We start from the raw sequence: 72,089 nt of genomic DNA, 5'->3' as shown, positions 1-72,089 counted from the left end.
ACTGAAATCCAACAGAGAGTGGATCAAGTGCCATTGTTCCCTTTCCAACCCCTGCCCCATATACAGCATCACAACCCAGCAACTAGGTTGCCCCACCCCAATGAACACCAAAGGCTCCACCCCTCACTACATAACACGTGCATCAAGACAAAAAAAATGGTCCAAATGAAAGAACAGATCAAGCTCCAGAAAAAATACAACGAAGTAGTGAAAAGATAGCCAACCTATCAGAAGAACAGTTCAAAATACTGGTAACCAGAATGTTCACAGAATTGGTTAAATTTGGTTGCAAATTAGATAAAAAATGAAGGCTATGCTAAATGAAAATGTATAGGGAACCAATAGTGATGGAAAGAAAACTGGGACTCAAATCAATGGAGTGGACCAGACGGAAGAAAGAAACATCCAACCATAACAGAATGAAGAAACAAGAATTTTAAAGAATGAGGAGAGGCTTAGGAAGATCCAGGACACCTTTAAATATTCCAACATCTGAATTATAGAGGTACCAGAAGGGGAAGAGGAAGAGCAACAATTGGAAAACTTATTTGAACAAATAATAAAGGAGCATTTACCCAATATGGCAAAGGAAATAGACTTCCAGGAAGTCCAGGAAGCTTAGAGAGCCCAGAGAAGTTGGACCCAAGGAAGCACACACCTAAGCACATCATAATTACATTAGCCAAGATTAAAATGAAGGAGAGACTCCTAGAAGCAGCAAGAGATGCGGAGACAGTTACCTACAAAGGGGTGCCCATCAGACTGTCAACTGATTTCTCAAAAGAGACCTTACAGACAAGAAGGGGCTGGAAAGAAGTACTCTAAGTCATGAAAGCAAGGACCTACATCCAAGGTTGCTCTATCTAGCCAAGCTTTCATTTAGAATGGAAGGGCAGATAAAGTAATTCTCAGATAAGGTCAAGTTCAAGGAGTTCATTATCACCAAGCCCTTATTATACGAAATGTTAAAGGGACTTACCTAAGAAAAAGAAGATAAAAAACATGTACAGTAAAATGACAGAAAACTCACAATTATTAACAACCACACCTAAAACAAAAAGAAAAACAGCTAAGCAAACAACTCAAACAGGAACAGAACCACAGAAATGGAGATTACATGGAGGGTTAGCAACAGGGGAGTGAGAAGAGGAGAGACGGGGGAAAAGGTACAGAGAATAAGTAGCATAGATGGTAGCTAGAAAATAGACAGGGGGAGGGTAAGAATAGTATGGGAAACGTAGAAGCTAAAAAACTTATAAGCATGACACATAGACATGAACTAAAGGGGGAGGAATGTGGGTGGGAGGAGGTGTGCAGGGTGGAGGGGAGTGAGGGGGGGGAAATGGGACAACCGTAATAGCATAATCAATAAAAAATATTTTTTAAATCCAGAACATATAGATCTCATTCTATGACCACAAGGAAACTGAACTTTTTACTTATCATTAGTAAAAAGAACATTTTAAAAATATATCTATATGTTTGAAAACTTAGAAAAAATAGTTTTTTAAATAGCTCATAAGTTAAAACCAAAATAATAATATAAATTGCTAAACAGCGGATAATGTTCTAGGTATCAAAACTACAGATACAGCTAAAGTAATGCTAAGTGTTATATCTATGCCTTTAATGCATATATAAAAAACAAAAAGATATAAAGTAAAGAAGTTAGCTGTTCATCTCAAAAGCCAAAATTAAAAAATAATGAAACAAAATACCTAAAGAAAGTAAAGACTATGTCAATGTCAATATTCTGGTTTTAATGTTGCACTATACTTTTCCAAGATGTTATATTTGAGAGGAACTGGGTAAAAGATACACAAAATCTCTCTATTATTTTTTACAACTGTGTGAGAACCTATGTTTATCTAAAAATAAAAAATATAAAAATTCTTCAATTAGACTCCCAGTCAAGATGGGGGCATAGGTAAATGTGGCTCACCTATTCAAATAACCATAGCAAAAATTACAACTAAACTACAAAATAACTATCACCTAGAATAGTCAGAAAATTGAGCTGTATGCAAGTCCAACAACCAAGGAATTAAAGAAGTCATCTTCACTCAGATGGATAGAAGGGATGAAGACACAGAAAATACAGGGACATGCAGTGGATTGTCCCACGTTAACATGTGGAAGATAAAAATGGGGAGGGATACCTCAGGAGCAAGAGATCCCAGCCCCACACCAGACAACCCAGCCCAGGGTTCCAATGCCAGGAAAATAAGTCTCCATGACTTCTGGCTGTAAAAACCAGTGAGGGTTGGGATGGTGGAAGAAACTTCAGGATTCTCAAGAGTCTCCTCTTAAAGGACCCACGGTGGAGTCAGGACTTACTCAAACTAACTCTCTCTGGGCTCCAGCACTGGGGCAGCAGCATGAAGCACACCAGGGGAATATAGGGAGAAACTGACGTATCTGGCATCAGGGAGAATGCAGGCCAGCCAGTGGCTATTGTCCCTTTTCTGAGGCCTCCCTCACACAGATGCACAGTACTGAGGCACCATATCTGAGACTCCATCAGCCTAGTTCACATGGGTGGCCCCACCCTAGCAATTACCTAAGGCTCCACCCCATTCAAATTACAGATGTGCTTTTCCACATTAGGCTGTGCTACTAAGACAGGGAGTCAAAAAATCTCTGCCTAATACATAGAAATAAACACAGGGAGGATGCCAAAATGAAGAGACAAAGAAATACGACCCAAATGAAAGAACAGAACAAAAACTCCAGAAAAAGAACTAAACAAAATGGAGATAAGCAACCCATCAGATGCAGAGGTCAAAACATTGGTTATTAGGATGCACAAGGAACTCATTGAGTACTTTGACAGCATAAAAAGACTCATTCAGAAGTAAAGGTTATACTAATTGAAATAAAGAAAAGTTTACAGGGAATCCACAGTGGAATGGATGAAGCTGAGAATCAAATTAATGATTTGAAATACAAGGAAGAAAAAGAATTCAATCAGAACAGCAAAAAGAAAAAAGAAAAAAGCAAGGATAGGGTAAGGAGTCTCTGGGACAACTTGAAATGTACCAATATTTGAATTATAGGGGTGCCAGAAGGAGAAAAGAGCAAGAAATTGAAAACTTATTTGAAAAAATAATGAAATAAAAATAATAAATAGAAAACTTCTATTTAGTGAAGGAAATGGGTGTACAAGTCCAGGAGGCACAGAGAGTCCCCAATAAGATGGACACAGAGGAGCACACCAAGAAATGTCTAAATTAAAACTCCAAAGGTTAAAGATAAAGAGAGACTTTTAAAAGCAGCAAGGGAAAAGTAGATAGTTATATGCAAAGGAGTTCCCATAAGACTATCAGCTGATTTCTCAAAAGAAACTTTGCAGGCTAGAAGGAACTGGCAAGAAGTATTTAAAGTGATAAAAAGCAAGGACCTACAACCTAGATTACTCTATCCAGCAAAGCTATCATTAAGAATCAAAGCATAGATTAAGTGCTTCCCAGACGAGGTAAAGGTAAAGGAGTTCATCAACACCAAGCCTTTATTATATGACTTATTTAAGAAAAAGAAGATCAAAACTATGAACATTAAAACTGCAGTAAATTCCCAACTATCAACAATTGAATCTAAAAAGCAAACTAAGCAAACAAGCAGAACAGAAACAGAATCATAGATGTGGAGCTCATGTGGAGGGTTAGCAGTTGGGTGAGGGAGGGGGAGAATGGGGAAAAAGCGCAGGATTAAGAAGTATAAATTGGTAGGTATAGAATTGGCAGGGGGCTGTTAAGAACTGTATAAGAAATGGAGAAGCCAAAGAACTTATATGCTTGACCCATAGACATGAACTAAGGAGGAACTGCCAGAAGGAATGAGGGTAACAGATGGAGGGGGCAACGGGGGGAAAATTGGGACAACTGTAATAACATAATCAATAAAATACATTTTTAAAAATTGACTTAAAAAAGAAACAGTCAATCAATAAAACAAAGGCAATTTCTCTTTTTTTAGAGATTTTAATTTATTTATCTTTAGAGGGGAAGGGAAGGAGAGAGGGAGAGAAATAGCAATGTATGGTTGCCTCTCATGTGTCGCCTGCTGGGAACTGGCCTGCAACCAGGCATGTGCCCTGACTGGGAATTGAACCATGGTTGTTTGGTTCACAGGCCCGTGCTCGATCCACTGAGCTATACCAGCCAGGGCAACTTCTTTAAAAATAGAAATAATTTTCACAAATCTCCAGTAAAAATCAAAAAAATGAGCGAAAAATATTAGAAAAAATACAATAGAGTTGAGATTTTTATATAGTATGAAAAATTTTACTGCACTAAAATTATAAACTTGAATGAAATTTAAAATTTTCTACAGAAATATAAATTACCAAAATTCATTCCATCTGAAATAAAAACCAGAGTGAACCAGGAACCATTAAATAAATATGCAATGAAAAGTTTTCCTCACTCTCCCAACAAGTGACAACGGCCTAGATAGCTCCATGGATGAATTTCACCAAACCTGAAATGAGCATATAATATAGCACTTTTCCATAGAGCTAATATGAAACCACCTATGTAATTTCACATTCTCTAAGAGCCACACTAAAAAGGTGACTTTAATTTTAATAATATATTTTATTTACGATAACCAAAATATTTTATTTTAATAAATGGTAATGAGTAGAAATTCTATTTTTAAGGTATTAATGAGACACTTACATACTTTTTTCATAATGTCTTGGAAATCCAGTGGGTATTTTATACTCACAGAACATTTCCATTCATACCAGCCACATCAAGTGCTCATTAGCCACTTGTAACCAGTGATTACCATACTGCACAGCGTAGCTCTAACCTCTATTGTAGACACATTGTTTCATATCAGAGGAAAAGCTGATACCAAAACAAAAAGAATGCAAGAAAGAAATTGTAGACTAATCTGACTTAGAGTATAAATGGAAAAATTCTAAAATATATACTATATGAAATTCTTATGAAAAAGTTAAAGGTCAAGAGTATCCAAGACAATTTAAAAAAAAAAACAAGGAAGTAGAACTTGACCCACCAGATATTAAAGCTTTTTTGAAAGTTAGGGTAAGAGAGTTGTGTGATATGTGTGTAGAAGCAGACAAATAGGCCAGAGGAACGATACAGGGAACGTTGTATGTGACGGAGGCTACAGTGCAAAGCAGAAGGCAACAGTGTTCTGTTCAGTTTTTAGTGCTAGGACAATTTTTACCCATAATTAATTTTTTTTAATTAGATTCCTACTTTACCTTCTATGCAAGAATATGTGCCAAATGTTTTAAAGATCTAACTATGAGTGGAAATGAAACTTTAAAACTCTGAAAGAAAAGAGAACTTTGTGGTAGGGTTTCTTAAATTAGATTTCTTAAACAAAATCCCAAAAGTATAATTTATTTATGTAAACATTGGTGAGTTTTATAACATTAAACTTAAAACGTCTGTGAAACAGAACAAAATTTAAAAAGTATTCCCAGACTGAGAAAAGATATTTATAATGATAAAACTAACAAAGGAATAGGCCTAGAGTATATTAAAAATATCCAAAAATCAATAAGGAAAAAATGAAAAATTCAACAGAAAACTGAACAAAGAATATAAAGAGAAAAAATTACACAACAAATAGAAAAGAAACACAAATGGCTATTAAACATGTGAATAAATGTTCAACCTCACACTGATCAGGTAAATGCAAATTTAAACAAGAATGAGGTAACATGCACACTTGTGGGATGGGTAATAGGGTTTGATGACTCTAGGGATCATTGAAAATCTGAAGCGATGGAAACTCACACACTGCAGATGGGAGTATGAATTTGAATAGGTACCACTGAAGGCAATTTCACAATATTTAATAAAGTTGACCATGTGCAGGCTCCATCACCCAGCAATTATGCTTCTAAATAAACACCCTTAAGAAACCTCTTCTTATTCATTATTCAGACCAACTGAATCCTCACTCTCTTTATTCCTCTTTACCCCTCCAGACTAGGTCCAGAGGAAGCTCCAACTATACAATGGTGTTTTCTTATAACAAATATAAAAAATAGCTTCCTTGAGATTGTACCACTGCCCAACAATACAAAAATTGCTACAGTAAATTTTGTTTAAAATTGCTGCTTTCTTTCCCATCACAAATATAAATTTCTTTTTTTAAGATTTTATTTATTTATCTTTTAGAGAGGAAGGGAAGGAGAGAAGGAGAAAAATATCAATGTATGGTTGCCTGTCGTGAGTCCCCTGCTGGGAACTGGCCTGCAACCCAGGCCTGTGTCCTGACTGGGAATCGAACCGCTATCATGTGGTTCGCAGGCCCAAGCTCAATCCACTGAGCTACACCAGCCAGGCACAAATATAAATTTCATTACAGGAAGAAAGTATTGCCAGAAGGAGTAATAAAAATAGAAGATGTCTTTGAGGCAGCTACATTTAGAATAAAGTTCAAAAGCCTCAGGAGGCTGTGTAAGGCTGTGCATGCCCTCTCCCGGGCCCGCCTCTCCAGCGTCATGTTGGCCCACTCGTCCCCAGCTCTTCCTCACTTCAGCACCTCGAATTCACGTGTCTCTCCCACCAAAGGGATCTTGCTGTTCCCTTTACCTGAAAGCTGTCTTCTCTACCTCTTTGTCTTGCCAATTCATGCTCAATTTAAAAGTAGCATTTCTTGACAAACAATAAATACTTGATAAATATTTTTGGTCTGATGTAGACTGGCCAAATACTCAAATGATTTGTCTTTGTTGACTATTTGCCTTCAGAGCTGAGTATAATGCCTTTGAAAAGCAGGTCATACCTTTTAAAAGCAATCCCAGGAAGACACAGAGAGAGTGTGATATTAGAACACCAGTGGGAACAGATGCAGGATTGATGAGAAAATGTCCATCACTCCCAAAGTATGATGTGAATGCCTTTAATGGGACCATTAAAAGGAATGTCCTATAAGTGAAGACCATTTCAAGGGCATGCATCAGTTCTTCTAGGTGTAGGGTGTCTTTTCATGATTCTGTGCAAAATCCAAAATGGTGTTTTTGAAACTTAATCCATAAAGTTTACAACCAACAAAACTCCATTTGGATCATTTTAGGGGATTTAGCTACCCAAGTGATGTCATGGCATGATCAAAGTACCTGGAAGGGACAGACTTCCACCTCTGAAACCAGCCCACCTACCCATTAGGCCCTGGTTCTCAGAACAGTGTTGTTTTGTGTATTTGTCTGCCTGCTGCTCTGGCCAAGCTGCATGGTTTCTTAGGGGGCAGCGGGTTTCTTAGGGGGCAGCTGTCTGTGCAAACCTATGGCACACTAAATTGCAGGTTTAAATATGCCTTACCAGAGTTTAGGATGACAGGTCAAGAATGACATGACATTCAAATAATACCTCCCTGGAGTACTGTGAACTTCCCCATCTCTCTCAGCTGCCTCAGACTTCATTGGTCTACATGCTTTCTTCCAGCATACCACACCCTCTTAGGGTAAGCTTCAGGCAGTCTAGATGTCAGTAGCAGCACTGAGGTCAGTGTCTCTTCGCGAGATAACTGACCTCAAATGTGTCCATCCTCCTGGAAACTTGGCACATGCAACTTGAGTCAAAAAGTTGACCAGTGCCTGGGTCCATCATTATTTAATGCAAAGCCAAGAACCAACCACCCAGAATTCCATGAAACAGCTTTTCTGTAACCAGAAGTGAGGGTGTGGTATAAAGTTCCAGAGTGTTCAGTCCTGCAGGAGGATGAACATTCACATGCTGACGCAGCGCCCTTGGAGGAACTAGTCTGCCCGCCGCTGTACGTGCAGGCCTCCCAGCTTTGCAGCAATTAGAAAAACGAGTGGCAGAAGTCCTAGGACAGTAGCCTCTGAAAGTTGCAGACATGATACCAGACGTGTGATGTGTCCCGTTATTTCCTGGGAATATATCTATTTAGCAATCCTAAACACTTCAGAAACTCTGGCCCTGTAATCCTTTAACACTATCCCATAGATCTTTCCAGTCACCCAAGCCCCACCAGGGTCTGTGGATGGCATTGTTGACCATTCATGTCAGGCCACCAAACAGATTGTTTGGCTCAGATTGGAGGTCCAGGTTGTTTTCAGACCAAAAGACAAATGCTGGGAGAGAGGTACTATCAACTCTCCTTTTTTTTCTTTCTTTTTTTAAAAGATTTTATTTACTTTATTTTTAGAGAAAGGGGACAGGAGAGAGAAAAAGAGGGAGAGAAACAAATGTGCGATTGCCACTCACATGCCCCCTACTGGGGACCTGGTCTGCAACCCAGGCATGTGCCCTGACTGAGAATGGAACCAGTGACCCTTTGCTTTGAAGTCCAGTGCTCAATCCACTAAGCCACACCAGGCAGGGTTCAACTCTCCTTTTCCGTGAGGCAAAGAACTACACCATGCTCAGCAATCATGGAAAACTGTAGCCTGACATTTCTAAGTGCAGCAGGGTTAAAGAGATCAACAAAGGGAACAAAATATCAAGGGACAAGATGAGAAATGTGTTCTTACACAGCTGCTAAAGCCAAAATAGACAGTGCCCTCGTGTGGAAAAAAAAAATGTAAAGAAACACCTGTGGGCAACCTGTTGCTGATGAGTATTTTTCAGAAATTAAGCAAAAGACTATTTTCACTCCACCAACCAGGAGTAGCCAGCTGACAATCCTCCAAAGACCCAGATGGCTAAAATTCTGAAGCTAAATGCTACATGGCAAAGTATTATGAGCAAAGAACAAGTGATTAACATGTATCTTGACCTGGCTGGTGTAGCTCAGTGGACTGGGGGAGGGCCTGTGAACCACACGATCGCGGTTCGATTCCCAGTAAGGGCACATGCCTGGGTTGCAGGCCAGTTCCCAGCAGGCGACACACCAGAGGCAACCATACATTGATATTTCTCTTCTCTCCTTCCCTTCCCCTCTAAAGATAAATAAATAAAATATTTTTTAAAAGTATCAAAAAATGTATCTTATACCATTTAAACCCAAGAAGTTGTCTGAGGTTCAACAGACAACAGTATTTTTAATATGAAAAATAATATAACAGCCCTGGCTGGCGTAGCTCAGTGGATTGAGCACGGGTCTGCGAACCACATGATCGCGGTTCAATTCCCAGTCAGGGCACATGCCTGGGTTGCAGGCCAGTTCCCAGCAGGGGACACACCAGAGGCAACCATACATTGATATTTCTCTCTCTCTCTCTCTCTCTTTCCTTTCCCCTCTAAAGATAAATAAATAAAATGTAGAAAAAAATATTTAAAAAAATAAATAATATAACATCTAGTTAATAGAAAATTCACTTGCCCTGCTCCCACTGAATAAAGGTGATTTTTTTTAAAGCTAGTTTGAAGGGGGAGTCCAATTATTAATCCTCCCCAGAGGATCCACTTATTTTCACTGGGCCCCACGGCATAGCCACCCACAAGGGAAGAGAAGGATGGTTTCACAAGCTCACTTGTGACTTTCTTCTGGGAGTGGCAGGAGCACTGGGCCGTGAGTCAGAACTTTGTTCAGTCCCCTGAACCCAGAGCACCTGTAAAGTAGGGGAAGGGGGTCCTGTCTGAAGAGGGAGGCAGAGCTGAGAGAAAGAGAGAGGAGGGTTTGAACTTCCACAGAACTGGGGTCTCCCATTGGTCTCCACCTGCGGCACAGGCTCCTGTCAATTATGTAAGTGTGATATACCTGTACTGCTGCCGTGGAAAGCGGACCCTACACATCAGGGCTTTTCTCCTAGAGGGCTGGCTGCAGAAAGTTCCCAGCACACCACAGTTCCTACGATTTACTCTTCCTTTCTATAAGCTTTCTCATGCTCTTCTTCCTGTCACCTTTATTCTTCACCAGCTGTAGACATTCATTCCTTTCACCTGTCCTGTTTGCCACATCTGGGAACCCCCTTTGCACCTCTCTTCCTTCCACATCCAGCCTGGGCTCCCTGTTCTATCAGACCACATTGGTACATGAACCCTTACCAACCTAGCCCTACTCTGTCTAAAATTCCCCAACCATGAACCAATAAAATCTATGCCCATTTCTCCTATTTCATGGCATCCAAGCACTGCTGGAGAAAATGTCCCAGCCCTGAGTGTTGGATTCACTTACATCCATGGTATACAGCCTCACAGACTCCTCAGTGCTTCTCGGAAGTCTTTCTGCTTATGCTTGACCAGCTTAGCTGTTCTAAAATTTACCCACTTTCCCAAAGTTAACCGTTCTCCTCTACCCTTCCCCACACAGCCTGTCTGCATTTCTACATCAAGGAAAAAATAAAAATAAATAGGAACCATAGTGCTGGGATTCTCTCAACTCTTTGATGGTCAGCCACAAAAATACCTTATATTATCTTATGGTTCACCCTCTTATTTCAATTAAAAAATGTTTTTCTGCTCCTCTTTCTTCACTGTACTTCAACGTTCTCATCTATAAAGTATAACAATACTGACCTCATGGGGCATTTATGAGTATTAAATAAGTCCTCAATAAATGGACTATACTCTCATAAGGCTTTTTAAAGTAGGTTTATTGAGATATAATCTCCACCCCATAAAGTTCACACCATTAAAGTGTATAGTTGAATGAGTTTTCATTTATACACAGAGTTGTGCCACTATCACCACAATCTAAATTTAGGGGATTTTTATCGTCCTAAGAAAAACCCCATATGCAGTAGCAGTCACTCCCCGTTTCCCTCTTGCCATAGCCCCTGAAAATCATTGATCTACTTTACATCTTTATAGATTTGCCTATGCTGGACATTTCATCTAAATGGAATCATACACCACCTGCTCTTTTGTGGTTGGCACCTTGCACTTCATACAACGTTCTTCAAGGTTTGACTTGCAAGGCTTTTAGAACACTCGCTGGCACATGGTAAGTGTGCTGTGAGTGCTACTGTTTGCAATGATCATTTCCTGGGCGTATTCTTTCTTAACTACTAAGCCCTATCTCCTTCTGAGAAACTCATGATTTTCCTCTGTCCCCAATATTTTCAACTCTTTTTTTTCTACTTTTACCTCTTTCTTGACATATAAGCCTTCTTCAGCCTATCCAACATCTAGTTAGTTCCTAACTCTCTCTACAGAGATAGTTAATTTTAAGACTAGTCCACTGTTAATGCCACATTTTTCTATTTACTTCTCACAACTATCCTAGCATCTAGTACAGAAAAGGCTTATCTTAAAATTGCCATGGGCTCTCAGAGATGGACCCCCAAAACCACCAGGTTTGTTCTAGTAACTTGAACTGTATGAAGTGGTCAATATGCAATCACGTTTGTCATACAAAATGGCAATTTTATATCATTCAGTTCGTCACTGCCTTCCAGGCAAAGAGTACCAGGATTACACCTACAGTTGATTGCTTCTTGCAGTGAGGGAGAATACACTCCCCGGCTATTCGAAAACATATGATTTGAGCTTGTCTTAGATGATAAATCTCTGTAGAGTTAAGAAAACAGGGGTTTGCTGTGGACTGGGTGCTGTCAGAAAACAGGAGCAATGGGTATCTTAATAAATTTAACCTCAAGGGAAGACTGGAGTTCAGCTAAACCTACAATTGACAAAGAAGCAGTAGCACTCAGCCAGGATAAGGGAATGTTAGTCATTTTTGTGATTTGGACAATGTTCCTAGACATGATTACAGAGCACTCTTGTCTTTGTCTTGATCCGTTATGGCCACTGAATGACTGTCTGACGTTGATGTTCTGAACAATTGTTTGTATTTAACAGAAGAGCACGTGGCCTAGCCGTGAGTGCTGGGGGAGTACCTAGCAACATTGTGGCTTGATGGTAGTATCAGGCCAACTTGGGGATGTCAGGACTGCTTTTCTTCCTCTCAGTCTTCCTTCCTGACCAAAGGGAGATGATATCCATAATATTAAGTTTTTCACCACAGCTGAGATTTTGCTGATTAAGATCAAGTGTGTTCAGAGAACGGAGCCTATAGTTCCATTAGGGTTCATCTCTCCTTTTTCAATCATAGGATGAGTTGTTGAATCATTTAACATGACAGTGCCTGTGCAGTAATATTTAGGACTCTGCAATGAGATGGATGGGTCAACTGCATAAAAAGTAAGTACTAGAAATAAGTCTTGAAGCCAGGGGCCCAGACTATAAAACCCAGGCAATAATAACACCTGTGTCTGTTTAGAAAGCCAAGTACCCTTTTTTTTTAGTTTAGTCATGGACTATTCTACTTGCTCTCCAGTATTTAAGACAACACAGTTATTGTTATGGCACAAATATTCTCTCACTAGTTAAGAATACAAAGGCTATGTGACTGTCCATCTGGCTAATGAACTTAAATTTAAACAAATTTATTGAACTCTCAGAGGCAAAGTTGTGTAATTTATGCGTTTTGTTACTCTTTTCTAGTAGAGCTTTTTTTTTTTTAGATGTAGGAGGTATACCCCTATAGTATACATAAAGGCAGAGTTAGTTTTCCTTATAGGAAAAATTTCCAAGTTGCTGGAGTTTGCATCTTTTTATAGGTTTCTGAGCATTCTTTTTAGGAAAACATAATTCCTAGTCCTTTTAAATTGCTGCAAATCGCTAATAACTATTTCAAAAACACAAGTTAAGTTAGCATGTGACAGGCATCAATAATGAATACAATTGGAACTGGCCAAATTTGTGTCTGTCAAGTTCGGCAGATTTCTTGAATGAAGTTAAACCTGTGGGTATGTCTCTGAAAAGAATAAACTGATTGTTTCATGAAGATCCTAATATTACTTCTGATTCCTGAAAGACTGGGTTTTCCTGATATAATTCTAATAACTTCAAAAAAGTATTTTGCTAACATGAGGTCATTGTTGGGAACTACTCTGCCTGGTTTCAGGAGTTGTAACTGCCTCCCATGGATAAGGCTGAGTGATTGACCTTCGGACTGTGAGCCACTAAGGAGACAAAGCGTATCTCCCTGGCAGGAGCGCTGCTTCTGCTTCATCCATCTGGCCCTCAGTGCTTGGTTGGTTAGTCAGTGACAGGTAAGACCCCTCAGAGGGGGGGTGACCTAAGCCAGACACGATCACTTGGGAGGCCCTCAAGGAAGGACTCGGGGGGGGGGGTGCTGCAACAAAGAGGGAGTGATGGACCCTTNTCTGTAGAGTTAAGAAAACAGGGGTTTGCTGTGGACTGGGTGCTGTCAGAAAACAGGAGCAATGAGTATCTTAATAAATTTAACCTCAAGGGAAGACTGGAGTTCAGCTAAACCTACAATTGACAAAGAAGCAGTAGCACTCAGCCAGGATAAGGGAATGTTAGTCATTTTTGTGATTTGGACAATGTTCCTAGACATGATTACAGAGCACTCTTGTCTTTGTCTTGATCCGTTATGGCCACTGAATGACTGTCTGACGTTGATGTTCTGAACAATTGTTTGTATTTAACAGAAGAGCACGTGGCCTAGCCGTGAGTGCTGGGGGAGTACCTAGCAACATTGTGGCTTGATGGTAGTATCAGGCCAACTTGGGGATGTCAGGACTGCTTTTCTTCCTCTCAGTCTTCCTTCCTGACCAAAGGGAGATGATATCCATAATATTAAGTTTTTCACCACAGCTGAGATTTTGCTGATTAAGATCAAGTGTGTTCAGAGAACGGAGCCTATAGTTCCATTAGGGTTCATCTCTCCTTTTTCAATCATAGGATGAGTTGTTGAATCATTTAACATGACAGTGCCTGTGCAGTAATATTTAGGACTCTGCAATGAGATGGATGGGTCAACTGCATAAAAAGTAAGTACTAGAAATAAGTCTTGAAGCCAGGGGCCCAGACTATAAAACCCAGGCAATAATAACACCTGTGTCTGTTTAGAAAGCCAAGTACCCTTTTTTTTTAGTTTAGTCATGGACTATTCTACTTGCTCTCCAGTATTTAAGACAACACAGTTATTGTTATGGCACAAATATTCTCTCACTAGTTAAGAATACAAAGGCTATGTGACTGTCCATCTGGCTAATGAACTTAAATTTAAACAAATTTATTGAACTCTCAGAGGCAAAGTTGTGTAATTTATGCGTTTTGTTACTCTTTTCTAGTAGAGCTTTTTTTTTTTAGATGTAGGAGGTATACCCCTATAGTATACATAAAGGCAAAGTTAGTTTTCCTTACAGGAAAAATTTCCAAGTTGCTGGAGTTTGCATCTTTTTATAGGTTTCTGAGCATTCTTTTTAGGAAAACATAATTCCTAGTACTTTTAAATTGCTGCAAATCGCTAATAACTATTTCAAAAACACAAGTTAAGTTAGCATGTGACAGGCATCAATAATGAATACAATTGGAACTGGCCAAATTTGTGTCTGTCAAGTTCGGCAGATTTCTTGAATGAAGTTAAACCTGTGGGTATGTCTCTGAAAAGAATAAACTGATTGTTTCATGAAGATCCTAATATTACTTCTGATTCCTGAAAGACAGGGTTTTGCTGATATAATTCTAATAACTTCAAAAAAGTATTTTGCTAACATGAGGTCATTGTTGGGAACTACTCTGCCTGGTTTCAGGAGTTGTAACTGCCCCCCATGGATAAGGCTGAGTGATTGACCTTCGGACTGTGAGCCACTAAGGAGACAAAGCTTGTCTCCCTGGTAGGAGCGCTGCTTCTGCTTCATCCATCTGGCCCTCAGTGCTTGGTTGGTTAGTCAGTGACAGGTAAGACCCCTCAGAGGGGGGGCGACCTAAGCCAGACACGATCATTTGGGAGGCCCTCAAGGAAGGACTCGGGGGGGGGGGTGCTGCAACAAAGAGGGAGTGATGGACCCTTGCACCCCAGCTATTCTGACATAGCCTCAGTCCCCATTTCCATCTGGGAGAAGTGCTTTCTGGCTCTAATCCACTTAAACCTAAAAACCTATGATGGGGAAGGCGGTGCTGCCCTTTGCCGGCTAGAGCAAGTTCCAGGGTGATCGGGCATAAGAAAGAATTCATAAAGTCCTGTGAAGCCTGCTTTTCTAAGAGTGCTTTCATTCATATGATAAGAGTCCGAGCAGGAAATGAGTGTGTCTCCCAAAGTTTTTGCAACCCCCTTATCTGATAGACACTGACTCAGATTTCTTCGAATTGCTACCCCTATTGTTTGATCCCCACCTGACATTGACTGATGAGCTTTACCTGTATTCCTGTGTATTACAAACCTAATAAAGGCCGTTGAGGAAGGGGTTCTTGGTCCTCCTCCTGTGAGAGACTGACCACCAAGCAGATCATGTCTTGGTAGTTTTATATTCATCCGTGGCGGGCAGGGGACTTGCGGGCAAAGTTTCCCCCACAGGTCATGGCTTAACTTTTATAAGACTATATAGAGGTTAGGATTAAAGATGCGAATAAAATTTAAGTTATGAAAGGTCCTATAAAAGGTAATCTATATTTTGAACTGCTGGAAGGAACAATTACTAAATTAGTTAGCTGGCAGCTATTATCTGAGAAAAGCGCTTCATGAAATTTTGTTTTTTCTTAAGTAGTCAAAGACTATACAGAGTCTTTACAGAGTCCAAGTAATAGAATGAAGATAAGGGATATTTCATTGAGAAGTCTTTTAGCTAGTTTAATAAAGGGTATCAGAATGGAACAATAAGTAAGTAAAGGAAAAGCAAATGGGTAATGAAGAATAAGAACATTGATCTTCCATTGTCTTGGTGGAAGCTGCTTTTCCTACAGCCAACAACGTGTTCCATCACCAATGTGGGGGGTGGGGGACTTCTCCAGTCAGAAGCTTCTGGATAATTCCCAAGACTCCTGAACATAAGGCCTCTGAATGAACAGACATCTAATAGTCAGAAGAAAATGTATGTCTTTTACGTTGAGATCACCATCTTGGAGTTTTAGTAGGCTGTTGGTTGTTAACATTACCAGATGAGATGCATTTCATTGAGGCTTAAGGACAGTTTTTTCTCTAATGCCTCCTTTAGAAAACTCAGTTACCAGGTTTCAGAATGTGAAGAGTCTACTTAGGTAAAAAGCTGGAGACGTCATGCGTCTCCTGTAGCATTGTGTTATATCCACTTGTAACAGACTGGAATATGCAACTGGAAATAATGTCCAAATGCATAAGGCAACCTGTTTTTTATTTGCCAAGTGACAAGTTATAGTTTTAAGAAGAGATTGATCTTACTGCCATCCAGGTTAATGAAAATGATTTGGGTCTTCGAAACTTGAAGTTGTATAGAACTTTGACGGTTTTAGCTTTAGAATTCCCTGTTTTCTTTATTTTCCCTGAACTTGTAGAGGATAGTGGAGATTCTGAGCAAAACGTAAAATAAGAACAAGTTAGAAACCCTTTACTTTTATCATTTCTCTCTCTCTCTTCTCTTCCCACCCCCTTCTCAAGTAGCTTAAACTGGTGTTATTTCATCCCTTTGGTCAAGTGGGATAATTTGATTATCAACTATAACAATAACTGGATTGATTCCAAACACATCCGATATGTTTAAATCGTGAGTACATATAAATTTTTAAAAAACTAACTGGTCACGATTGGAAGGTGTTATAGAGCAACTTACTATTTTCAAAATTTGTAAATACAAAGAAAGAAAGAAGCATTTATATTTCCTTTTTCTACATGAATAATACCACTGAGTACCCAATATCAAATAAGAAGTTTCTCTTTTAAAAATATGTCACCCAAAGCAATCTACAGAGTCAATGTAATTCCTATCAAAATTCCAATGGCATTCTTCACACATTTAGAAGAAAGAATTCTAAAATTTATATGAAACCACAAGAGATCCCAAATAACCAAAGCAAACTTGAAAGAGAATAACAAGGCTGGAAGCATTACATTTCCTGCTTCCAATTATTATAAAGTTATTATAATCAAAACAATATAGTATTGGCATAAAAAACAGACACATAGATTAGTGGAACAGAATGGAGGAAAATACCCATGAATATATGGTCAATTAACTTATGACAAAAGAGCCCAGAATATTCAATGGGAAAAGGACAGTCTCCTTCATAAATGATGTTGGGGAAACTAGGCAGCCACATGTGAAAGAATGAAACTATCACTTTCTTATACCACACACAAAAATTAACTCAAAATGGATTTACGATCTAAAATAATAAAACTGCCATAATAAAACATAGTCAGTAAGCTCCTTGACATCATTCTTGGCAATGATTTGGAAGAAAAAACTTCGGTGACAACAGCAAAGGCAACAAAAACAAAACAAAAAAATAAGTAGGACTAAATAAAAACTTTAGCTACTAACAAAAACAAAAAGAAGACTCAAATAAATAAAATCAGAAATTAAAGCAGAGATATTAAAACTGATACCACAAAATATATAGGATCATAAAGTACTGTGAACAGTCATATGCCAATAAATTGAATAACCTACAAATGAATAAATGAATAAATTCCCAGAAATGTAACATCAAGACTGACTGCCAATCAAAATGGCAGCATAGATAAATATGATTCTCCTACTCACACAACCACATCAAAATTACAGCTAAACTATAGAACAACCGTCATTCAGAACTGTCAGAAATCAAGCTGAATGGAAGTCCTACAGCTATAGAATTAAAAGCGAATCCTCACTGAGACTGGTAAGAGGAGTGGAGATAGAGAAAAGGTTGGTCCCACGCCTACATGTAGTGGATAAAAATCAGAAGATGATATCTCAGGAGTGAAGGGTCCCAGATCCACACTAAGCTTTCCAGCCCAGGGTTCCAGTGCCAGGAAGATAAATCCTCATTACTTCTATCTGTAAAAAACAGCAGGAATTGAGGCCATAGAAGACAGAAACTTCTGGAGTCTCAGGCAGTTTCTCTTAAAGGGCCCAATGACAGACTTACTTGACCTTACTTTCTCTGAGCTCCAGTGTGGGGGCAGCAGATTGAAAGGCATCAGAGACATATGAGGAGACACTGAGTTCTCTGACATCAGGATAAGAGTTGGAAGACAGCCTTCTCCCAGGCAGAAGTGCTGGCAGAGGCCATTGTTTCCTTTCTGAGCCCTCCCCGCAAAAGAGCCACAGAGCTGGCAGGCAGACATCATTCTAAGACTTCATCAACCTGTCTCACACTGTTTGCCCCACTCTGGTGATTCCCTAAAGCCCTGCCTACCCAACTTTCTGATCCACCCAAGTTGTTTCCAGTGGCTTTTTCATATGAAAGTTTGTCTTGGCCCCGGCATTCGATTTTCCTAAATTCTCTCAAACAAGAAGCATCTGGCTTCAGTGAGCCCCACAGCACTCAATAAGTTACCTCAGACCTGGCAATAGTAGCAGCCTGCCTTGGTTCACAGGTTGGTCTAGCCAGAGCACCTCCAAGCCCAGCACAAATAGCAGCCATCTGCAGATCATTTTGCAGCTTATGCTGTGTGACAGAACACAGCATAACACAAGTGGTGGCTGATCTTGTACAGGCCAAGAGCAATGAAGGCTCAACTACAACAGGAGGGTGTATACAGCCCACATGGTGGGTTCATCTTAATACCCAGCTTGAGTAATAAGGGAGGTTGTGCCACTGGACTCTACAGGGCACCTACTATATTAGGGCATTCTATCAAGCCTGGGAGACATAACAGCTCTACCTAATACATAGAAATAATCACAAGGAGGCTGCCAAAATGAGAAGACCAAGACACATGACTTAAATGAAAAAGGAGAAAAAAACTTCAGAAAAATAACTAAATAAAATAGAGACAGGCAAGCAACTAAATGCAGAGCTCGAAAACTGGTCCTAAGAATACTCAAGGAACTTAATGAGCACCTCAACAGCATAAAAAAAATCTCAGAAACAAAGGATACACTAATTGAAATAAAGAACAATTTACAGGGAATCAACAGTAGAGTAGGTGAAGGTTATAATCAAATCAGCAATTTGGAATACAAAGAAGCAAAAAAACAATCAATCAGTACACCAAGAAGAAAAAAGAATCCAAAAAATGAGGATAGTCTAAGGAAACTCTGGGACAACTTCAGGTATACCAACACTCACAAGGAGGAGAGAGAGAAAGAAATTGCAAAACCATTTAAAAAAATAATGAAAGAAAACTTCCTTAACTTGGTGAAGGAAATAGACATACAAGTCCAGGAGGCACAGAGAGTTCCATGCAAGATGAACTCAAAGAGGCCTACACTGAAACACATGATAATTGAAATGCTAAAAGTTGAAGACAGAGAATCTTAAAAGCAGCAAGAGAAAAGCAGTTAATTACTTACAATGGAGCCTCCAAAAGACTGTCAGCTGATTTCTCAAAAGAAGTTTTGCAGGCTAGAAGGGATTGGCAAGAAATTTTCAGTGATGAAAAGCAAGGACCTACAACCAAGATTATTCTGCATAGCAAAGCTATCAATTAGAATCAAAGGACAAACAGCTTCCTAGACAAGAAAATCCTAGATACAAAGTACATTTTTATGGTTGCCAAATGGGAAACAAATTAAGGGAATGGGCTATAAAGGTAAAGGGTTTAAGAATTACAAATTGGTATTTAAGAGTAGTCATGGGGGTGTAAAGAACAGTAGAGGGAATAGAATGGCCAAAGAACACACATGCATGACCCATGGACATGGACAACAGTGTGGGGATTTCCTGAAGGAATGGGCGTAGTGGGTAGAGGGGAACAAAGAAGAAAAACTGGGACCACTGTAATAGTATAAACAATAAAATATATATTTTTTTAAAAGACCAAATCATGAAGAGACAGAAATCTGAACTGACCAATAACAAATAAAGCGATTGAATCAGTAATCAGAAGCTTCACTCCACAGAAAAGCCCAGAGCCAACTAGTTTGGTAAATTCTACCAAACACTTAAAGAATTAATACTCATCCTCAAACTATTCCCAAAAATTGAAGAGGAAGGAACACTGCTAAACTTATTTTTAAAAGCCAGCACTATCCTAATACCAAAGCCAAATAAGGACACTACAAGAAAATTATATGCCAATATACCTAATAAATATAAAAACAATAATTTTCAACAAAATATTAGCAAACTGAATTCAACAACATATTAAAAGTACAATACACCAGGAAGTACAATTTATCCCTGAGATACAAGAATGGTACAATATATATAAATCAATTCTAAAGCACGGGTGTCAAACTCATTTTCACCAGGAGCCACATCAGCCTTGTGGTTGCTTTCAAAGGGCCAAATGTAATTTTAGGCCTGTATAAATGTAACTACTCCTTAACAGTTAATTGAGAGCTTGGCGCTGCCTCAGGGTTAAAACAAGGTGCTGAGCAGATAAAACAAGGTGAAGGGCCGGCCCGAGGGCCTTGTGTTTGCTACCTGTGTTCTAGAGGCTACGCACACACAAACTGTTAGAAAGAATACATGAATTCAACAAAATTTCTGAATACAAAATCAACACATAAACATCCATTGCATTTCTGTACACTAACAATGAACAATCTGAAAAGAAAATTTCAGTAACAATTCCATTTACAATGGCATCAAAACGGGAAAAAAAAGTACCCGGGAATAAACTTAACTAAGGAAGTGAAACATACACTGAAAACCACAAAATATTCCTGAAAGAAATTGAAGACACAAATAAACAGAAAGACATCCACTGTGCATGCATTGGAAGACAATATTGTTACCATGTCTGTGCTACCCAAAATGATACAGGGATTCATTGCCGTCCCTATTAAAATCCCAAAGACATTTTTTACAGAACTAGGAAAGACAACCCTAAAATTCACATGGAATCACAGAGCACCCTGCATAGCCAAAACCACTTTAATAAAAAAGAACTTAAATGTAAATCCCCTAAAAGAAAATATAGGAGGATCTTCATGACATTGGTCTTAGCAATGATTACTTGGCTATGACACCAAAAGCACAGGAAAAAAACATAAAAAATAAGCAAGCGAAACTATATTCAACTAAAAATCTGTACAGCAAAGGAAACACTCAACAGAGTAAAAAGGCAACCTACAGAAAGGAAGAGATTATATTTGCAAACCCTGTATCTGGTAAGAAATTAATACCCAAACCACAGAAGCTATTGCAACTCAGTATAAATAAATAAATGAACAAATAACCCAATTTTAAAATGGGCAAAGGATTTGAATAGACTTTCTCAAAAAAAAAAAAACAATGCATGGGGAGGGCTGGGGTGGTGGGGAGGGGTTGGGGGGAAAGGCAGAAAACTGTACTTGAACAACAATAAAAAATGTTTAAATAAATAAATAAATATTTTTATTCTAAAAAAAGAAATCAACATGTATATGAAAGATGCTTAAATGCCACTAATCATTAGGGAAATGCAAATGAAAACCATAATGAGATATCGCTTCACACCTGCTGGGATGACCACTATCAAAAAAAAACAACAATAATTAACAAGTGTTGGGAAGGTATAAAGTTTTGGTTATACAACAGATATAAAGTTTCAGTAAAACAAAATAAAAAAGTTTCTAGAGATATGCAGTACAACATTGTGCTTAGAATTAACAATACTGTACTGCACACTTAAAACTTTGTTAAGAGAGTAGATCTCATGACAAATGTTCTTAACACAATTAAAAAAGATGTTCAATAAGCCAACCTGAAGGGCTATTTAGTTAATAGCTGGAGACCACTGGGAGCAGGACCCCCTGGGTGTTGTGACCCTCTGGTCCCAGTGAAGCAAGAGAGCAAGAAGCTGGGAAGATTCCTTGGCAAGTGGAATGGGAAAACCGAGACCAGGAAATAAACTAAGGCCAAACAGTTTGAGTAACTTACAGCCAGCTGGTGAATCACAAGAACTTATCTCCCCTAATTAAGGATGCTTGAAAGTGAATGATTTATCCTTCTCCCTAACCAGAAAGTACGTAGTTTAAATCTCTTTGGTCTGGGAGATAGAGAACAGAGACCCTATTAATGTCATTTGCGCCAGCTAAACCCAGGGTCAGACACAGTCAGGGGAACAAATAACAAAAACCCCATAAAAAGCCAGACAGAATGGAGATCAAAGTAAAGCAGTAGAGGAGACAAAAGAATATTCCCCAAACCCCCTTCTGCACTCATTTGACACATTAGCATATAAAAAATGCACCCGGAAAGCTGATAAATATTCTGCTGAAATCCTCCACTAAGATTTTCACCCACAGAAAAGGAAAAAAAATTAAAAAGCCCTCAAGACAAAGACTCAGCAGGGGCTCACTCTAGAGTATACCCATTCCCTTTCCTAGCTATGAACTTTTTATTTCCTCCCAAACTCTGAGGGTCTCAAGGAGACTTGCAGCCAGGGGAGCAGTGGGCAGTGGCAGCTTGACCCAGACTTACCCCATGATCCTGTCTCCGGGGCCCCTTTCTCTGACTCCCAGATGAGCTAATAGCCACCGTGGCTCACTCCTTTCCTATGGCTTTTCTAGAGAGCCAAAGCCAGCCCACTTAGTCTCTCTCCTGTTACTTCTTCAACCATAAATTTCCTCTTGGTTTCACTGTCCCCAGACTTAACAAACGTATTCTCAAAATCACCTGGATTTGTGTTGTCAAATCTTTCCTACACAAAGTCCAAAACCCACACACTTACAGGCTGGCCCAAGGCAGACCCACTTCCGGCCAGTGCCTGTCCAGTAACACCGGCACAAGTTTCCTATCATAGTAAGTGCTAAAAAAAATAGATACTGAAAAAAATGAAAGCACATTTGGTCTATACTCTTAGGGATGCAGTTTTTAATTCCCAAAGGAAGGAGTGATCTATTACTTATAAACATGACTTCCTAAAATGTTGTCCCCTGATAAACTTTAACATAGGCTGCTTTAAAAAAAACGAAAATATATCCATTACTTATAACAAGAGAGAATGAAAAAAACAGCTCTTTAATAAGAAAGGAAGCAATTTCCAGATTATTTGACACAGCCCTTCTGTAAGAACCACATTTCTCACTAGAGGGCGCTCAAAGCCCACTGATCAATGGCAAGAGAGGCTGAATAAAAACACCACTTCAGGGGAAAGGGGTCCGTTTGAGTATATATGGAATCTAATTTCAGAAGTTGGATTTTTATATGCCCATTTTCTTCAATTATATAATTATGTGAAAGGTGATCAATGTGAAGTTTCCTAATAGGCAATTGATATACTAAGCATTATAAGTAAGAATGGTACGGGTCTAATAAGAGATGTTGCATTATCCTTGATCTTGTGTGAGAAATAATTGCTAGTGTATTCTCGAGAAAACACAAATAATATAAGGTAGTGATGATTTGGGGTACCCAGAAGGGCTGCTTGGGAAATACAGTGCTTTCTCTCTGGCTGCTCTTTTCCTCTTTCCACATACAACTTCAGGAGGCATTTACCCTTTGAAGTGGCACCCTCGTGGGTATGTCTGAGAAGAGGGCTATCGCATAGTCAGTCCCAAGGCAGTGTGCGCAGTAGCCTGTTTCTTCCCGGTCATCCACTACATCTCCTCGCGCACTCTCAGCTCAGATACTGAAGAGCCGTGGAAAAGGTGCTGCCCCCAGCGGGACCTTCACTGCCAAATCTTTCCTTCCCTGAGGCAGTGTTGACTCAAGACTGTGGGGAACAAAGTTTTACCTAATATGGGGGGAGGTTGTGACAGCATCATTTCTTAAAAGTCCCCTGTCCCTTTACCCTCTGCAACTGGGAACTTCTCACTGACCATCTTTACTACTCAGGTTCCAGAGCACCCCCACCCCCCAGACTCTAACACCTTATTCTATCCTTTGAACATTTTCACATTTCTCTTTATCTTACACCACAGTTCCAGTATGTCCTATGCAGGTACAGGGTCCGGCAGGAGCAAGGCCTGCTTGAGTGGTTGGTAGGGTGATAAGATGGGTGTAACAATTTATAGTTTTAGTTTGAACATGTCACCTGAAATGTCACATGGTGTGCTTGAGTGTGATGTCATTGTGTTACAGAATTACATGCTTACGATTTTATAATAAAAGGGGGCATTATTTGTGCTGGACCAGTATGTCCTAGATATTATATGGAACATATTTATCCTAAAAATATTTATTTATCTAAATTTAAATTTTACCAGACATCCTATTTTTTCCCCTAAGTAAAACAACTCTAAGCATTTACTCTGCTTTCCCTGGGGTCAGAGGAGGAAACTCAGGATTCCCATCCCACCCTGTATTAAACAAGTTCTGTCTGTTTCATGCTCTCGTATCCAGCCCATGCCCGAAGAAAACCACTTACCCATTTCTCTTCCTTAGAACAAATATTTGGGTTATGTTTTAAATAGCAGAGTTTTTCTTTCTGTCTCAGTAGTACATCACCTGTCTGTTAACACATTTGCATCCAACAAGTTCGATAGATTAGTTTGTTTTCAGGTTTTCAGAATACCATCCACACGTCTGGTACATTGAATTCATGTTCATTCAGTGTACACTAAGTACTGGCACATCAAGATGAGTAAGAGAAAGGCCTGGTTGGTGGAGGCAGCGTAGTTTAAAATGAAGAGGTAAGCAGCTATTCCACATCATCTGGTGGCTCTGAACCTAGCGGAAAACACTGAAGTCACATTTCGGATGGACATAGATTTTAAATGGGTGACAGTTGAAAGGGGGAAAACACCATCACACTCTGGACCATCACACTTACATTTTTCTTAAATAAACTCCATCTGTGGGCAAAGCATCTGGAAATTTACCCCTTAAAATAATCTTTTCTATGAACCTCTTGAAAAGACTTCTTGAACTTTAAAGCAGGAAAGGAAAGGCGAAGTATGGGGCCAATTCTAGTAAGAGCAATTAAATGAACTAAATGTTTATTTGCCCCATTTGGGTGTGGTTAGAGGCACCCAAGTAAGGGTGGGGTTTTTTTAAGTATTTTATTTATTTATCTTTATAGAGGGGAAGGGAAGGAGAGAGGAAAGAAACATCAATGTATGGTTGCTTCTCGTGCACCCCCTGCAGGGAACTGGCTCCTGCCGGAAACTGGCCTGCAACCCAAGCATGTGCCCTGACTGGGAATCGAACCACGATCGTCTGGCTCACAGGCCCGCAAGGGTGGGTTTTACCAAAGGGACCAAAGACTCTGAGTTACTGTGAAAGCAGTATCTCTCTGTATCTCTCTCTCTCTCTGTCTCTCTCTGTCTCTCTGTCTCACACACACATGCACACATGCTTAACGAATACAGTCCAAGTCTGCCTCAGCTGCTTTACTTTGCGCGTTTCTAAACACCCCCTTTTTTTAGATACATTTTTTTCGTCTGGACCGAAGCATTTAACCAGGTTCTGCTGAAGCCTGGATGAAACCATTTGATTTTTACTTATTTGTAACCCTATAGTTTATGTATAGATTTTACTGTTTAGTTTTCAGAAGCAATACACACACAACACACACACTTTGGTTGGTTGGTTGGTTGGTTGGTTTGTTGGTTGGTCGGTTGGTTGGTTGAACTCTTGGTTAGAGAGAATTTGAGTTCCTCCATAAAGTAGAAAATAGCAGATTCGGCTCCAGTCCATGGCGCCAGCACAGCGATTCCAGGACAGTGTTTGCAGGAGAGCCTGTGAGTGCTGCTCTCCGTGGCTCTAAGAACGAGAAGCTTGGGGGAATCCCCCTGCACCACCTACACAAACCGCCCTCCCAGGGGGAACACTCCGTATCCCCAGACCCGAGATCAACCTACCCCTAGAAGACAATGTACGCATGCGCACGGCGAAGCCGAACTCAAGGGTGCGCGGGACGGGCGCGCGCAAGCGGCTGTCCCGCGGGGTTCGGGAGCGCGCGCCGGGTGGACGTCAGCGACCCGGGTTGGCGGCCCCGGAAGAGAACGCGTGCACGGCGCCCAGGTCTAGACCATGGCTCAGAGGCCGAAAAGGACTTTCCGGCAGCGCCGAACCGACTCTAGTGACAGCGATGGCGCCGAGGAGCCATCTGCTGGACCTCGGGTGCCGGGGGAGCAGGCAGCCCCAGGCCCTGAGGAGGAAGGACCGCCTCCTGGAGGGGGCCGCGCAGAGGCAGCGGGACGGCCCTTTCGGGGCCGGGGCTCTCGGGGCCGGAGCCGGGGCCGGGGCCGGGTCTGGGCGAGTTCCCGGCGCGCCGCCCGAGTGGCTCCCCTCGCGGACGGCGGCTTGGAACAGCAAGGTGGGCGCCCCAGGTGACGCGGTAGGGACTGAGCGGGGAGAGGCCCGCGGGATACTCGCGGTTTCTGCGCCCCGCTGCTGACCACCAGCAATGCTCAGTAGGGGAGATTGCAAGCAAGGCGGCCCGCCTGCGAGCACTTGTCTGCTTCCCAAATCTTCAGGGGGTGTAGAAGAAGGCTTTAGGGCTTGGGGGCTCGTCTTGTAGATGAACCATCACCAGTTATAGCTTTGGTGCAGTACTTGATGTTTTTTTTCTAACACCCTTACGTGAACTAAAGTTATATGTGCCTTTTGGAAACGTCCTCAATTATTTTTCTAGAAAATACTCAACCAGAATATTACATTAAAAGAATACAGGTGACAGACAGGCTCTAAGACATTTTCTTTAACCTGCTTTCTTTTTCGGCAGTTATTTAAGGAGATTGAGATAAAAGTAACTATATGTCACTAAGTAATACATTGATGACACTGTATACTGTATCAATAGTGGTACAATGAAGGCATTAAATAGAATGTAGTAGTTTTGAAATACCGTTGCCTCCGTAAATACAGGATTCAAGCAGCATAAATTTGTTTGCATAGAACGTATTTTAGTGTGAATTGGGGCTTTATAAGAATGCAGTTTGTGGTTAGCCTTAAGGTAAAAAAATTTTCCTCCCCATTATTTTTAATCCAACTATTTTGATGATTTCTCATTGTTTTTTTCTAAATTTCTGGTGACTTCTTTTATTTTTATACCCCATGTAAGTCATCTTGTCACAGGAAAGGGAAGGGGGCCAAGGCAGGTCTGCTCCAGCACAGTCTGGAATGTGTGGGTTCTCCACTTCATGTAGGAAAGGTTTCATGACAGGAGTCCAGGTGATTCTGAGAGCACCTTTATCAAAGCCGGGGACAGGGAAGCAAAGGAAAAGCTTCAGGTAGAAGAGGCAAGGCCACAGCAACGGGAGTGAGTGTGGACTGGGCTGCTTAGACTTACAGTAAGAAAGTCACAGTAGCAGAAGTGAGCCAGGCTGGGCTGCGTGCACTCGGGGAACAAGTTACAAAGGCAAACGGAGAGGCCTTAGAGACAGGGTCAGGGGGTTGGTCTGGGACAAGCTGCCTCTGCCCACTTCTCACTTCTCCCCTGGTTGCAAGTCTCATGGGGACCCTTAGAGCTTGGGGTAAAGAGAGCAAAAGTAGACTCTAGAAGAAAAGAGGTAGGGGAGGTGTGCAAGCATGCTGGAGAAGGCACCATTGGGTCCTTTGTGGTAAAGGTTTTTATCTGTTTTCTAAATAATTGATGCGGGAGCTTTAGGGGAGGTTTCAGGGAAGGGTCTCAATAGAATATTCAAAAGCTTTCCAGGTGTGTCGTTTGATAGGCTGATAGATCAAAAGGAGCTTATAGGGAAGTTTTGGGTCACTCTCCAGGTAGTTGCACTGCTTTACTTGGATTTGTTTGCCTGGCTAATTGGGTTTTTGTTATTTATTCCCCCTGCTTCATTTGTTCTGGGGTTTGGCTGGCACTAGTGGCACTAACTGGGTCTCTGTTATCTCTCTCCCTGACCACAGTGATTTTAGTTTCTCACTCTCTGGTTGTGGAGGAGGAGTATCTGCTCCTAAGTGTCCTTAGTCAAGGGAGATAAGATCTCACCATTTATTAGCAGGTGGTTAATTGCTTGGCCTTGTTTAACTATCTGTCTCTGTTTTTCTACACTTTCCAAGGAATTTTCCTAGCTTCTTACTATCCTGATTAAATCTGAATAGGGAGAATTGAGGCCAGGAGTTGCCTTTCCTCTGGCCTTCTTTAAATTTTAAAAAAAGCAGTCCTTAAATGTTTTGGTTTTACTAATCCCTTTAAACTCTTAAAAATCATTGAGGATCCCAACAATCTTTTGTGAACTATTTCAGTTAATATTTACCATATTAAAAATAGGGTAAATTTTAATTCATTTTATAAATTAATCCATTACAACATAAGGATAAGGAACATTTTTTGTGAAAAATAACTATTTTTCAGAAAATACTAAGAGTGGCATTGTTTCCAATTTGTAGATCTCTTTAGTGTGTGACTTAATGGAAAACGGCTCAATTCTCAAAGCTGCTTCTGCATTCAGTCTGTTGTGATACACAGTTTCATTTGCTGTATGTAAAGAAAATCACAAATAGGTCATTAAGAGGAGTACTTAATAGACTTTTTAAAATCATTGAGGGTGTTTTGCTTTAATGTTACAACAGAGCACAGGTAAAATTTTCTTAAAAGTTAGTTTGCAACATAAAAGGTAAAACTATCAATTTTTTTATACTTCATTACATTAAAATGCACTGGTGTATTTTGCTTTTTAAATAGATCTTTTTACCCATGCATGATTGGTAATATGTTTGACTATTTGGAAAGTATTGGTCCACTGAGTCAGAGTATTATGACTTCGTATCAAAAACAATATCCATTAATGTTACTACTGATATAATCAGTCAGTCTTCTAAAATTCTAGTTTTCATTTGAAATCTTTTAATTTCTGCAGTGATAGGCACACTTTTGCTCACTTTTGTGGAAATGTTTGATATAGATATTCAGAAACCCGTGTCTGGGTAACTAGAGTTTGTCAGCTGTTGGAGTAAACGGCTGTTCCTCCTGGAAGGCAGTGCTGCTTGAACGTGCAGCTCATCACCCCAGTGCTTCCCCTCGAGGCAGCCATTGCACTATTGCAGTACATCTAAGAACTGCTTTGTGTATGTTTCCACTTTGTTCCTCAGATTATTAAAAAGATTTTAAGGGTAAAGATTTAATAAATTTAATCATTTTTATTGCTTTATTAAGGACCATAAGTGAAACTTTTTTCCCTGCCAGTGCATGGCAATGAGCTACACAATGGCTGCAGCTGCTGCTTTAGATTGGTGTCTCGGTCTTGAATCGTATTAAGAGGCCGGCAGTTTAACCACCATCGATTTTGATTCATTATATAAATATCAAGAGAGGGGAGAGCATTTCAGGGGAAAAGGGGGAAGGATTCACAGAAACTAGTATAAAGGACACATGGAGAACAACTAAGGGGGGTGGAAATGGGAGGGAGGTGGGGAGCACGGGAGGTGGGGCTGGGATGGGAGTGGGTGACGGAAAACTGTACTTGAACAATAATTAAATTAAAAAAAAACATTTAAAAAAGAGCATAGAGTGCAAGTAAATGTTGACATTGTGATGAAAGTAGTTCTGACTTGAGAGACCCTCTGAGAGGGTCCCAGGGACCCCCGTCTGTGGATGGACCGCCTGTGAGAACCACTGCTCTGGTGTTCAGAGCAGTGAAATGAGGAGGAGTTGTCCTAAGTAGCAGTGACTAGAAAGTTGTAAGCTGCAGCTGTATTCCTTTGTCTTTTAAGTTTGATCTTACTCTACACTTTTTAAAATTATATCTAGGTCTAATTAAGGGAAGTTTTTAAAACAAAGAGTACTATTTATGTAATCTTAAATGGTAAGATTATTAATAAAAATTACAAAATAATTGTGAATTAACATATCCTTTCTTGGTGATTATCATGAATTCCTTTGTATTTTGCTCATTTAATTCTCACACCTTTCTGGGTGTTCTCTCTTAATGCTATCTTTGTTTAATAGGTTAATTGACAGACTAAGTGTCCTTCCCAAAATCACACAATGGAAATAGATCCATAATTGATTTGAGACTACAGTGCTCATTACAGTAATTCTTGCCACCAGCCATTGAAATAAGACATAATATAAAAAGAGCCTACATTCTAGAGTTGGGTGAAATTTTGTTATGAACCCTGCTTCCCCACTTGTTAATTTCATGACATTAGACATGTTATTTAGTCTCTTCAATCGTGATGAAAATTTGAGTTCTCCTCAGTAGTAGCAGTTATTGATACTTTATAGAAATGTGAATAATCCTGATAAATGAAATAGTCCTGATAAAGCAGATTCCAAAGTACCTAACGCATACTAAATAGGCAGTATTTTTTCTTTTTCTGCTTATTCACTACAATATTTTCTTTTTTGTTTTGTTTTTCTCTAATGTTCCCTTCCCTCTTCTCATTACAATGTTTAAAGGAGTATTTTACTAGATAATCTGATAGTACAAATAGGGTAAATCTTTGTACATTTTTTAGACCATCCATTGGTTTCAGAAATAATGGAAGTTGGAAAAAGGTCTGTATATCTACTTTACATATGTGGAGTAAAATTAGAACACCATAGTATATGTATGCCATGTGTTGCTCAGAATTTTAATTATTGACTCCAATATCTTGACTCTCTCTTGTTATATTCAAAGATATTCTCTTAGAATCCAGAACAGTTGATCTTTCAACAGATGAGGAGGATGGACCGCAGCCTGCCTCAGGAAGTAAGGATGACCAGAGTTCGACTTCCAACAGCTCTAGCACTCTGGAAGAAGAACTTTCATCAACAGGTTGGTAATTTTGTAAGCTATTTAAGAATTTTACTTCTAACATCACTATTTTTCTATACCAGTGGTCTTAATAACATGAACTCTAGTAAAGTGTGGCGCAAGTAGTTACTACTAATGATGGTCAGAGTTTCTATACTGACTGTTCATTTCCATTACATACCATACCTAGGGTCAGACAGTTTATAAGAGGCCCAACTAAGATTCAAATGCGGTCACTCTGCCCCAAAGCCTATGTTCTTAACCACGGGGCTATATGGGGTAATTCACACCCATATCTCAAGGACGGTAAGTTGTCCAGGAGGAGGTTTGAGGTACAGGATGTAACTTTTATAAAACTCTAGGAAAGATAACATAGCATGTGTAGGGAACTAAAAATAGTTGTTGGACTGAAAATATTTAGTTGGAGTTTAAGAAATAGGAACAAAAAGTAAGCAAGCAGAAAGACAAATTGGAATCAGGTAATATAGGGCTTGGGGGAACCACTGAAAATTTCATGTAACTAGATGACATGGCCATTTTTGTGTTTTAGAAAAATCAGTCTAACTCCAGGGTTGGCAAATTACTGCCTGTGGGCCAAATCTAGCCCACCACCTGCTTCTGTAAATACAGTTTTTGTAGCCACACTCATTCAATTATGTATTTTCTGAGGCTGCTTTTGCACAGCAGAGTTGGGACAACAGACTTTATGGCACACAAAGCCCAAAATGCCTTTTACTGTAGCTCGGGGATTCGTAAGTAGTTCTGTGCTCTTTTTTCGTCTCACGAAAGCTAAAACCACTTCTGAAGAAATAAGTAAAATACATAGCTTTATAAGGGAAACAAATGAATTTGAAATATAATTGTTTACATATATTTTACAAGTGCTTTATTAACTTATTAAATAGCAAGAACCAGTAGCTCTTGTAATTTTTTCCCTTATACAGATTTACAAGGTACAGATACTTAGTGATGAAGCCTACTACACTAGTGAAGCCCTGGCTGGACTCCAGCTGTGGTGCTGTCCTGTGGAACTTTCTGTGATGGTGCAAAAATTTTGTATCTTCACTCTCGGTACAATAGCTGCTAACCACGTGTGGCCATGGAGGTCTTGAAGTGTGGCTAGTCCAACTAAGGAACTGGGTTTTAATTTGATTAAATGTAAATCGTCACATAGGGCACGTGGTTACTGTGTCGAACAGTGCTGCTGTAGAAGATGGAGGGTTAGACAGTGGGAGACAGTAATTGGGAAGTGTTGCGGCACCGAGCACCCAAGGAGAGAAGGCAGTGTTTGGAAAGTGGGGGATAGGTTTTCATTGTAGTGACTGAGGTGTCGCTGGCGTGGAGTGGCCAGGAGCAAGCGGTAACGAATGTCTTGCACGGTGCCAGACAGCTCAGCACAGTAAGGGATTTTCCCCCCACAAATGCCACTTGGAGAAGCACTGATTGGAAGTTGAAAACTTGTCCTGTGAGGCACACTTTTTCTTTCTGGAGAGGAAAAGATGCAGAGGGAATATAAGTTTAAGGACTGGAATGTGGAAGGAGTACATTTATTTTTTCAGATGATAGAACTATTAGAACAATCCAGTAATGGAATATTTGTGTTGAGATGGTCAGTGTTACAAAGACTACTTGTTGCCATTGGGGCATGGTATTTAACCTCTACTCCTTAAATAGGATGTCAAATTTATTTATGAGTTAAAAATCTATAAAAACATTTTTATTACTATAAAGCAATATGCTTACTTTATTAATTAGTCCCACATTTGCCCGACATCTGCTTTGTGGAAACACTTGAGATACATGTTGGATATAGACAGGACAGGATAGAGAACTCTTTCTCTTGAGTTTTTACTTTATTGTTGCATAAGAGGAGTAGCTTTATGTAGCACCGATTTAATGTATCTCACCAGTAAGTCCATTCGTTGTGATTTATTAATTAAATATTCCTGAGTCATTTGCAGGTGACTCACTTCCAACTCAGGGATTTCTGTTTCTGTTTTCGTACACTTGGGTATTTAAACCTAAGTGCATCATCTCAACCTGGTTACACATTAAAATCCCCTATGGGCTCAGATCAACTTAATTTGGATCTCTGGGCTGGGAGCCTGGGTACCAGCACATTATCAAGCTCCCCAGGTAATTAATGTGTAGCCACTGTCAAGAAGTACCAGTGTAACCTATTGGGATGGTTTTGAATTTTAGTTCTTCTTTAGGTTATATCAGCTGTCTCTCAGCTTTAAAGACATCATGTTGTCTGTAGTCACATCACAATAAAACCATTAAAATAAGACAAAATGTAGAACTCTCTGGCATTATATTGCAATCAACATGTTTTTTGGAGTAGTTTTTCAGCAGTTAAGACTCTGGTGCACTATGCAATTTTCCACACGTATTTTAACATTCCTCACAAGGAAGGTATGCAGCTGCAACTATTAAATACTTGAGGCGGTTGAAGAGACACCTGACCTGTATCATGGTCCTGAATGAGTACTAATCTGTAGAAAGTAAATCACTTGATTTGATATCCCTTGTTTTGTTTTTGTTTGTTTGTTTTTTAAGCCTCACCTGAGGATGTTCATTGATTTTAGAGCCAAAGGAAGGGGGACAGAGAGACACATCCATGTGAGAGAAAAATGTTGATCAGTTGCCTCCCTTATGTGCCTGAACCAGGGATCGATGGAACCCACATCCTTTTGGTGCATGGGATGACACTGCAACCAACCGAGCCCCCCAGCCAGGATGATATTCTTTATTTTTAATGAACATGTATAGGTTTCTAGTGATTGCCACCTACTGTTTCGTAATTAATTCAAGTACTTTTTTATTTCCTTAGTACTAATTATCACATATATTGGTCTGTGATTTCTGCAATCTGTCTCTTTTTTTCTGTTTCAAAAATTGGAACATTCCTAGCCCTGGCCAGGTAGCCCAGTTAGAGCATTGTCCTGCTGTACCACGGCTACAGTTTCAATCCCCAGTGGGATATGTAAAAAATCAATCAATGATTGTATGAATAAGTGGAACAACAAATAGATATCTCTCTCTCACTCTCCCTCTCCCTTTTCCCCTTCCTCTCTCTAAAATGAATAAGTAAAACTTTTTTAAAAACATTGAAACATTTCTGCCTTTCCAACAATATGATATTTTCCTCTATTTATTTTTGAAGGAATTTGGACCATGGGGGAAAGACACCCTAATTAATATTTTGAAATGCTTGAAATAGTGAGAATTTCTCTTGTCATTTTCTTTAACCTTAGCGTTTTACTTAAGAAACCATTTCTTCCCACAGCATAAAGATTAATTTCAGCTTAGATCATGCACAAAGAAACTTGTTTTGAATTGGAAGAGTACATATTAATAAGTTTTATAATCTATAAAATAAAACAAGCCTCTGTTATCTTTTAATTCTCTCATTTATCTGATGCTTCTTCATTCAGTTCATTTAAAGATAATACAATTTTTTTCTCCAAAATAATTTTCTTCCATTACTGATGAAGATATTGAGCTATTTACATTCATAATAATAAATAGTAAAAAATTACAAAACTAGTGTCTTTTTAATCTAAATATGAGGAGTATTTATTTCTGTTGGTGCTTGGTTTTCAATATCCTCCTCTCCGTTTCTTTCAGTAAATATCCCTGATGCAGCTTTCATTCAGGCAGCCCGCAGAAAACGTGAACTGGCCAGGGCCCGAGAAGACTATATTTCTTTGGATGTCACACGCCCTTCCGACCTCTCTGACGTGAAGGGGAGCAGTGCAGAAGAGCCTGAGAGCGAGCCCGATGACCATGAAAAGAGAATACCGTTTACTCCAAAGCCCCAAACACTTAAACAAAGAATGGCTGAAGAGACAGGTACATATTTAATTTACTTACGATATATGAGCAGTAAGGCTTGTGTGCTAGAATATAATATTATAGTAGAACTTCCATAAAAACATAATGTAGTGTCTCATATTCTAAAGGGTATTAAACTTGATTTTTATTTAATACCGAGGACATTGCACCTCTAGAAAACATGTCTGTATCAGAGTGTTATCAAAGGGTATGTGTAATGTTTTTACTTTTGAGGTTTTTGGCTGGGTAAAAAAATTCCATGCTGTCTTACTTTTAATACTGAAAACCTACTATCGTCACCTTTATAAAGATCTTTTTTTAACATGGAAGCATCTACAGGAATTTTAGGTATCAGATATTGAAATCTTCCCTGCTATAATAAAAGATTTCCTCCAGCCATAATCTTTAGCTTTCAAAAAACTGTCTTCACAGTTCTCATTTGTAAACTATTATATTTTAGTAGTATTCTTGTCACTTCAAATAGTACTATTTCAGAATGAGATTTGGTTCCTTATAACCCCCAAATTATTTTAAAATATTTAGATTCTCAAGTAGAATTGAGAAATTCTGATAAGGGAAGCCAAATGTTTCTTTTTTTCCAAGCTTTTTAAATGAATCTGTAGTGTTTTTGAGTGGGACAGTTTGGTGACAAATGCAATTTCTGGAGTTAGATTGATGGGTTGGATTCCCAGTTTCAGCACATCCTCAGGCAAGGTATTTAACCTTTTAATGTCTGGGCGTCCTCATTTATAAAATGAGGGTGATTATAGTGCCCTATTCCCAGAATTACTGTGAAAAATAAGTTAAAAGGCAAAAAGCTGCTAAGCCAGTACATTATAAGTCTCAAAAATGTTAGTTACTGTATTAAAAAGGGAAAAATATTGAATATTTATATATGAACTGTTTTCCCCAGCAACCAGAAGTGAAGAAACAAGTGAAGAGAGTCAGGAAGATGAAACCCAAGATATTTGGGAACAGCAGCAAATGAGGAAAGCAGTTAAAGTCACAGAGGTAACAATTCCCCTGTATCCTGTGTGTTAGTTCCCTGTGACAGCTCTAACAACCCGCCACAGCCAGGATGGCCTGAAGCAGGAGGCATTGACTCTCTGACGGCTGTGGAGCCTGGGAGTCTAAAATCAAGGTGTCGGCAGGGCTGGCTCCCTTTGGGGGCTCTAGAGGAAACTCCCGCTTCTGCCTTTTTCAGGTCTGGTCACTCTACGTGTTCCTTGCTTTGAGACTGCATTTCTCCTTTGTCTCACTCACAAGGTCTTCTTCTCTGCTTCTACACTGGTGTCTCAGATAAGATCACTTGATGGAGTTAAGGCCCACTTGGTAGTTCAGGCTGCTCTCATCTTGAGGTACTTCTCTTAATTGTACCCACAAAGACCCTTTCCCCAAATAAGGTCCTGTTTACAAGTTCCAGGGGTTAGAACACAGATACATCTTTTAGGAGGCCATCATTTAACTACTATACTATGTATATATGTGCTTTTCCAAACAAATTTTGAACACCTTCCACATATTTATTGTAAGCCACTTCAGAGAACTATATCTTTGTTCTCTTTAATTGTGTAGTAACTAACAGTATGTAGTAAATGATAAGTTGCTTAAACATAAACTTTCAACAAATAGGTTTAAAACAAAACTCACAGCCAAAAAATATTTATTGTCCTTGGAGTTAGAAGTTCTGAATTTGGGTTCTGACACTACCATGAAAGCTTATGTTCTGTGAGGGTTAAGAATTATTAACTATTTTGTTTAGTGTTACATCCCACAGCCCCTAATACTGTGAGTGCTTTATAAATATTTGTATGACTTTGAGCAAATCACTTAATCTTTCTAAATCTCAGTTTCCTAATCAATAAAATGGGAATGATAATGGTTCTTAACTGAGTAGCCTGTAATGCTCCTAATGATCTAAATCATCACAGTGCTTATAACTTGTATAATAGTATACAATACATGGTTTTATTTCATCTTTCTAACGAGAATGCTTTGAAAGATTATTTGCTCTTTTAAAGTAAGAAAGTATTGTAAAATCTCCGTGTCATTAAAACTAAAAAAACTGAGTAAAGGTAGGCCTTTGGTTGTAATTTAGAAATCTCCGAACAAAGAAATGATTTAGAGCAGCGGTCCCCAACCTTTTTGGCACCAGGGACCAGTTTCGTGGAACATGATTTTTCCACAGTAGGGTGAGGTGGGGTGAGCTGGGGTGGGGTGGGGTGGGGTGGGGTGGGGTGGGGTGGGAGGGTGGGGGAGGGGAGGGACGGTGGGATGGTTTCAGAATGATTTCAATTGCATTACATTCAGGCTCACCTCCAGCTGTGCAGCCCCATTCCCGACAGGCCATGCATGGGCTGGTACCAGTCCACGGCCCTGTAGTTTAGGACCCCTGATTTAGAGAACTGTTTTATGACTATAAATACTTCGGAGGGAAAACATGCTACAGTTCTTACTCTTAACTGCTCAAATTTGCATAATTCCTCTTTACTTTAAACTGTCAACATAAGAAATATCCAACCTGTAAAGATTTTTGTGACTTTATTTGAGTCAATCTGACAGTAGTTTCTGGGAAGCAAAATTTGAACGGGTTGAGATTTTTGTTCCTGAGAATAGCAGTTATGTACCTTATTTTATACATTACAATCAAAGGGGAGGTATAAGGGGATTGCATGAAATCCACTGGTGATAGATAGATTAGGGGCCTAGTAAAGCAGGGAAATCTCTGGGATTGGATAAAAAGTAAAACAAATAGACACATACTTCTTTTACATTTGTAGCTATTAGACAGTTAACAGCAGTTAACTGATACAATAACACTGAGGGAATTTGTGGTCTCTGCTCTGGCAAGATGGTTGTGTTTGAGGGGTCCAGAAAAAAAAGAAATTACTTCGATATTCCAAAGATATGTTATCTTAGGTGCAAAAAGATGACATGCGCAGTTTAGGTAAAGATTGACCTTTGTTAGGGAAAAACACCATTGTAGGACATGGTACCCACCATGAACTGCTCTTAGTTAGGAAGTTTTAATTTCAGACCATCCTGTGTGGTTACTTTGGCCTCTGTGTTTGTGAGGCCGCCGTGCAGGCCTCCCTAGAGCATGTCAGGTTTACTGTGTGGCGCCCTTTTTCATCCACAAGAACAAAACCAGCTTTAAAATACACTGAGAACCAAACTTTGCGAAAAATAAGATTTTGTAATTTGCTTCTTACATGTTAACTTAAAGTTCTAAATTTTAAAACTAAGACTTGTGAAAATATTTTGTTGTAATTAGGAAAAATGTCAATGTCATGGAATTTTGAGCTGATGAAAAAATCTTCAAGTATATAATCTGCTTTTATGCTGTTAATAACTGTGAGGTTAATGAATGTTGAAAGCAACACTAATTTTTTTATTATTTTTAGGGAAGAGACATAGATCTTTCTTCCCACAGTAGTGATTTTCAAACAGTGAAGAAGTTTGATACTTCCATTTCATTCCCACCAGTAAATTTAGAAGTTATAAAGAAGCAATTAAATACTAGGTAAGTAATATTCATGTTAAAATTTATGTTTATCCTAGATATTTAACAGTGAAAAAATTAGCACTAACTATATAATCTTTTAAACTATTAATATATTAATCTTAAACAGATTTTAGAAAAAGCATCACTAACAAAACTGATTTTCTTTTTTTAAAGAATTTTTTATTGATTATGCTATTATAATTTCCCGAATTTTCCTCCTTTATCCTCCTTCCACCCTGCCCCTCAACCCTCCACCATTTCCCCTCACCTCAGGTCATGTCCATGGGTTGCACATGTAAGTTCTTTGAGTCTTCTGTGTTCCCTACCATTTTTATCTCTCCCCATCTATTTTGTGCCTACTAATTATGCTTCCTTTTCCCTGTACCTTTCCCCCACTATTCCTCCCTTCCCCAGCTTCCTCTGCGTGATGTCCATTTCTCTGATTCTGTTCCTGTTCTGATTGTTTGCTTAGTTTTTGTTTTTGTTGTTTTTCTTTTCTTTTAGGTTCATTTGTTGATAGTTGTGAGTTTGTTGTCATTTTATTGTTCATATTTTTTGTCTTTTTTTTCTTAGATAAGTCCCTTGAACATTTCATATAGTAAGGGCTTGGTGATGATGAACTCCTTTAACCTGACCTTATCTGGGAAGCGCTTTATCTGCCCTTCCATTCTAAATGAAAGCTTTGCTGGATAGAGCAATCTTGGGTGTAGGTCCTTGCCTTTCATGACTTCAAATACCTCTTTTCAGCCCCTTCTTGCCTGCAAGGTTTCTTTTGAGAAATCAACTGATAGCCTTATGGGTACTCCTTTGTAGGTAACTCTCTCCTTTCCTTTTGCTCCTTTTAGGATTTTCTCTTTATCTTTAGTCTTGGGTAACTTAATGATGATATATCTCTGTGTGTTCCTTTTTGGGTCCAACTTCTTTGGGACTCTCTGAGCTTCCTGGACTTCCTGGAAGTCTATTTCCTTTGCCAGATTGGGGAAGTTTTTCTTCATTGTTTGTTCAAATAAGTTTTCAATTTCTTGCTGCTCTTCTCTTTCTGGCACCCCTCTAATTCAGATATTGGAACATTTCAGGGTGTCCCAGAGATTCCTCAGCCTCTCTTCATTTTTTTGGATTCCTGTCTCTTCATTCTGATCAAGTTGGATGTTTATTTCTTCCTTTTGTTCCAAATTGTTGCTTTGAATCCTGTTTTCCTTCTTGTCACTATTGGTTCCCTGAATATTTTCCTTTATTTCATTTTGGGTATCTTTCATTTGTTCTTTATTAATTGACCACACTCAATCAGTTCTGTGAGCATTTTGATTACCAGGGCTTTAAATTCTCCATCAGACAGGTTGGCTATCTCCTTATTGCTTAATTCTCTTTCTGTAGCTTTTCTCTGTTTTCATTTGGGCCATAGTTCTTTGTCTTGGCGCAGCTGACAGTGATTTTCTTTCTTATATATCTTTGTGGTCTTTAAAATAGGTATATATTACATGGTTAAAATCCATAAATATCAAATTCTGTATTTTTTACTTAATGTTTTTATAAACATTTATCTGCAATGTTAAGTAGCTGTTAATTTTTAAAAATAATATGTTGGGAGTGATGACAGCAAAATGCCAGAGTATAAAATCCTAGACCTCATTCCCTCACAGAGATAGCAGCTTAACAACAATATATGTTTAAAAGCCTTTAGGAAAACTCCAGAAACCCATTAAGAAGTCACAGTATCCCAGGAATCTCAGTCAAGAATAACCACATTGTAATGGGTAGGGAAAACCATCCGTTCCACTGCATTAGCCTCTCCCATAAGCCAGCACTGCTTGTAATAGAGAGAAAAATGTAACTACAGGCCTAACTGTGATAACACAGCAGTGGAAGCAACCTAAATATTCATCAGCAATTCAATGGATAAATAAAATGTGCTGTTTATACACAATGAAGTATTATCTCCCTGAAAAAGGAAGGAAATCCAGTAGGGAAGGACCTTAAGGACTAAGTGAAATAAGCCAGTCACAAAGAGATAAATGCCACATTATTCTTCCTATGCGAGGTATCCGAAGCAGTCGAACTCTGGAAACAGTGGAATGGTCGTTGCAAGGGATGCTGGGATGGGGAAAAGAGAAAAGAGCTAGAATCACAGCTATTACGTCTAGTGTTGCGTACAATGCAGAATTTCATGCTAAGGGAAGGGTAGGAAAGACTGCAACGACGCTCTGATGAGCTGGAGCACCCAGAACCTCTCAGCGTCCTTTCTGCTTTTCCCTTTGGGCCACTTGCTTTGTGTTGCTCGTCTTTGCGAAGTCTCTTCAGCCCAGGTTTATGTGGTTGTCGGTTTCCTTGGTGCTCTCTGTGAGGTAGCTTTGAAAAAACTTCGTCAGACTGCTACTTACTACAGTAGAAAAGAGGGTTTGAAAAATAAATCCATGTTTATCTTTTATTTGTATAGATTAACGTTGCTACGGGATACGCACCGCTCACACCTGAGGGAATACGAAAAATACATAGAAGATGTCAAGAGCTCAAAGAGTGCCATCCAGAACCTAGAGAATTCGCCAGAGCAAGCTCTAAATATTAAATTCTACAAAAGCATGAAAATTTATGTGGAAAATTTAATTGACTGCCTTAATGAGAAGGTACATGGCTATACAGATTTATATTATGTACTTTCTATAGAGAAATTTTTTTTACCGTGTGATGTACAAAAAGCCTAACTCCCATAACTCAATATTTCCCTCTAGCGTTTTTCCTACCCATATTTATATACTGTAATGTTAAGTATTCCCTTATTGTTTGGTGTTACAGGTTATTATAAAGCCTTCTGCTTGAGAGAAATTCCTAGAAAGTGAATTATTAAGTTAAAGGGTCTAGGTTTTTTTAAGGCTTATGAAACATTACTAAACTATCCTCCAGAAAGATTGTATATTTTATTTTTAGTTTACTGCATTTAAGAAATGCTCATTATTTTTACATATTTATTTCGATCTCAGACAAACCCTTTGTTTTGTTAACACATGTAATTTTTCTTTTGAATTGTTTTTTCTCCTTTGCCCGCTTATCTTTTTGGTTCATAGTGGCGATTTTTTTTCTTTTGATAGTTTTTTTTGCCTCTATATTGTGAACAGTTTTTTATTGTTTTTAATTTTTAATGCTTTACCCTACTTGGCATAGATAAACTTTACAATTTATTTTGTCTTCTGGTTTTATTTGTGATGGCTTTTTAACATCTACAAATTTTGAAAATTTTGCATTAATCAGATTTTTAAATTATTTTTCCCTTTGTACATTCTAAGTCTATACATTGTGGCCTTGAGTTCCTTTTTTTAACCATTTTAGAAATATACTCTACTTTCTGCATTACTTTTTTTATTTACTATTGTTTTAAGTTGACTACCTTTTAATGTCACTTGGTAGTTATTTTAAAGTATTTATTACAATGTAATTTTCATCATTCATCCTTGAAGAAGTACACTGTTAAAAGTCTTGCAGGCCTACAGGTTGATGCAGGTGTGGAACATCATTGAAGTGGGGAAAATTACCCCAGAAATACTTGTATAAGAATGCCAGTATCAATTAGCCACTCATTTCTGCTTCACAGCTTTCTTACCTGTCTTGTTAGGTCTCTTCCACGCTCCACTTTTTGTAATTCTACCAGTTTCCTCAAGCACCACCCCACACACACAGTCTGCTCCCTCAGCCTATAAAAAATGGCTGCACCCATCATTTCTTCCTCCTCTTCTGTCTCAAAGAAGAATCCTTCTTCTTATCCATGTTCCTAACTTCAGCCCATTTGGTTTCATTATTATGATATTTATAGCTGTTCTGATAAGTTGATTTTCTGCAAGTATTTGCAGCTAGGTCTGTTCCTCACAGCATTTTAAGTTGAGATGCAGTAGTATGAAAATGTTTCTTTATATAAGAATAGAGCGTATATACATGCTAATATGTAAATATTACATTTTATTAGTTTTTACTGATGACCCACAAAATGTTACTTATATATGTATTTCAGATTATCAACATCCAAGAAATAGAATCATCCATGCATGCACTGCTTTTAAAACAAGCCATGATCTTTATGAAACGCAGGCAAGATGAATTAAAACATGAATCAACGTATTTACAGCAGTTATCACGTTAGTGTTTTTCATCTTCAATATGATTTATTGTTCATTAAGCTAAATTATCAGCTGGAGAATTAAAATATTTCATTCCTGTATTTTAAAAAGTGTTTTTTGCATATTTTCCCATTAACCTTTAACCCACTTTCTTCTAAAAACCCCAAAACATGTAGAGCTAGGACTTTACAATGTCTTAAATTAAGTGTAAGGCTGAAAAATAAAAATTACAACTGTGCATTTAATGACTTTTTATATGAGTAGAAATAAATTCATATACTGCATCAGAAATCTAACTTTATAAAGTTTCCATGGCCCTCCCATGGATTTATTATGGAGGTTAAAGAAATTCTGGTTGATTTCGTTGTAGAATCATATGTAGGATCTCATATAAGATTAAGATGCAGCCTTTTAGTTCTCACACTGGTTTTGTGTTTTCTGAGATGTCTTCATCTGGTTAAGATGCCGTGAGGGGACAGGGGAGGTGCTGAGGTGGTCGTCAAGAAGGTGATGGTAGTGGAAGCAGAAGGACTTTCAAACACATGGCATTTAGCTGGTCATGATTCGTGGCACGTACAAAATAGGAAATAACATCCGTAATGCAAATGTATGCATTTAGCTACAGGGACAAAAAACTGGTGAAATTACTAAAAAACAATATGAGGGAAAGAAACTGAATAGTGGAATTTTGTTACTCAAGTGCTGAACTGGATTGTCCAGCCAAGGTACATTTTCTTAGGCTTACACAGTAGATGTCTATTAATATTGTGATAGGGAGTTAACATGGTGATTTCATAGTGTGATGAAATACAGAATTTAAGCATATTACGTGTGTGTTTATATACATGCATATGTATACACACCCAAGATACAACTTTTATTTTCAAAGTGTTATACTTTATTTCTTTTGAAAACAGGCAAAACTGAGACATCAACAAATGGAAGCTTAGCTATAGATGAAAAAACTCAGTGGATTTTAGAAGAAATCGAATCTCGAAGGTACCTATATACAGTGAAGACTTAAAGCATCATTGAGCAAGTATTTTTCACTACTTAAGTATAGCTATAACAGTATGGTAAAATTAACCATTACCTATCAATTTAATTTGTGAGAATGATATGAAACCAAAATATAGTTTAACAGTCAGTATAATTTAAACCCTCAGCCATAGGGTTTAAAAACACACAGGTATTTGGTTTAGTTCGAAGGAATGGGTGAAATGGCGTTTCCCTGGCTGGGAACTGTTGCTGAGCAGAAGCCAGATGTAGGCACTTGTGTTGTTACCGGTTCTTCAGAGTTGGGTAGCCAGTTGTAATGTCCTAGGCGGGATTGTCTTGTAAAGAAGGAGAACCACAAATTCACATTAATGAAGCTAAAATGTCAAAAATATTAACATAAAATGTGTGCTAATAATAATGCTGTATTTCTGAGAATTTTATATAAATTATGACTTTCTGTTTTAAAGCATTTACTTTCAGCAGGAGCTTTTTGTTTTTCATTGATTTTCGGTTTATTGCAAAATACAGGACACGAAGAAGACAAGCAAGGGCGCTTTCTGGGAATTGCGATCACCAGGAAGGGACGTCTAGTGATGATGAACTGTCTTCAGCAGACATGACTGACTTCCAAAAGAGCCAAGGTCAGCCACCAAGTTTCTAACATATCTCTATGTGAAGTATTGAAATGGTGGGAATTGCTTTGCAGTGATTATTCTTAGATACATAAGTTATAGCAAGTAGTTGGGAAATTTCAGGAAAAGGCACATTTTTTTTCCTTTAAGGCTTCTCCTACTTCTGAAAAAAATGGATAAAATGGAGGAGCATTATATTACTGCATCTTTTAGTTTGGTTTTTTTCCTTCAGCCTTTCTCATCTGTTCTTATAAAGGAACCATTTTTGGTTTTATTTTTCCACTACATTCTATATTATCATCTGTAATTTAAGATAATTGAATATAGAAAAGCCATTGTGGCATTATAAGAAGGTAAAATACATATAGTTTAAAGAGTTGTGGGCTTTACAGAGTTTGAAGAGGGACTCTGTTCTGTGTGGTCTGTACAGATTCCTTGACCTCCCTAAATCTGGTGTGTGTTTGCTTGTTTACTGTCTGTAAGTAAGTAGGCTAGTAACACCTACCTTTTAAGGAAGATGGTTATGATGGATGAGATAATATATTTGTAATGCTTTGGCATATAGCAGGGGCTCAGTAAATGTTAGATTTTATTAGTGTTGATATTATTACTAAAAGGATTTTTTAGTAAAAATTAGTTTATATTTAATATCAAAGGAAAGTTTTCAACTCAGTTGGTTACATAATTTGTCTGTTTATAGGAAGCACACTTAAAATGCATTATAACAGATTCATTTTGTTCACAGATGACATTTTACAGGATCGTAAGAAGATTTTTGAAGATGTACATGATGATTTTTGCAATATCCAGAATATTTTGTTAAAATTTCAACAATGGCGAGAAAAGTTTCCTGATTCCTATTATGAAGCTTTTATTGGTTTATGCATACCAAAGCTTTTAAATCCGCTGATACGAGTTCAGTTGTTTGACTGGAATCCTCTTAAGGTATTTAAGCTTAACATGTGAAGAAAATGATCCTGATCACATCAGTTATTTAAATTCTCGTGTTATCAGGTTAGCTGTAAAACACCTGGGTCTGGCCTTTAGAATTGAAGTTGATAATGGGTGCTTTGGTGTAATAGTCTACAGCCATCTTGGTTTGCCCTTTATTTTTGAGGCTGAGGGGCACTAAACACCATTAAAAAAAACACTATTTTTTTAAGTTTGTTTTTTGATCAGTAAGTTTAAGATTACTGAAAAAGTAAAGGTAGTATTAAGCCTTAAGAATTCTCCAGTCTTGGGAAATCCACAAAGGTACCAGGAGTTCTGAGTTGTAGATGACTTATTGGAAATAGATGGTTAGTAAAGCGACTGCATTCAGGAAGAATATTAATGGGGATTTTAAAGGTATATATGGTTTAACAGGAGGGGAGAGAAGAAAAGGTATTTCATAAAGGTGCACAGGGAGAAATAGAGTTCGGGAGCTAGATACTGCACAGATGTTTAGATCCTAAATTAAGAGACAAGAACTTGTTTTGGTTAATAATGGGAAGAGTGATGTGATGAGAGTAAGGTTTTAAGAAATCCTAGCAGTCGACTAACTTAGAGGGAAAACAGAAAGTGAATATACTGGAAGGATTTGCTGTAGCCCAAGTCCTGAGTGATGAATTCCTTACACAGGATGATAGGGACAATGGAAAGAGAAAAAAGAGTTGATTACAGGAGGTGTAATGAAACAAGAATTCGTGAAATACTAAAAACCCCACTTCCCAGTGTGATCACCAGGTTTGGATTGTGGGTTATTAGAACAATGCTGGTTCCATTAATAGCAATAGGGACTTTTCAGAGAAGGAAAGGGTTTTGAAAGAAGTTAACACTTTATAGATAATGAAATGATAACAGGATGTCCATCTAGATATGCCTAGTAAGGCATACAATGAGATCATGAAATTCTAAGAAGAGAGGAGAGCTGAAGGTAAAGATTTAACAAAGTGAAGGATAGAGCCAAGTTCTCTTTTTATCTGCCCTCCTCATGCATGCCTGTTGGCTTTGTGTTAGGTTCAAGGCCATAGAGTCTTCATAGTAGAGGAACCAAGCTTGTATCTAAGAAAGTGGTGGGTGGCTGATGGGACAGCAGCCTAGCTGTTAGCCACTCAAGCTTAGTGGAGTACTCTGCAATGCCTAGCAGAGATCTGTTTATTTATTCATTCAACAAGTAATAATAGGTCATTTGCTATTTGCATAGTAAGCTAAATCCCATGCAAAATACACATTTAAGCCTGTGAGAGTTGAGAGAGCCAGAGTGAATTTTGCGTGAGGTGAATAAATTTTTATAAATAATAAGTGTTACTCTTATAAATATGTATTTTGCTCCTAACAGTGTTTACAGTGTGGTCAGCTGTGAACGTACAATGGACACTTTTAGAGTAATTGTCATACAAAAGGACATACGAAAGGCATGTGTATCACATAGATGTCCTGTCTTAGTCATGTCACCCTACGCAGCCTTGGGGTTCGGTGCTGTGTGTATGGAGTTAAAGTACAGAATTCTCCTTTGATCCTCAGAAAGCTCTGGTGGTTACTGGAAAAGCTTTCTTCTTTTCTTTAAAAAGAAACTAATGTTTAAGAATTTATTTATAACTTTGGTAATTGTATTTATAAGTTTGATTCAATAGGTATAAAACAGATGTCATGGTTCACATCTATAGAAGAATTTATGGATAACAGTACAGACGATTCAAAGAAGGAAGATAGTTCTGATAAGAAAATCTTACCCACTATCATCAACAAAACAGTTATTCCTCGACTTACAGGTGTGTGTCTGTATTCTTGATGAAATTAAATTGTTCCTGGGCAGAGTGGAAGATCATTACTTTCTGTTACAGTCACAGAAGTTTTTGAATACAGGAAAATGTAATATGCAATAAAAATTAACAGATGTCATAATTTAAACTGGTTAAAAAATGCTTGTTTGTGCATTTGATTTGCTATCAAAGTGTTGATAACCTTTTGCCTCTAGCACTTGTGACATTAGTGTTGCTTTTATAACTCCTAGATCATTTATTAGTGGCACACTTCTGTCCTTACTACTATATTTTTTCTTTTCCTTAACTTGTCCCCGTATGTTTCTCCTCCTTTTCTTCTCTCTTAACGAAGATACTACTGCACTCTCCTCCTTCCTCCCCTGGCAGCACTTGCACTAATGCTGGTGCTTCGGTCTGGGAGGTGTTTTACCTGCAGCTGCACTTAGAAAGGATCTCTGTCACTGAGAATGGATTCTGACCACAGAGTCTGCGTAACTCTTCAAAAATGAAGCAGCCAGCTTTGTATCGCTTCTCAGCTAGCTTGACCAAGTTTAACCAGCTGTATTAGTGATAGTATACCTGTGCGACTCACTTGGGTACTCTTGAAAACTCGAACTACTTCATTTACATAGTTCCTCAAATAAGTAGCATTATGAGAAATTAATATTTATTCTCATGTCCTATCTGAACCCTGTTTACACTCATCATGAGTCCCCTGGATAATGTCACACTCTCCTTTAGTGCCATCTGCATCTGTGTTGTTCAGCATGGTAACTACTAACTATATGTGAATATTAATATGTAAGTTTCTACTAAGTAAAATTAAAATTCAGTTTCTGAGTCACACCAACCATATTTTAAATGTGCAAAAGCCAAATGAAGCTCTTAGATATTGCAGATGTAAGATGTTTTTTTCTGACATCATAGAAAGTTGTTTTGAATAGTGCTGCTCTACATAATTTTAAGTCCAAAAGAACTGGAAGAAGCAGGTCCAGGTCTCTTCTCAGAGCACCAGATCTCTCTTATCAAAGTACCTATGAACACATCCACTTGTATGTCGTACAGACACTGATACCCCACATGCAAAACCATACTCGTCATCTTTGCTCAGACCTGCTCCTTTGTATTCCTCATCTAGAAAGTAGCACCTCCATCTACCCGTGTATTCAGAGCTGACCTTCAAGTCGTGCAGTGTTTCCTCTTTCTTACCTCTTTATATAAGCAACGGCCAATTCTGTCATCTTTTTTCCTGACCCAATTTCTATACCATAATCATAGTGATTCATGTAAAATGTGAGTCTGATTCTGTTTTACCCCACTTGAAACACTCTTGAACATAGCTTTCTAGGCCTTTCAGAATCACATCTGTTTAGTAATTCTCCAGCCCCATCCTTTTACTCCTTCTCCTCATTCCCACCTCTCCTGCCCTTCCTCTGTACTTGCCTAGGCATTTATATTTTGTATCCTCCATCTAGTTACCCCCAAACCCCACCTCTGTGATCTGCCTGACTCCTCTTCATCTTTCAGGATTCAGTATGGACATCACTTCTAGCAACTGGGTTAGGCATACCTCTCTGGGTTCCTATAGCACTCTGGGCTCATACTTACGATGGCAATTGCAATTGCTCATATAAGCATTTGTATTTGCCATTAGACAAAGCTGTTCAAGCCGACTACCTAGTGTTATTTGTTGCTCTGTCTCCTCTATTTAGTGCTGTGCACGTGATAGGCTCTCAGTATTAGTGAACTGAATATTTTAAGGATATTAGAATCCTAACCTTCTAGGTGTTTGAGAAATAGCTGTTTTAGTTTTGGCTTGTTTGGGTTTTTTTAACCTATATTTATTTTTTCTGTTATTTAACTTGCATTTTATAACGGTCTGCCTGTGTCAGGTACTGTTGTTGCTTCCGCATGTACAGCAGTGAACAAGATAATAAATCCCTGCCCTGTGGAGCTTTCATTCTGTGAGGAAGACGGATGATAAACAAGATAAATAAAATCTAGAGCATATTAGTTACAGAGCTAAGGAGAAAAATTAAATAAGGGAAAGGGGTACAAATTATCAAAGGAAATTATCCAAAAAACCCTGAAACACTAATTTGAAGGAATATATGCACCTCTGTGTTCATTGCAGCATTATTTACAGCAGCCAGGATTGGGAAGCAGCCCAAGTGTCCATCAGTAGTTGGGTCGGGGGCGGGGGGAGCTGTGGTGCATTTATACTATGGAGTACTACTCAGCTGTGAAAAAAAGAAGGAAATCTCACCCTTTGCAGATGGCCCTAGAGGGTATTATCCTAGGTGAAATAAGCAGTCAAAGACATACCATATGGTTTCACTCGTGTGTGGAATCTAATGATCAAAATGAACTAATAAGCAAAATAGAGACAGTCATAGGAGCACCTGACAGATGTCCAAGGGTGAGGGTGGGGGATTGAGCAAAAAAGAAAAAAAAGAAAACTCGTGGCATGGACAACAGTGTGGTGATTGCTGGGTGGTGGGGAGGGGCAGGTGGGGGAGATAGACAAGGGTAGAGGGGGATAAATGGCAGGAGACTTAACAGGGTGGTGAGCACACAGTACAGGACACAGATGGTGTGTTGTAGAACTGTAGGCACAAAACCGATGTAGTTTTGTTAACCAGTGTAACCCCAATAAATTCAATAAAAAGAAAACAAAATATTAAGAAATGTATAAGAAAGAGAAATATATTTACGGTATTTATTGAACAACATCAATGTAAAGTGGACCAGTACAGTAAAAAAAAAAAAAAAAGATGAACACAATTTAAAATAGATTGGCCAGAGAAGGCCTTCCTGAGAAGGTCACAAATGAGCTTGAGCAGATTTCAGAAGNGTGGTGAGCACACAGTACAGGACACAGATGGCGTGTTGTAGAACTGTAGGCACAAAACCGATGTAGTTTTGTTAACCAGTGTAACCCCAATAAATTCAATAAAAAGAAAACAAAATATCAAGAAATGTATAAGAAAGAGAAATATATTTACGGTATTTATTGAACAACATCAATGTAAAGTGGACCAGTACAGTAAAAAAAAAAAAAAAAAGATGAACACAATTTAAAATAGATTGGCCAGAGAAGGCCTTCCTGAGAAGGTCACAAATGAGCTTGAGCAGATTTCAGAAGGAAGTGAGCCGTATGAAATCTGAGGGAAGAGCATCCGGGCAGCAGAAGCAGCAAGTACAAAGGCCTCGAGGCAGGAGCTAGCCTGATGTACTTGACAAACTGTGCTTAGCTCAGTGTAGCTGTAGTGGAGTGAGCAAGGAGGAGTAACAAGAGGTTAGCAAGAATGGCACTCATTTTTAAGGACTTCGTAAGGACTTTTTATCTTTTACTGTAAGTGAAAGAGAACCATTTGAAGAGTCTTGAGCAGAGAAGCGACATGGTCTACCTTAACACTTAATAAAATCACTCTGGCTACTATGTTGAGAATGAACTGTAGGCAAGCCAATTATGAAGCTTTTGCAGGAATCAAGCAACAGCATACAGTAGCTTGGACAGGATGGTAAAAGGGGAGGTGCTGAAGGGTGGTTGAATTCTATATTTCAGATGTAGCACCAACAGAATTTGCTCATGTGGTGGTTATGGAGCAAGAGAGAAAGAGAAGAAAGAAACAGGAATGACTCGTGGTTTTCTTGCCATGAGACTGAGAGAAGCAAGTTTAGGGTAGGAGGTGTATCAGGAGCTCAGTTTGACATGTCTTGAATTTAAGCTGCCTCTCATGCAAGTGGATTGTACTCATGTACTCACATACTCAACTCCCTCCCTCTCATGTCAGTGAGGGAGTTGAGTATGTGAGTCTAAAGGAGAGGTCTGGATAGGAGATACGAATTTGGAATTTATGACCACACAAATGGCATTTAAAGCCACCGAGGTATCTTTAAATACTAAGGGTGTAGCTGTGGATAGGAGAGAGAAAGGAAGGTGACTAGAGTTCTGAGGTATGCCGTCATTTAGAAAGTCAAAGAGGTGACAGGCAGCCAGCAAAGGAAAGCAGAGAGGTAGGTGGGAAACCAGGTCAAGAATGTGTTTCTAGAGGGAATGATCAACTGTTGTAATTGTTGCTGATAAATCAGATGGGGACTAGACTCAGCCATTAGATTTTGTGATGAGAAGGTCATCTGGGACTGGTTGGAGACACAGTGTAACTGAAGTGAATTCAAGAGTTAATGGGAGGAGAGAAATCAGAGATAGGAAGCTTAGCCTTTTTAAAAAATAATTTTGTTTTAAAATGAAGGAAAGAAATAGTGTAGTACGGAAGGGGAAAGTGGAGTCAAGAGACCAATTATTTTTAATACAAGAGAAATGATTGTTTGTGGGCTGATGGGAAAGGTCCAGTAGAAGTGATGATGATACCGGAGTGAGCGCACAGAATTCCAGAGCAGAATCTTCAGAGAAGCCAAGGGGTTTGGGATCTTTTGCACAAGTAAAGAGCTGGCCTTAGAGAGGAGCAGGAGTGCTTCATCCCCAGGAGTGGGGGACAAGGCAGGCTATGCGACCACACCTGCTGGTTGGTGTAGTGGGGGCTTAGGGAGCTTCTCTTCTGCCTGGTTCTGTTTTCACATCAAATTAGTAATCAGCGAAGAGTGAGAGCAGAGAAGACAAAGTAAGAAACAGTCATCCAGAAGAGTAAAATCCATTAACTTTGGGGGTTTAATGGATTAACTGCATAAACAAGGAGGAAGACAGGAAATAACCCTCTAGAGGAGAGGGGGAAGGCAGGGGCCAGGGAGACAGTATGATTGCTGGGCCGCATTCAGCATTCACTGGACTTTCATGGTGATGAATTTAAAGTGTAGTTTTTTTTCCAGCCATGTTTTGGCTGCACAATGACAAGCGCAGACTCGGTGACAAGGTGGATTTAACAGGGGGTGGTTTAACCAGACAAGTTCTAAAGCCCGAAAGGACAAAGAAATTAAGAATGTAGGCAAACATGTAATGGTAATGATTGGGGTGGATTTTAAACCACAAAAGGAAAAAAGTAATCGTGGCTAAAAAGCTTTGGTTGTTTCTATGTAACAAACAAAGCAATTGAGTAAATAATTGTGCACCGCTGACTTTTGTTTCAGGTTTTGTAGAATTCATATGGGATCCTTTGTCGACCTCACAGACTACAAGTTTAATAACACACTGCACAACGATTCTTGATGAACTTTCCATTTGGGAGAATGAAGTTAGTAAAGGCAAACAGGTAATAATTTCCAGAGTTATAAATTTCTTTCTTTATTTACATATCAACAGAATTTTATTATAAATCTTTTTTACAGAAGACACACAAGACATAATTATCAGAAAACTATTTGGAGGACATATTTAGTTCTGATTTATAGGAACTAGAATTGACCGTTTTTTTTTCTGTTTATACTAATAAGACGAAAGATAACTTTGATACTCTGAATACTCTTAACAGGAATGGTTATTATTACAGGATGCACATACATATAATAAGACCCAGACTAATTGTTTCTATTCATATTAGCTTATTTCTCTGTTCAGTGGTCTGATTTGCGTTCTCATGGCCCAGCCAGCCCTTCCTCAGATCTGTGAATGTACGTTGGCCCTGCAGAGATGAATAGTCATAAATGAGTTAGTATACATTCATTCCTTCCAAAGGAAAAAAAATCTCATTTCCTTTGTTCTTTTGGCAAAAATCTAGTGGCACTGTGGCCTTGCTGTAACAATGACTTTACAATTAGGCTAACATTCACTATAGTAACTAATTATTTGTTATCTGCCAAAGAGCAGTGATCTTTTTAAGGATTCAGAGTTCAATAGGATAAATTTGCATTGTACTATGATTTAGAATTGAGTTTTGCTAGATATAAAGAGGAACTTTTTAGAGGCCTTAGTGAGAGTCTGTTGAATCTTTTATTGCAGTACTGTGTTCTATCATTCTTCTTGTTTATGGAAATGTTGTATACCCATGCAGTTAAATAAGTAAGGAATTTTATGTTGAGCTTGAAGACAATGACAGGCTGGAGAGTGCTCAAAGTAGAACTACCGAGGTGGTTGAACAGCAAGGAGGCATGACCCATCCATATTCTGAACACCGTTAAATTTTTGTGCCTGGGTGGTTATCGTGAAGTAGGGAAACTGTAAGAAGGGGGAGAAGAGCGGTTCTATTATGATTCTGCCTTCAAGAAGCATGTGATCTTAGAGGAAATAATTAGCTGGAGCCTGTAAGTGCCTTTTCAAAGCTGTTTTAAAGTGTTTATAGAAAGAGGTGTGTATCTAGTTATTAAAAAAACTTCATTGTTTGGAGAACTTTTCTGTCAAATAATGTATTTTAATATTCAGGAAAGTTAATAAGCTGAATTTTAAAATATGTGAATTTAGGTTTTCTTCTGTTTTAAATAATTTATTTGAAATCAGTATCAAACTTACAGAAAAGCCTCATGAATAAAAATGACCTACTCGTTGAGTTTTTGTTTTAATGTTTATCCAATATTGCTTTGTGGCCACTTGAGGAATATGCTACAGATATTTACATAGAATGAGAAATAGGACTGCAGTTAGAGATACTTTTTATGAAAAATACGCAGCCAGCGTCTTCGTTTTCGAGTGGTCTAGTTAGTGTAGGGCGTGTGGCAGTTTACTCTGTGCCGCACACGTTGTCACCGACTCAGAGGACTTTCGCCTTAGTATGGAGTGGGCCACTTTCACTTTTCAAATGTGGATTTCTTTTTAAGAGTAAGAACCCAATCCTAGTATAGAAATTTTGCTAATATGTGAAGAAAAATTGTTTAACTCCCCTTGTCTTTTCATCCTAGTTCAAGGACTCATACCGTTGTAGGATATTTTCAACCAGAACTTGATTTCAGAGTTGTAATCCTGACAGACATGTACATTTATGACTTGCTTCTTCCACTTAATATGATCTAATTAATATTTAAATTTGTTACTACATTATTCATAAACTAGCTAAATAATATTTCATACATTGTGAATGATGTTATTAAGTTATACAATAACTTAATGTCCCTAAAAGTCCCTATGGTTGAATATTTTGGTTTCTAGTTTTTGATATACAAATAAAAAATTAATCTGCCAAAATAAATTTACTGCATCCAAGGACATTAACAAACCACCAAAGGGCTCATAGCTAGAGTATATGAAAGGTTTCTACAAATCAGTAAGACAGAGGTAGACCTAATAAACAAACATATGTAGACAAGCATCTTAGTTAAGTAATTTATAAAAGGGCGTGTCCAAATGGCAAATAAGAATATGAGAGAATGCTCAACATCACATTACTCAACAGAAAAAAGAAAAAGAAAAACTTAATAAAATATGACTAAATGCTAACCAGAATTGAAAACATTTTTTTAAAAATACCACATTTTAGTAAAGGTATAAACAAGTTTTCTCGTATACAGCCAGTGGGAATATAAATGGAATACACCGCTGCTTCCTAAAAGACATGCACAGAAACTTTGATAGCAACATTATTCATAGTAGCCCCAAACTGGAAACCATTTAAATGTCATATCAGTAGTATCAGGCAACAGAATACTATATAGGCATGAACATGTACTAACTACAGTGATATGCAATAATGTGCTTGAATAAAGTTCTCTCATTCCTAATGGACATTTTAACACCTGATTCTGTGTGAGTACAGAATAAATTACTTATTTTGGTAAATATATTTCCACCTGTGACTATCATTGATGCTTTTAAATTTTTGAATAACAGGATTTACTTAAATCCATTGTTTCAAGAATGAAGAAAGCAATAGAAGATGATGTTTTTATTCCTCTGTATCCAAAGAGGTAAGAGCTATTAATTTCTAGATTATATGAATTAGTTAATCATGTAATACAGATTTAAGAATATAATACAAAAGAAACTATATTAAATATTTTCAAAATATGTTTATACCCATTAAGATGCAAATTGAGATTTTAACAGATATTTCTCAGTCATCTTCTATGTACCATATATGATGCTTAGCCCTTGGATATTGGGCGGGGGGGTGGTTAATGTTATTCTTAAGAATATGACAGGTAGCCTGGCAGAGTAATTAAAATCACAGATTCTGGAGCCCAGATTCACCATCACTAGATAATGACGGTGGGCCTTCCTATGTCCTCAAATGTAAAATGGGGCATTAAGTTAATGCCTATCTCAAAGGACAGTAGGAAAACAAAGCATGCTCAGGACAGAGCCTGGCACAGATAAAACAAAGCATAGGCCAGGAACATCACTGAGGGGCCAGAAACTGCATCTGTGGATTGTTATTTATTTTAAATTATGAGGCAAGTAGTGTTTCATGCATGTTCATACATTTGCTAAGAAGACATCAGTGACAGTAATAGATCATGAACTAAAGCTGCCCAGCGAGTGCTCACAGGGTGGAAGAGCTTTATGGAGAGAAGAGAAAGGCCCTTCTAAGCTTCCTGGTCCATGTGAATCAAGACAAGATATCTGTGTGAAAATTCTGCCTTCTTACGGTTTGTTTTCTAACATTTTAGACAGGTGATATAGTCACATGGTTCAAAAGTATGAGTGTATCTTTTTAAAATTTTATTTATATTTAAAATGAAAAGTCTTACTCCCTCCCACTCCTGACTTTTATTCGCCCCAGTTTTGACCTTCCTCTGTTGTGCACATAAATGCATGCAATAATAATTACTGTTAGTAATTTTTTTTACCCTTCCAGAATTTCTTTATTCAGTTAGAGTTAAATACTTGTATATGTTGTAATCTTATTTTCCCTCCTTCCTATAGCAAAGGAAGTACATTTCGAACAGTTGTACATTGTTTTTGTTCCTTACGTTTTTGACATTTTTTAGATAAGTTGTTTGTCATTATACATGTCATCATATAAGTACTTTCCTCATTCTTTTTTAAGCTGCATGATGTGCTACCATATAGATGTGCGTAACTAACGGGCACATAAGTGGCAAACCATTGCTGACAGTGTTGTGAGTAATTTTATAGACATTCTCTGTATGTGCAAGTATATCTAATGGCAAGCAAGCCATTTTCAAAAACAGTATAAAAATTTGTCATTTTTATATTGTCAGAGCACCTCCGTTCATAATCCATTAGGGCTTAGTTTGGTTGCTTAAAAAAACACATTTTTAAACTTTTGTTCTGAAAGACTAACAATTGTTTGTGTTGTCTCCTTTCTCTTCTACTCCAAATTAGTGCTGTGGAAGACAAAACATCACCACATTCAAAGTTCCAAGAAAGGCAATTCTGGTCAGGTGTAAAGGTAAGCCGAGAACTGCAAAAATAAACTTTTTCTTTCACATCCAGTTTACTGCGAAGTAGAGCTCATCCACAAACTTCTGTGAAGGACCAGACCATTTCAGCCTTTAGTCTGTTGAACTGTGCGGCTCTGCCCCTGCAGCACACACTCAGCCATAGACAGTTCATAGCAAATGAGCATGGCTGTGTTTCCATTAAAACCTCTACTTATAGACACTGAAATTTAAATACCATGTAATTTTCACATGCCACAAAATTTTCTTCTTTTTGTAAAATAATTTAAAAGTATAAAAACCAGGTAGAAGCGGGAGGGGCCTGGGCAAGAGAAGAAGCCTGGGCGCAGCGAGGTGGTGCAGCTCCAGCCTACACTGACACCAGTGTCCCGGGAGCCCCGCCCCCACAGGGGTCTCCAGGTCCACCCTGGGCCAGGAGACCTCCAGATGCTGCCTCCTCCTAGAGGCTGTCCTGGCAGGGTGTCCATAAACACTCCATGTGAAGAGTAGTCAAAGGATCAGTGATTTCTGAAGTATCCTGGAGAGGGCACTGGTCAGCTTCCCGTGGACAAACACTCAGGATTTTCCAAAGATGCTGTTGAAGTAGTCTTTCCTACTGCTTTGCTTCACTCAAAGTTCTTCATAACATGGGCTGAAGTGACAAGGTACACACAAGTGCAGACAGCTTTCTGTCAAAGGAGAGATTTCAGCCTAGTATGCCTTCTTGAGTTATCAGTGAGGAAGTGAGGGAACCCACAGAGTTCGAAATCGCGGTCTCCAAATTTGCACACACCTGCCCCAGGAAGTCTTGAGTGATGCCTTGCAGCAGTGGGCGGATAGTAACATCAAGTGCTGTGGCGTCCCATTCATAGAGAACAAGGGGCCTTGATGCTGTGGAATTATGACACCTCCTCGGACTGTGGGTAGAGGTGGTGCCAGTTTAAATACATGAAATAAGAACAAAAAGCTGCATGAACATTATGACTCCTTCCGAATGTAAAAATCAGCCTATGATCGTATCAAGAGTATAGGAATATCTAAAATGAAATGGGTTTTAAGCGGTTCTGTAGTAATAGCAATTTCTGTTTTCTTGTTCTTGGATTACAGTCACTTAAAGGGCTTAAAGCTAGGTCCTGTGGTACCAGAGAAGTCAGCCGTATGTCACATGCAGCTTGAGACAGTATCACATTACCAAAGAAATAAACATTTAAAAAATGAAATATAATAGAATAAAAATATAAAAGCAATTGTTAGTTCGCCAGCTCTATAAAAACAGGAATAAATTGGAAACACCCCACAAACCACAGTTGGCTAATCCCTGGTCTAAAAGATAAAGGATGAACTCAATGCTAAGTCAGTGGCAACAGGTATGGTGAAGAGAAGTTGGGTTCAAAAGATACTCAGACTGAACCATTGAAAGGACTTGATGACTAATTAATAATGTGAAGAATGTAGAGTGCTTGCCAGGTTTCTGACTGCAGCAGCCTGGTCACTTACGACATCCTTTGAGGGCATTGGAAGAGATACAGGAGAAAACAGGTTTGGGAAGGAAGAGAGGATCTGTTTCAGACATAGTCGACTGAGGATACCTAAAGGAGGGCTAAGAGGCAACTGGATATGAGTCTGAATTGCAGGGGGCAGATCTAGCTAGAGACTTGGGAGCCAACCACATACAGTGTTTGGAGCCATGGTCATGAATGACAGCCTCTGAGGAGATTGGGCGACACATGCAAAGAAGGCCCAGGACAGAACCCTGGGCAACACTGATGTAAGAGGTGGGCAGAGAAAGTAGAGCCTTCAAAGAAGCCTTAGAAAGAATTGTGAAACTTAGAACTATCACAGGAGATCGGCATCAGGGGAACTAGGTGAGGGGCTTTCAAGAATTAAGACCGAGTTAAATGCCATTGGGAAGCATTAGGAGAAAGACTAAAAATGTTTACTGGAGTTGACTATTAGGAGATCATAGGTGAGCTCAGCAAGAATAGTTTTAATAGGGTGAATTCATGTTCGTCATGTGGTTGAGTCAAGAAAAAGGCTTTCCAGGAAGAGGGGGCAACATCACAATGACAGTATAGAAAAGCATGTTGGTGCAATTGCGTGTAGTTGAGCACTCACAGTAGTAAATACAGTATTGGGAAAAAGTGGAAAACACTAAAATTCACAGAAATGATCTGGATTTAAAGAAAAGAAAGGCAACCCATGTAAATTTTGTTAGAATTTCTTTTGAGTATTTTATCCAAGTTGTCTCCAACTTTACAGGTTATTATTCATCTTATTTTATATATCAGAGCAATGAGGTTCTCAGGTTTGACGGATTTCTCGAGGTCACACACAGTGGTAACAGTGGCACCGGCTTTAACCGCAGTGCTCCTGGGGTCCCTCGGTCTTGCATCCCAGGCTCTGGGAGCGTGTGGGGTGAGGAAGACTGTTGATTTGGAAAGGCTCCAGCAGATTTATTTGAGGTGGATGTTGGGTGGTTGTCCTAAAAACTGAAAATAGGATGAACAAATGTGGAGGTTAGAATATTTTCTGTTGATTCTAAAACTGAAGGTTCCAACAGTACTAACTGTAGTGAGGGTTTAAAAGAGTTTGACCAACTGCGGTTTGTTGGCGGCTCTTCTAGTTTTTCTCTGGAGAAGAGGTACATAGTCACTCGACACTTTATTTTGATTTATTCCAGCTCTTCCGCAATGTTCTTCTTTGGAGTGGACTCCTCCCCGATGTCGCCTTGCAAGAGCTAGGGCTAGGGAAGCTCCTGAGCCGTTACCTTGTCGTAGCGCTTCACAGTGCCGCGCCTGGGCCGGACGTCGTTACAAAGTGCAGCCAGGTGAGTGCTGTAGGAAATGATCCTAACTTTATCATTTTTATATTCAGTCATTCAAATCCACTTTGTAACGAAATAATTAAAATTGCGATGTCCACATAGTAACAAACAAATCTGTTTAACAGACTAGAAACCCAGAAGCAACTCCTCAGTGTTCAAAATTTAGTATATAGGTTAATCGTTTATAAAAAGAATATTAGACCCTTACCTCTCACTAAATACCTACATAAATAAATTTCAGGTAAAATGAAGAATTAAGTGTTCAAAATGAAATAAAATATTGTTCTAAAAAGATAAATGACTGTATCTGATGGTAAGGGAGTCCTTTCTGAACATAAAGCAGAAGAAATGATGAAAAAAAGTGTTAGATTTGATGAAGATAAAAAACTCCAGTGGATCAGAAAAACATTAACCAAAAAGATACCAGGATTACTAAATCATTGTTAAAACTAGAGGATGGGTTCGTTGAGCTCACTGTACTTACTTTCTCCTGTTGTTTGTGTACGAAATCTGTAAAAGGCTAAAAAGAAAGTTAAAAAACTGAGAAATAAAAGTTATAATACAGGAGTGGACAAAATAGGGTAACAATAATGATTAATACATAAATAAAATAAATAATACAAGAATAAACTCTGTTTTGCATACTCATAACTGTAAATGTACTTTGGTCCATCCCTGTATATAACAAGAATTAATATTCATATATAAAAAAGGATTTTTACAAATCAGTAAACAATTCATTAAAGATGATCAAAAGACATTCAACAGGCAATTCACCAAAAAATAATATGCAAAAATAACCTCCAAACATGTGGGAAAGATTAGTAGTACTAATAATCAGAGAGATGCCACCCTGGCTGGTGTGGCTAAGTGGATTGAGTGCTGGTCTGAGAACCAGAGGGTCACCAGTTCGATTCCCAATCAGGGCACATGCCTGGGTTGTGGGCCAGCTCCCCAGTGAGGAGCACACATTGATATTTCTTCCCCCCCCCCTTCTCCCTCCCTTCCTCTCTCTCTAAAAAATAAATAAAATATTTTTAAAAAGAGAGAGAGATGCAAATAGTACAGTAGGGATATTAGTTTACCTGTTGTGTTGGCAAACTTTATTGCTGTTGTTTTCAGTATAATTGTCAGTGTTGTCATAAGCAAAGGGAAGCAGCAGCACCTCATCATTCCAGGGGTGCCTTTCACCTGGAATGCGAGACCCAGCAGTTCTGGGAAACAGTCTGTGTGCTGGAGGAAGAAGAGAAGCAACTCCGGAGACTATTGTTGACATGATATAAAACCTTTAAAGTTTGTACCCTTTTGTTCATTTAAAAATATGAACAGTTCCCAGCAGGGGACGCACAAGAGGCAACCATTCGTTGATATTCTCTCCCTCTCTCCTTCCCTTCCCTTCTAAAGATAAATAAATAAAATCTTTCAAAGAAAAGTAGCATATTTTAACCTCTTGGAGTTAAAATATAATTTTTAAAAAGTGTATGACCTTGACAAAGAAAGGGAAATTCTGAAAGTCTGTTTCACCTCACTGCGAAACAGGAGAGTAACACACGACCTGCATGATCACCGCGAAGATTCAGTGGCGCCATGTCAGCGAAAGTCCTCAGATGGCAACTGTCATTATGAAAAACAACCATGTGTTTTGATTAACAGATAACAGCATATTTACCAGAAAAGTGGTTTGGAAGTTCCGCCATGAGAACATCTATTCCCCAGCTAGAAAACTTCATCCAGTTTTTACTGCAGTCTGCACATCAATTAACTACAAGTGAATTCAGGTAATGCATATTTCATGGTACCTCCATAGACATAGTTCAAGGATTCTGTCATATCTGCAGCAATTTTTAGAAAGAGTTGTACTTTTACTCTACTTTTAAGAATCTGTTGAGACTATTACTGTAAAATTATTAGATATTTTTATGTGCAGCCTTTGGAATCACTATTTTATACTCACACCTCATACATATATGTAGTTCATATTTTTATACATATTGTACCTTTTATTGGTGTTTCAGTCATAGTTCATATTTTTAAATGTAAATCTGTTCCAAAATAAACACATCCAGAAAACTATAGCACAGGGCAATTTGGAATTAAAACTCGAAGTCAGAAACTTCTTATTAAGCATGTTTTTAATTTTTCTGGCCATTTTTAAAGTCTCAAGACGTTTTAAGTACAGGTCTGCACCCTGGGGTTTACACCACAGTAAACATATCTCTGCGTCGTGTATCTCATTCACAGCGTCGGGTGTTTGGGGGCTTAAGGACAGTGGTGTTCAGGGGAACCACCTCTCCGGAAACCACAGAGTCCAGATTTGCAGCCCGGGGTGTCAGACTCATTTTCACCAGGGCCACGTCAGCCTCAGGACTGGATAAATGTAACGACTCCTTAACTAGGGCCAAGGAGCTCGGCACTGCTGCTGGGTAGAAACAGGTGCCAGGCCAGGTGAAACAAGGTGGAGGACCAGAAACAAGGACCCGGCCTGCGGGCCTTGTGTTTGCCGCCTGTGCCTTACACGGTGTCTGTGGTTAGGTAAACGCTCCCACTGATGCAATAGCCCTTACAAGCCGGTGGCGGCACAGCACAGCTCAGATTTCTAACAGTAGGTTTCTCTGTGCTTTTCTGCACTGCACAGTCATTTACTTTAAAATGTGCCAGGATACGTCCACAAAATAATCTGAATTGGAACTTTATAATGAACTGGAGAAGGTAGCATCTGAATATACAGGGTCCAGCACACCTTTTTTATTAATAACGCACCTAAAAATCATAAGTGTGGAATTCTATAATGTAACAGTATCACACTCAAGCACACCATATGACATTTTCAGTGAAATGCTCAAGTTAAAACTATACATTATCACACCCACATTGTTCCCCTACCAGCCACACTCAAGCAGGCGTTACTTCTGCCACACCCTGTGTTACGCTATTTTAGGTATTGGCTTAAGAGGTAAAGTTTTTGTTTCAGATTAACAACTGATGATTCACTGTGGTCTGACACATTACATTTTTTAAGGGGAAAATGCTTTTTCTGTTTGTTTTTCAGGGATGAAGTCAAAGAAATAATTCTTATTCTGGTGAAAATAAGAGCTTTGAATCAAGCCAACTCCTTCATAGAAGAGTATCACCTAGACCATCTTAAATCAGTAATTAGCGAAGTTTGAGTGCCCTGTACAGGAGAATAATAAAGTAGATTTTAGTATGGTCACACTTGGCTCTTTTGCTGGGGGGTGGTTTGGGGGGTGCTGGTGCCTCTTTATTCTTAGTAATAGAGGCCAGAATTTGAAAAATATATATATATATTTCATCCATCCACTCCCTCCTTCTGATATCAGGAAAGGCTGCTCCCCTGATTCTGTGGTGTTTGCAGGAGTTGTGAAGCACACAGGGGCGGTTAAGAATTCAACATACGTATTTCCCGTTGATTCTTCTGGCTGCTTTTCCAGTTTAAGGAGAGGAGTTGGAGAAACCTTGCTTGTAGCTGCTTTGGCTTTAGTGAATCTTCTGTCCTGATCCACAAAAACATCTTTTAGTTCTCTTCATTTTAATGATCTCTATTTACAAATAAGCTAAAATAGAAATATTAATTGGAATTAATTGCTTAAGTATTAACCGATTAAGATATTTAAGGCTGTGATAGCTAATAGTCCTTCAGAAATCTGTACCAATGTATTGTACCAACACAGGTGCAAGAGAGGCCAATGAGTCCCCAGCAGCGATAGGCGTTAGCATTGGGTTAACTCATTGCAAATAGGTGAAAAAATCTTATTTTAATTACGTTTGGGCTGTTAGGGAGTGAATGCTTGTTGCTTGGGGGCCATTTGTAATTCTTTCTGGGATGTCCATTTATCTTTTTCTTAGAGATTGGTAAGAGCTTCATATATTTAAAGATAACAGTGTTTTGCCTGTCCCGGGTCATTTGCCATTTTTATTTTAATTTTGTGTATATTTTTGGTATACTAAGTCATTACTTGCTAGGTAGTTACTACTTTTTTTTGGTTTTTGTTGTTGGTTTTAAGCTTAGTTAAGGCATTTTAAATATTCAGAACACATGATTTGTTTTCTAATAAAATATTTATATAATGAAGAAAATCTAAGGCAATAATTAAGGTTGAGAATATTTTTCAAAGTGAGAGTTTACTAATAATAGTTCTTAAATCTACTTGTAAAATAGCAATGGCAACCCTAAATATATATTTTGTGTATTGTTACTCAAAAGATAATCAGAAAAAAATGGATAATATTGTAGAGTTTAAACATGTAGCCTCTGACACAGTCACCTCTCTCTTTGAAGCTGGATATGTTTTAATAGGTGGATGTGTAATTTCTACTGCGGTGAAGACTCATGATTCACTTGATGAACAATTGTGTAAAGTTTAGTTACACAAATTATACAGGAGTAGAATCTTACCTAGAAAATTTAGGCCATTGCTGAAAAGCATTTAGCATTCCCACACAGTTACTGTTGCCAGGGGTCCTTGTGTTCTCACTTCAGTGTCACTCCGTCAGACCTCTCCTCTGTTTACAGGGGTGTGTGTGTGCATGTGTGTGTGTGTGTGTGTGTGTGTGTGTGTAGCTTTGTTGTTTACATAAATGCCAGTACTGTATTGTATGTGAGATTTGTAATTTTTTTACTGTAAAAGCACATGCACATTTGAAAACTTCCCTCTGCCTATTGCATTTTTATTAAAGATGTGTTGGATGTGTTCTTACACGTTTAAGTTTCTTTTCTCATGAGCAGGGAGATTTCTTCTGCTTTTCATAGAATGGAAAATTTTGAATCTATTTTCAAAACTACAAATTGATTTAAACTTTGATATTTTTCAGCTAAGTTTCATTATGCTTGGAGTTTGAACCTCAAGATTTTGGTCCACCATTTACTACAATTGAGGATATTCAGAAAACATGAGTGAAGCTTATCCAATCTTCAGTGCAGTTTTTTTCTTCTTTTCCTGTTAATGTGAAATGGATGAAATGGGTGGAAAGAACATAACTAGCAAGAACAGAACTTCAACTTAGTAACTCTTCACACATCTGAATTCTTTTCCTGGATTTTTTCAGTTTTCTGTTCACATAAAGAATGTGAAATTTTTACAGAATCCGACAAATGACTCTTTAACTTTTCTCATGCTGTCTTTTAGGAACCAAAAAATGACCATGAAAAACACTTCAGATAAATTTTTTTTGCATTTCTTAGGCTTATAACAAAGTGATATTTATGTGGGTGACTCCTGAGAAATATTGTATGGTGATATAAAACTTGAAGAGAAAATTACAGCAAAAGAAAATAATAGACTAACCCTTCATGAATGTAGAAATAAAAGTCCTTAAAGTATTAGCAAATTGAAGCCAGCAGTGTATAGAAAGGATATTAATAATATTAATACATCATGACTGAAAAGGGTATATTCTAGGAGGGTAAGGGTTGTTTAACATTAGAAAATGTAATTCACCAATGAACAGAGCAAAAGAGGAAAACTACATGATCCTCTCAGTGAATACCAGAAACACATTAGACAAATTTAACACCCTCTCCCAACCCAAAGGCTAGGTATATACATTTCTCAGTCTGATAAAGAGCATTTGCAAAAATATCTACACTTAACATCATACTTAATGATGAAATAGAAAAGCAAGAATGCACTCACCATTTCTGTTCAAATTGTTCTGTAGGTCCTAGCAACCAGAAAATCAGGAAAAGGCATAATGACTAGAACACAAGAGTTAAAGAGTCATTATTCATAAAGGAAAATATTGTTTACACAGAAAACTTTATGTACTCTACCAAAAAAGATCAAAACTATTAAGTACATTTAGCAACCCCAGGGGCAGGCTGGTGATCTGATTGGAAACTTAGTAACATTTCAGTAGAATCAAAATACCTAGGAACAAATACATCAGATGCCTAGGAAGAAATCTGTAGAAAGATGTGCAAGTTCTCTACACTGAAATCTTTGCTGAGATTTTTTTAAACCTAGATAAAAAGAAGAAACTGTTCATGAATTGAAAAACTCAAACTTTGGTCTCCAAACTGGTGTATAGTTTTGCACCTGTCAGAGTTCCATCAGGCTTTAAAGAAATAGACTGGTTGATTAAAGCATTAAAATTAAATTTGTGTGGAAATGCAAAGACCTTAAAATAGCCAAACTAATCTTGCAAGATCAGTTGGAAGACTTGCTGTATCTGATTTCAAGACTTACTCTAAAGCAATAGTAATCAATGCTATTAGCATAAGAATAGATTACTGTATCAATGGAAGGGAATCAACCGTTCAGAAATAGACCTACACACATGACTGCAACCAACTTTTGACCAAGGTGCCAAGTTAATTCAGTGGGAAAAGGAGTCTTTATAACCATATTAGTGGAACAACTGAATATATGAAATAAAATGAGGGTGCTCCCTGTGTGCAGGGAGCAAACATGCCTCCCCAAAAGAGAGGTGAATTATAGATCTAACAATAAAACTTAGAACACTTAGCTTGTAGAAAAACAAATGCCTTTGATCTTGGAGTAGGTAAGGATTTCTTGAGTAGGACACAGGAAGCACTACCCCAAAAGGAAAAACAAATTGGACTTTGTCAAAATTTAAAACTTATACAAAATTACTCATCTTAGATCCTCTAAGAAGTACAAATTAAAACTACTGTACAGTGATATGTACCATTTCACATCCACTAGGATGACTGAAAAGACTAGGGCACGGTCACTCTGTTGACTTCACTGAAGACAATAACTGGGCATTTTGGTTGTCCACCTAATTTAGTGCAAAATAACCTGCCTTGAACTTCACCTGCATTCCACTGTTTCTGCAGGAGGCAGGACAGTAAGAGCAGCATCTCTCAAGACTAGCTGTACATTAGAATCCTGCAGGGAGCTTTTAAAACGCTAACATCCATCCCCCACTTTCCCATGGTGTTCTGATAGAGTCTGGAGATACTTTTTACTTATTTTTAATAGTTTATTCTTTATTGTATTTTCTTTCCATTACCATTTTCTCCCCCTTCCACCTTCTTCCACCTCCACCCCTGAAGATGTTTTTTTAAACCGACTGTAACAGAGTTCCGACTCAGACACTTGTGAGTTTTAACACCAGCCCCACCACCTCCCCCCTGTGCTGCTTTAGACAAGTTGCTTACCTCTCTGAAGCTATCTGGTTTGTAAAGCGAGGTAAAAGCATCTACCTTGCAAGGTTTCTGTGAATGCTAAGAGACATGCAATGCTTTGAACAGTGCCTAGAACATAGGAGCCCTTCTAGTGGGGCTTAGACCAACCTATCCCTGAAAAATGAAAATTCTAATACATTGTTTTTTTCTATTTCCAATAGGAAAAACATGACTGTTTGAACTGTGAATGACACAAAAGATTCAGGGAATTATTTCCTTCCAGCTAATAATAGTCCTACCACAACACTAAAGCTTAAAACCACCACACACGTGAGCAAAATGATGGAGCAGACAGATGCAAGATCGTGTTCTCCACAGAAACACTGGAAGACAAGCAGCAGCAGGCACAGCCAGCTTTGTCAGAACTCTTAGAAACAGGAGTTTATAGCAATCATGCAATCAAGAAAAAGGCAACCTTGAGCTGGTAGGAAGTCACCCAAACAGAGATGTGAGTCAGCCCAGACTTTGCTCCTCCCAGGAGAACAGCTGAGCTATTTGTGGATGAAACGCCATGGGGGGAATCCTAGAGGCCAGGATGAAGCTGAAGCCCTCCCTGCACTACAGAGACCAAGACAGGCTGCGCTGGAAGAGTAAGAGGAGCAGCTCCACGCTGACCGCGTTGTCCCTCCCTCAGGCCAGAGCAGCAGCAAACCAGCAGGCCTCCCCCAGCCTGTGTTTCCTCCAGTGCTGCCCGACCACTGCTGGTCACCTCTTGAGAGTCCCATCCAGTCTTACGTCACAGGGAACGCCTTGTTGGAATCCCCGGAAGCCAAATAAGTAGTGCAGAAATGCTGGAACAGAGTACTGCAGGCAGAGCTGGTTGTCCACCAGCAAAACCAGGGACAGTGTTCAGGGAATTTGGGGTGCAGGTTGCCTTGAGTAGAGGCCAGAAACAGCTTTTCTGAGCTTGGGGTTGGCTCCCTTACTTTGGCCAGGGAGAGGAGCTAATTTACAACCCCACCTATTACCTACTGGACAAGGACCAGCCTGGAGGGTGTGGGTTCTTAACTTTGTGCAGGAAAGATTTCATAACATAAGTCCAGACGATTTTGAGAGTACGTTTATTAAGGCTGGGGACAGTGAAACAAAGGGAGGATGTAGGGTAGAAGTAACAGGAGAGAGCCTAGAAAGAGTCCTGCTTTGGCTCTGTACAAACGTTATAAGGAAAGGAGTGAGCCAGGGCGGGGCTGCTGTTGGCTCACTGGGAAGTCAGAGAGAAAAGTCCAGGTGAAGCTGCCACTGCCTGCTGCTGCCCTGGCTGCAAGTCTCATGGGGACCCTGGGAGTCTAGGAAGAGGTAAGAAGTTCATGCCCAGGAAACAGGCACAAGCATGCGCTAGATAGAGCAAGCCCACACTGGGTCTTTGTCCTGAAGCCTTTTGATCCTTTTCCTGTGGAGGAGAATCTTAGGGGATTATTCTTAGGGAAATTTTTCTTTCAACTGCTGTAAACTTGGGTCTGTCCAGCTCTAATGGGGTTTTTGTTATTTGTTCCCCTGACTTCATCTGTCCTTGGGTTTAGCTGGCACAAATGACATTAATAGGGTCTCTGTTCTCTATCCCCCAGACCAAGGAGATTTAAACTATGTACTTTCTGGTCAGGATGGAGAGGTATAAGCCATTCATTCTCAAGTGTCCTCGGTCAGGGGAGACAAGTTCTTGCAATTCACCAGCTGGCTGTAAATTGCTCAAACTGTTTGGCCTTGTTTAATTGTCTTGTCTCAGCTTCTCCGTTCCACTTGCCCAGGATTTCCATAGCTTCTCACTACCCTATCACACACCCACTGTGGAGTGTAGCTCCTGGCCTCTCCTGACCAGAAAGCCTGACGAGGAACCCCTACAAGGACAGCTGGAGTTGTCTTCTCGGCCTTTCTGGGCCAGGGGAGCTGATCCATAGTCTAACCCACTGCTAAGTGGAGCTCTCAGACCCACCACATCAAAAGTCCTGACTGGGAGTACTTGGAAAGTTGCACAGCCCATCAACACTCCAGTGTAGACTCTGGTGAACTAAAGGAAGTTCAAGTTGAAAAGAACATTAGTTAACAGCAAAAACATAACAAGGTAGTCTAAAACTCGCTGGTATTGATAAATATATAAATTCTGTAACATAGTAAAGGTGATATGTAATTTACTTACAGCTCTAGTGTAAAAATTAAAAAACCTAATGTAGTAAATATAACCATAACTACAATAATTTGTTATTGTATATACAATATAAAATGTACGTAAACTATAACATCAATAATCCAAATGTAAGAGGGGGAAAATCTAAACAGAGAGAGTCTAACTTTTAGGAAGAATAGCAAACTTATCCATTTAAAATAGGCTGTTATACCAATTCAAAAAAACCTATGCACCCCGATGTTCATAGCAGTGTTATTTACAATAGCCAAGTGCTAGAAACAGCCTAAGTTCCCATCAGTAAATGAGTGAATCAAAAAACTGTGGTGCATTTACACAATGGAATTCTATGCAGCAGAAAGAAATAAGGAACTCTTACCCTTCGTGACAGCATGAATGGAACTGGAGAGCATTATGCTGAGTGAAATAAGCCAGGCAGCGGAAGGCACGTGCCATATGATCTCACTTGTAAGTGGAACCTAATCAATAAAACAAACAACAAGCAAAATAGAACCAGAGAGATTGAAATAAAGAACAAACTGACAGAGACCAGAGGGGAGGAGTAGGGGGGTCATGGGAGTAAGAAGGGGAAGGGTCAAGTCAAGGAACATGTATAAAGGACCCACTGACAAAGACAATGGGAGAGAGGATTAAATGTGGGAGTATGGGTGGGTAGGGCAGGAGAAAGTAATGGAAAAATGGGGACAACTGTAACTGAATAATAGTTAAAATTTAAAAATTGTGATAAGTACATGGTTTGACAACTTCTGAAGCTGACGAATACCAAGGTATGACTGTATTTGCAACCAACTCATTTGGTTGCAAATCCTGACAACAAACACTGACATGAGAATCTTTTCAGTCTTTGTTGGTCTTTCTTGGGGGTGCACATTCATATATTCTGATGCAGAAATATTATCATTTAATAATGAGGTGCTGAATTAGACCCCAGTGGGATGTTGTAATATACTGTATTTTATTATTTTAATAAAAGCTGAAAACTATTAAGACCAAATAAAATAAGATGCTATGATTTTAATATATTTGATGCAGCCTCATAGCAACTACAGTGCAAGGGGAAAACCTACAGTAATGACACAGAAGAACATGATTGAAGGTCAAAGTATACCAAGGCCAAAAGATATCAAACTGCAAAGAAAGACAGCAGGATAGAAAATGAAGAATACTGTATCTATAAAACAGCCACAACACAACTAACAAAAAGGTCATGGTAAGTCCCTAGCTACCAATAATTACTTTACACATAAGTAAATTATACAGTTAAAGACATAGAATGACTGAATAGATTAAAACAACAATGGGACCCAACAGCATGCTGCCTGCAAGAGACTCACGTGGGCCCTAAAGACACACACACACTGGGAGCATTTTTCTCAGTCTGTTGAGACCTTGCTTCCAGGCACATCCTCTGGCTCAAGTAAATTTTTATAAAAATTCCAAAACAATGCATGCATACACTGAGAGTAATGGGCAGAAAAGGATATCTTCAGCCAAGGGTAACAAAAAAAGCAGGAGTAACTATATTTATATTAGACTAAATGGGCTTTTAAAATGATAAAAGAGACAAAGAAGGTCATTATATAATGATAAAGGGGTCCATCCACCAAGAAGATATAATAATCATAAATATTCATGCACCCAACATCAGAACACATAAGTATTTAAAGCAAAAACTAACAGCTAATAGGAGAAATAAACAGCAGTACATTAAAAGTTGAGAATTTAATACTCGCCTCTCAACATTGGATAGACCATGCAGACAAAGAATCAATGAGTGGGTGTGAACATGCTAGAGACCACATGTGCCGGACAGACCACACAAAACTGTCCATCCAACAGTAGCAGAATACGAGTTCTCGACCACACAGGACCATGCTCTCAGATAGGTCATGTTTTAGGCCACAAAAATATAGAAAACACTCATGCAAGTCAATAGCAAAGCAACAATCCAATTTTAAAATGGGCAAAAGGCACAAATAGATGCTTCTCAAAGAAGATATAGGAATGGACAGCAGGTACATGACCAAGTGCTCAAATTCACTAATTCAGGGAAGTGCAAACCGAAGCCACAGCATCAGTGCACACCTGTAAAAATGGCTCTCATCACAAACACATGACAGAATGAGTGCTGGCAAGGATGTGGGGAGAAGGGAGCCCTTTTGCACTGTTGGTAGGACTGTAAACTGCTACAGCCATAAAACAGTCAGTGGGAGTTACCATAAGACAGTCAGTAGGAGTTGCAGGGGACTCTCCACCCATGGGCCAGGACAGTGGCAGGGGCAGTGCTCACAATGAGCACACCAGAAAGCTAGGGAGCATTGTGAGTGAACAGGGCCCTAACATGCACGGAGAGATAAAAAGATGAATGCATAGGGCCCGAGCACACCAAAAGCTAGAAGGATAACTGGATTATAAAGGCCCTTCCCTCCCTATCCCTGTCAGAACTGCCAGTCTGAGCAGGAAGAGGGAGATGGTCTTTGAGACGGAGTCCACCTTCTCCCGGGTTGCGTGGCACCTGAATAAACCTCTTTTGCATCAGCACCGACCTCACGAGTTTGGCTCTCGTGACAGCCGGCAGCTGAACCTCGGTTTTGTTCGGTAACACTATGGAAAACAGTATGGAGGCAGCTCAAAAAACTAAAACTATAATAACCATATGATCCACCATTTCCACTACTGGGTATATCTGAGGAAATGACACGCCGAGTCAAAGGACTGTCAGCATCCCCATGTTGAAGGGGTACAGCAGCGTTATCTAACACAGCCAAGACATGGAAGCAACCTAAGTGTCCAATGACAGGCGAACAGATAAAGAAGTTGTGGTACACACACACATTGTAGAGTATTATTTAGTGATTAAAAAAGTAAGTCTGGTGATTTGCAACCCGAATGGATTTGATGGACTTTGAGGGCATTATGCTGAGTGAAGTAGTCACACAGGGAGAGATAAATACTGTATGACCTGAGAGAAACAGACAGAAACTTGAAGAAAAAGAGGGCTGTGTATGCTTACCATACACCGGGAGTGGGGGAATTGGATGGACGTGGTCACAAGGCGAAACCTGCAGGTGTAAGATGTGTGAGTGCCAGGGATGTAGGGTGTAACGTACCACGTGATGACTACAGTTAGCAGGGCAGTAGAGCGTAAAGTCGTTAAGAGAGTAGATGCTAAGAGTTCTCAATGCCAGAAAATAATATTTTGTCTTTTGTCACATATATATATTGATATTTACTAAATTTATTGTAGTAATCATTTCATAATATATGAAAGCCAAATCACACTGTACACCCTATTTACACAATGCTATATATCAATTACATATCAGTGAAACTGGAAACTTTATAAAAATAAAAGCAAGTGGTAGGAAGTCTTTGTGGCACCTTTACCTGTCCCTCCCTAGCCCTCCTTGACGTCACAGCAGTCGTGAAGATGGCAGCCACAGCATCGGCGTGGCCCTTGGTCCCTTTTACTGGAAGGAGCAGAGCGAACCTTATTCACAATCTATTGTTCATGTCTATTCTATTCTAGCCTCTCTGAGGGGATGTGATGGATAGAAGCAAAGCATTCATCTCTGCTTTACTAAACTTGAAACTCAGAAAATCAGCAGGCATTAATTTAAAGTGGTGTAAGGCAAAAAAACAGTCCACAAATACCTAGGTAAAATGATAACAGTTGAGATACACAATAGACCACCTATGGCCTGGGAGAAAAGCTGAGGGTGGAGGGTTAGTTTGGGAAATTAGAATATTCAAAAGTATATATTAAAAAATTTAGAAAGCCACACTATGTCCAGGACAAGAAGCATGTTTAGACTAGGCCTAAGAAAACCCTCGGCTTCCAACTCAGGTGAATTTTTAAGGTTAGTGCAAACCCGAGTAAGTGTTGAGGAAGAACCCTAGAAAAGAAACAATCTTCAAAGCCTGGGAGAAATATGTCTGTTTTGTTTGTCTCAGTTCCTGGTTTTCAAGAAAATCTGTCTAAATACAAGTCAGGAACAGATTTCAATGACCACACAAAACAAAGAATACAATGTTTGCAAACATAATTTGAGCCCTGGCTGGTGTGGCTCAGTTGGTTACAGCATCATCCCATAGACTGAAAGGTCATGGGTTTGATTCCCGGTCAGGACATGTACCCAGGTGGCAAGTTCAACCCTGCTTGGGGACCGTATAAGCAATGTATCTCTCAATATCTCCTTCTTGCTCTCTCTCAAAAAAGCAATGAAAAAATATATATCCTTAGGTAAAGGAAATAATAATTTGGAAACATCAGTAAACAAATGGACTACTACAGTCCAAAAAATAAATGAAACCCTGGGGAAGGAGGGACTTAACTTCGAGTTCAGTGAAGACCATATTAGATAGGACAAGGTTCTTAAGGTCTGGGCAATTCTAAATTCTTGCTAAATGTTAAAATGTAGCACAGTATTTTGCAGACCTGCTGTAAACAGGATGAGCTTGACAGTAACTCGAGGAATAAATGTAGCTAACTGCAAATAAGCAATGCTAACTGCATTGTTTCAACCCCTTTAAACAACATGTTCTTAGGTTATGCCAAAGATT

The 72,089-nt window shown here is 38.9% G+C and overlaps 1 protein-coding gene across 6 annotated transcripts; it reads left to right on the top strand.

The window, feature by feature from the left end:
- The first annotated feature begins 25,597 nt into the window (after positions 1 to 25,597).
- On the top strand, positions 25,598 to 62,929 carry GCFC2 (GC-rich sequence DNA-binding factor 2). 6 transcript variants are annotated; one of them, XM_037064940.1, is made up of 17 exons: positions 25,603 to 25,965; positions 30,242 to 30,367; positions 33,977 to 34,201; positions 35,097 to 35,194; positions 37,588 to 37,706; positions 40,123 to 40,309; positions 41,686 to 41,809; positions 42,709 to 42,790; positions 43,319 to 43,431; positions 44,168 to 44,367; positions 46,025 to 46,175; positions 51,255 to 51,376; positions 53,881 to 53,957; positions 55,339 to 55,405; positions 58,075 to 58,221; positions 59,872 to 59,996; positions 61,268 to 62,929. In XM_037064940.1, the coding sequence occupies exons 1-17, from the start codon at positions 25,680 to 25,682 to the stop codon at positions 61,383 to 61,385; spliced, it is 2,367 nt and encodes a 788-aa protein (XP_036920835.1). In that variant the 5' UTR covers positions 25,603 to 25,679; the 3' UTR covers positions 61,386 to 62,929. The 6 variants fall into 6 exon arrangements, with proteins under 6 accessions (XP_036920840.1, XP_036920838.1, XP_036920839.1 ...); XM_037064941.1 differs by having other exon boundaries at positions 25,629 to 25,978; XM_037064942.1 differs by lacking the exons at positions 59,872 to 59,996; positions 61,268 to 62,929 and adding an exon at positions 59,758 to 59,862 and having other exon boundaries at positions 25,602 to 25,965.
- The last annotated feature ends 9,160 nt before the right edge of the window (positions 62,930 to 72,089 follow it).

Source organism: Sturnira hondurensis, unplaced genomic scaffold, assembly GCF_014824575.4.
Source record: "Sturnira hondurensis isolate 20B ecotype Veracruz unplaced genomic scaffold, ASM1482457v3 Scaffold0015596, whole genome shotgun sequence".
NCBI lineage: Eukaryota > Metazoa > Chordata > Mammalia > Chiroptera > Phyllostomidae > Sturnira > Sturnira hondurensis.
The sequence above is the reverse complement of the archived record's forward strand: the minus strand, read 5'-3'. Positions and strand labels throughout refer to the sequence as shown.

Bases quoted from the DNA above. Each gene is read 5' to 3' on its own strand.
- GCFC2 (XM_037064940.1), top strand. From the start codon at position 25,680: ATGGCTCAGAGGCCGAAAAGGACTTTCCGGCAGCGCCGAACCGACTCT. The intron at 43,432-44,167 runs GTCAGCCACCAA...TTTTGTTCACAG, and splicing joins TGACTTCCAAAAGAGCCAAG to ATGACATTTTACAGGATCGT. The intron at 46,176-51,254 runs GTGTGTGTCTGT...CTTTTGTTTCAG, and splicing joins AGTTATTCCTCGACTTACAG to GTTTTGTAGAATTCATATGG.